The sequence below is a fragment of the Haemorhous mexicanus genome, chromosome 2 (genome assembly GCF_027477595.1).
Source record: "Haemorhous mexicanus isolate bHaeMex1 chromosome 2, bHaeMex1.pri, whole genome shotgun sequence".
Classification (NCBI taxonomy): Eukaryota; Metazoa; Chordata; class Aves; order Passeriformes; family Fringillidae; genus Haemorhous; species Haemorhous mexicanus.
The window spans coordinates 75,679,581-75,751,669 of NC_082342.1; the positions used below are offsets into that span (position 1 = coordinate 75,679,581).

Sequence of the window (72,089 nt, forward strand, 5' to 3'; positions counted from 1 at the left end):
CAGTTTCCCCTTCATTTTCTGCTGCATCTGCCATGTGCATGTCTTCATTACCTATCTGGAGGCATTGTCTGTGCACCTCCAGTTACTTTGACTGAACTGTTGAATTGAAGATTCATTGAAGCCCAATGAGTGGCCCATTTGCTTTGAGAGCAGGAGTCTCAAATTCTGCTCCTTCTTCTCTGTTTCTCTCAGTTTCTGGGTTAGTATTTCAGCTCCAGCGCTATATAACAAATCATTGTGTAAAAGTTATTGAGTGCCCCCATTTCTGGAAAAGCAGCCAACAAGAAAACAGAAACAAATACAAAACAACAACAGCAACAACAAACCCCCTTTTAAAATTAAAGAAATAAACTATAATTTAAAGCCAGAATGGAATTAGAGGCTGTAGTCTCAGTTTGCAGCACTGATCTCGTCTATGTTTTTAATCATGAAATTCCTAAGAAATCGTAGCTACCATCTTCTACCTAATAACTAAGTGAAGTGACTATTTTCTCAGCAAGGTTACTATTAAAAAAGGTGGCAAAGTGACCTAATGCTAATATCAAATGTCACAGAAGGCTGGTTGCTAAACTCCATACAAATTCAGAAAGAATCCGTACCCTAAAGAGTATCCATGGAAATCGCTAGGTTCCTACCCTGTGTCCATTTGGGAAGCCTTTTGCAAATTATACAAATATTACAATCATATGTCCTTTGACAGATGCAGAGGTAATCCTGAGAAAACCTTCTTGCACATTCACAGAGATCCTTTCAGCACTTTCTCCCATACCACATGCAGCTGCTGCACTCTGTCACGACTAGTTGTGCTGGGAACTGTGTTAGAACAAAACCAGATCAGATCAAGCCTCCTGTATTTATGTCCAGGCCTATGCCAAGGTTCTGCATGATATGTACAAAGAGAAACATCAAGTCTGGGTTCATAAAACAAGGTGCTGAAGCCAAAACTGATGCACCAAATGCTTTGAATTGGAGCGCTCTGGTCTGGCTTTGAACGGGAGCCCCTTCAGCAACAAGAAGATTATGTCTTCACCAGAGCTCTCAGTCCTACTTTTTCCAAATAATGGAAATGGAACGCTGTCCTAGTCTCCACTCCAAATTAAACCAAACTGCAGCCTCTCTCCCGTGGCGGCGGGGCTGTGCGGGTGCCCGGCCATGGCGCCCGCGGCCCGGCCGAAGATGGCCACACGAAGTGCCACTCCCGGATCCCCTCCGGAACCCTGGTAGTGGTTACCGTCTGCGGCGTGGGTGGCGCAGGCGGGATTTTCGGCTACGAGGTACCAAAGCAAAGGAAGGAGGAGGGACGCCTGTATAAGTAACAAGGATCTTTCAATCTTTCCTGGTGGGTTCAGGGTCAGGCAACCAAGACAGGATCCCTGGGGGACGCTGATAAATGGAGTGGGTGTGATAGGAGACACAAAGCTTACCAATAGCAAGGACCCAGGGAGGAGCGTGGGTTACAGCTAAGCCACTGAGGATCACACAGGGGAGGGGAAAAACATCAGGAGCAAATCATACATCAAATTAAGGAATGACTAACACAGAGAATTCTCGAGATAAGAGGGGTGGTTACCATGACAGGCAGGGAAGGGGGGGCAGCTCCAATAGGGAGAAACCATTGTGAGGGAAGTACATGGGGGGGAACCGAGGACCGAACCATTATTGAGTTCAAAAGGAATAACTGATTCTAAAAACACACAATGCCACACCAAACACTCTAGCAGATAATCCTCCCAGTAACTCCACAGTGTGGCTTGCCTTACCTAGGCCCAAGGTGTTATTATTGTCTTAATTTGCAGCACAACAAAGTGAATTAAAGTGGCCTTTAAAATCAATCAACATTCTTTTTTTGCGTGGACAGGGAATTTTAGCTCCGCAGAAAAAGAAGACAAAAATAAGGCCCAGATGTCAAATTGACTTGCCTGAAAGGATTGAATAAAGGCTGACAGACTGTTCACAGACAGTCTGCAACAGATTCTGTGAATTATGCTGAAGTACCAAAGCCTTCAGTTTCTGGGACTGGAAATTCAATTTTCCCTAAAAATAAAAAGAATAGTTAAATGGCAATTACTGAAAAATAAAACTTAGGTGGAATACTGATTCCAGAAGGATGGCAGATTCTACACCATCAGATTTTACTCGAGACTTTTGCTCAAGAGGTGATTTTTCTATCAAGTGTGATGGAGTCGCAAAGTGATTTTGCTCAAGGTAGTTTTGCTCAAGTTGGGCAAGGAATGAACATAGAGAACAAAACATGTATTAATTAGAGCCAAAGAAAAACAGTCTTCCAGATGATTTACGTGGAAATTTTATGAAGGAAATTAATAGGAGGTAGGAGACAAATTCTGAAGAAAAATGAGTTTTTAATTGAGAATACTGCTTGTCCTTTATTCATTTATTTTTACTGCAGTACACAGACCTGCCCAAAAAAGGACGTTCCAGTGTTTCATCATCCGTAATGTCAGCAAGTCTAATATTGCCTCAGTCCATTCCCAATGTCTTTTAATGCTCAAACCATATCTGTCAATTTTATTCAAGAAAAAGGATTTCAGCAACATGATACTAACTCCACACCTATTCCTCAGGGAGCAGGAGTGTCTATGGATTTCATAGCATGTTAGCATTAGTCTGTTGGACAGGTTCCCTTCTCTTTCTCTCTTTATAAGCAGCAGCAAGATTCCAGTTTGTCCTGGGGCTACTAAATGAAATGAAAATAAGCTTACATCAGATGTTTAAAATCAGGAAGTAGAAGTAGTGTTAAGTCAGAAAATATTAATACCAATTTGCCATGTGAAGCATCATTCAGGGAAATAAAAGAAAACAAACATCAAAGCACTCTAGATTCAGATTTTCTGTTATACTCTGAACACATTCCATTATGGTGGCTTTATGTCTTCTAGATTACCCTGTCTTTGGAAAATAATAAAAACAAATCCTTTCACAGACTGTCTGCTAATGCACCAAACTAATCTCTATTCCAGTTTCCCAGCTCTTGCAGCACTCTAGCTTAAGTAAATGGACTAGCATGCTGTGTTTTTTGAGCAAAATCTATTACGATCAGATGCTTACCATATGTCAAGCATAGGTACCTCATTGCTGATAAGATTAAAAATATATCTTGAGAATGCAAAAATCTGTTTGAACTTTCTGAATATTACATACAATCATTAAAGTTTTAAAAACAGGATTATGGAGAGAGATTTTAGGCCACCTTCTCACCATTACTGAGACCATCCCTGAGTGAGGCACTCTTCAAATATTATTTTTGAGTTATTTTTTTAAAAAGCAGTAACTTGTTATATAATTTTGATTTGTTTATTTATCCAGTTCTTCCAATCCTGGAGAAGGAATTTCATGCTGATGCTGTTGTTCTTGGGCATACCTTCTATACTATGCTACGCCTATGATCTTTGAGGTTTTACAAAGAGAGTATCCCACAGACTTAAATATAGTCAAGGTCTTTAGATCAACATTACATGCTTTATTATGTTATTCATAGTCAAGTTATTAAATTAAATGTCTTTATTAGGACACAGAAGAAAATCTTAAAATAGATTCTTCAGTAAGAGAGTCCCCTAAGAGTGGAATTTTCAAATAATTACACAATTTAGGAACACCATTTCTGTTGACAAATAATAGCAAAACTGCACAGGAAGATCCAGCGTTATTAAGCTACAACAGTTTCTCCTGTTCATTGTATGAATTGGATGGTTCTGTCCTACTACAATGGAACAGTTTGTGATTTAAAGCTGCAACAGAGACTAACTGGTAGGTTATGTCCTTCATACTTTCTTTTTTTCACTTCTGTGCGTGGCATTTAGTGCTAATGCAGTGCAAATTCACAGCATGTGAGCTGTGCATGCTCCAAACTAGTATGAGGTAGTGTTTATACTCTGAGTCAGGTATGTGCATACTGTATGAGGAAATTTACCTCTAACAATTACAAAACTCAAGACAGCTGCATTTAGTCACTTACTGCCACTGTCTAAGAAACATTTTGGGGAAGGTATATCCTTATAGAAATTAAATCTAACAAAGATAGCTGCAATCTCACCAACAGCTGATCACTACCTATGACAGCTAAAATTTTGTAAAAAGCCAAAGTGAATATGTTTAAAAATGATTTTTTCCCCCTTGTCTTGATAAGTAAAATTATTCTAACATACATATGGGAATAAGAATCTTCTTTTATTTTTCTACTAATCAGGGATAGAATAAAAATAGTAATCTGAATGGATCAATAACCTAAATTACCCAAAGAAAAACCCCCCAGTTTGTCTCATGTAAAGTAAAACACACACAAGTAGGGTTATGGTTTTTTTTATACTTTAAGCTTTCTCATCTCGGAAAATTTCCACTTCATCATAAAGTGGTTATGATAAATAATGGCCCTCTGAAGTGCTTGAAGGTTCTCCTATTGCAATTATAGAAAAATAAGGAAAATTAAATTTTATAATTCATCTGAAAAATAATATTCATTATGTAAAAATAACTGCTGGAATTAAAAACTTTACCAATTATTTTACTATTGGAAAACAAACAGAATTTTAAAAATGTTCAGAAAACCACAGCCCATTTCTTATATGTGAGCATTCTAATTTGATTTTTTTGTACATCAGTTTTCAGGGTAGATTGTAATTGCTTATAGCCGCAAGGCTACAGAGACTTTATTGTTATACAGTTTGTAACTCTTTTCTCAACTGAGAAATAAAACTACTTCAAAGGGGAAAAAATCTGCAAAACTTACTTTGAAATAGTCCATGCTGCCAGGACTCTGTTTCCACCGGAGAACAATGCAAAAAAAAAAAAAAAAAATTTAAAAAGTGTAAGTGTCTCAGCAGTATCATAGGGTTGTGAAGAAGGCTTGTTTAACAAGGCACAAGTTTACATGAAGAGGGGAAGGTGAACTATGCTATGTCCTAAGATTCCATGTGGGTAAAAAATAATTTAACTCATTACTAATCAAGTTGGAGTAGGATAATGAGAAATAAGAAAAAAATCTTAAAAACACCTTTCCCCTTTCTCTCCCTTCTTCCTGGGCTCAGCCTCACCTCTAATTTCTCTCCTTTTCCTTCACATGTCACAGGGGAACAGGGAATAGAGGTTGAGGTCGTTTATTCCAGGTTGTCTGTGGCACTCCTTCTTTCCCACACTCCTCCTCTGCTCCAGCATAGAGTTCCACCCGTGGGAGACAATTCTTTATCAACTGCACCAGCATGGGTTCCTTCCACAGGCCTCAGTCCCTCTGGAACACCTCCTGGGTACCTCCCCTGGAGGTCACAAGTCCTGCCAGCAAACCTGCTCCAGTGTGGGCTTCCCTCTTCATGGGGCCACAGACTTCCCAGACCTGCTTCAGCATGGACTTCACTCATGAAGTCACAGTGTCCCGTGAGCCATCCACTGTGTCCAGCATGGGGTGCTCCAAGGACTGTAGATGGGTGTCTCCTCCAGCAGACTTCCCCGTAAGTCCTATGAGTTAGTATGATGCACTCCACCAGTTCAGCACAAAATTAATACACAAGAGCAGAAGAGTAAGTCCTAAACATGATGAGAAGGTATTTCATAAGCTATTTTACATGAAAAATTAAGGGTATTGTCTATTCTTTCCTGCTTGGTTTCTTGACAATAGCTGTAACTTTGAAATTTTGCAGATGTAATGTATTTTTTTTTCAATATTTTTTCACCTTGAGTTACCTTTGCACATTTTTTCATGATGGTACAAGCATTCATTGTGTCAAACTATCTTCAAATCCTTGATGTTAGTTCTTTGTAAGATGATTATAACTTGGAAAAAGAACATCAAGTTTTTTTAAAAATGCTGCCCAAAGTAGACTCAGTTTCATTCTTGAAATCTGATAAAAATTTTTTGTGCATTCAAATTGTGTTAGGCTGTAAGCTATAGAATTTTTGTGCTTCCTTTGGCTGCCGCATGATTTATGATCCAGATCTTTCAGGATTATAAAAATAACTTGTCTCACAAGTGATTTTAGTTTTAACAAAAACTGAATGGGAACAAGGTTTGGGTCAATCACTGCACAGTCTATCTGAAGAATCTATAAAAACTGACACAGACAGCTCTGTATGTGATGGTCTGCAAGGAAGTTTTAACCTTAGTTTAAAGAGTTGACAGAAGATCAGAAAGATTTTCTTCTTCATTTCTTTCCCTTTGAGATAACTCAGTTTTTCTTTTCATACCATATACAGCTACAGATACCTGTTGTCCTGGAATGACTTTGTGATGTTGGGATCATAAAGGTGGTCTAAAACGGTGTAGAAAATTGTTCTTCAAAATGCCAATTCAAAAGTCTGAAATACATTTGATGCCAATACTACCACATTTTATCAACCTTCAAAGCATGAAGTTTCATAACTTCATGTCAAAGGAATCCAAAACACTCTTTGAAAGTGGAAAACTTGTTTTAGCATGTGAAAAATATCCATAAATACTAAGAATGTATTTCTATTGCTGTTGCATTTAGTCCCTTTTTAAAGCAAAAATTATATTTTCTTGTTTCTGGTTTTGTTTTGATTTGTGGGTTTTTTTCCTTTTTTTGTTTGTGTGGTTGGTTTTTATTTGCTTCATAACTTTCCATGGAAGGAAGGGAGGAAGGGAAAAAGTCAGTAAGAATAAATATTGAATAATGGAGAATTTATGCTGGAAGGAAGACTTTTTGAGATCTGTGGCCATATGAAAATGTGGTATCTTGAAAAAAGATCTGGTATAAACACAGTTAAAAATTATTGCCTGTCTATGTCTGACAGCTAAAAGAATCATATTTCCTCTGGTGTGTTGAGGTCTCTGTTCCTTGGCTTACTTAGCATTAGGAGTTGGGACTCATCAGGACTTTGCCCACTTTTGACCTCAAACTCATAAAACTGAGACATTCTTTTGAGAACTAATGCAGCAGAAATCTAGCCATTTCCTCTCAATACTGTTAAAAAGATGTGAAGCCCATACATTTGCCTTCATATTTCTAAAGGAGTTTGGGGCAACTCTACAACCCCTTCCAAATTTGCAATATCCATTAAAGAGATATTTTGTCTGTATCAATCTGGACAGATCTAATTGCTTGGATTTTAAAAATATCATCTACAATCCACAGCAGAAGGCTCTTTATCTTAGAAACAGTGGCATGACACAACACATGCAAACAAAAAAAATTGGTCCAGCAATTAAACTTTGCTTGTTCAAATGTAACGATGTTCTGCAATTTGGCATTATAAAATCTTGAACAATGTGATTTTTAATGGGAGAATGGCATTTCCCGTATCTATGATGATCCTTAGTACCAGTCATTGCAACCTCAGGATGCCAGCTGTTCCATGACATTTTGGTACAACTTAGTTCTGATCTTACTCAAAAAACCTTTAAAAGGCAAAGGTCTAAAACACTGTCGTAAGGGCAATTACAAGATCAGAATTACCAGGAATCTTTAAATTCTCTACCTTAATTGCATTAAACTGAGTCTGCTTAATCTTAAAAAGATTATGTGACCAGAAAACAGAGAAAAAAAAAATCAAATTGTAAAATGGATATTCTGCAAAGAAAGAAAAACATGTCCTTGTTACCTAGTTCAGCTCAGCAGCTTTCTTCTCACACAAATAGCTTTAGTACAAACACCAGTTTTCTCACTAGACCCGTCTGTGCTGTTCTAAGTGTGCATGGAGCCTTCAGATGAGGTGAGCTGCATTTGGCAGCTTCTTACGGAGTTCAGAGACATTACACCTACCTGTGGGAGCAATCCTTGGGTGAAACTTTGGTTAAACTGAAATGAGTCAAGACATTCTGTTTTACTCGAGTAGGACAAGGACTTGCACATGAATAGGACTCTTTCATCTTATGTAGTTTGCCTCCTGAGTCTAGTGTCCTGACATTTGAGTTGGGTTTTTTGAGGGGGGCAGAGAAGAATAAGGGAATTATGGCTGCTTTTAACAAAGTTTTTAAGTTTCCAAGTCTTTGCAAGGATATGGTTTGGGCTCAGAAGAAAATGCATAAGAAAAAGGAGTCTGACTTCAAATGTGCTCCTGAACTGGCTCTCAGGTTCCAGCCTTGCAGTCTTCCAGGTCATCCTGCTATGTTAAAACTGTGCTCTGTTCTGTACTATTACCAAAGCTTACTTTCATGGAGTCAGTATGAGCTTTTATTTTCACAGTGTGAAATAAGTATGTGACATTCTCCTTTTACTTTTGCCCTTTTTGAGCTGGGATAAGAGTTAACTTTATTTCCTGAGGCTGGTACAGTATTCTGTTTCGAATTTAGATTGAGAATAATGTTGATAACTCCCTGATGTTTCAGTTGTGGCCAGGCAGTGGTCAAGGACTTGTCAGCTCCACATACTGCTCTGCTAGCAAGGAGGCTTGGGCCTACAAGGAGATGGGAAGAGACACAGTCAGGACAACGGAACCCAGCTGACCAAAGGAATATTCCAAACCATATGACATCATGCTCAGTACACAAACTAGTGGTAGTGCTCTCTGGGGGCCACTGTTGGGGAACCATCTGGACATCAGTCAGCAGGTCTTGAGAAATTGCCTTGTACAACATTGTTTTGTATAATATAATTTAACACTAACTACTACTATTATTATTATTATTATTATTATTATTATTATTATTATTATTATTATTTATCCTTTATTTCCTATTCTGCTAAACAGCTCTTATTTCAACCAAAAAAATTTCAGTTGTTTTCTGATTCTCTCCCTTGTCCCAGTGTTGGAGCAGAATGAGCAAATGGCTGTGTGTTGTTTAGATGCCTCATAGACTAAAGTACACCATCCCTTTTTGCCACCCAACATAGGGCATGAAACCGTGTCCCTGAGATTAAACTCTTGTGCTCTACCAAGTGAGCTAGCCAGGCATTTTAAAACGTAGTTTCAGGAAAATTTTTTCCTTATTAATATAGGTGATTTTTTACTTTGATAAGGTTGATGGGACATATAACAGCCACAGTAATGGTAGAACCAGACAAGTGCAGTGGTGAATAAAGCAATTCACCACCACATGCTATCTCTCCTTCCCTGAAAAACTGCTGTTACAGATGGAGACCAAAGTCATTTACTAAATGAATTCAACAGAAATTTTAAAGGGATAGCCCATAGGCAAAGGGAAATCATGGTGATTTATTGGGATACATTGAAAAGTATGGGACCCAGGCATGATGTAAATTCTGCAGGGTAAGGGTTGAATGTAACACACAAAACAAGTGGTGCACAGTGCAGTAGCTTACCTCCTGCCCAGCCAGTTCCTGAGCACTAGAACTCCAGACAGCTTTCCCCACTTTCCATGTCCTGAGTATGACATAACACAGTATGGAATATTGCTTTGGCCAGTTTGAGTCAGCTGCTCTAGGTGAGAGAGGTAGAACTTCCAACATATTTGCACTGATAATAATTCCTGATGATTTTGGGGATTTGTTTTTGTAAATACCTATTTAGTTATTTAGCTTCTTCCTCTAGTTAAGAGTAGATCTAACTCAGGGCCATATTTTGCATAATGCTTTTACATAAATGCTTGAACTAAAGTCTAAGCCTTTTACTGAGACCTCACTGAGGATTCATCACTTCGGATTTTGTTGCTTAGAAAGTACATACAATTAAAAGCTACCAAGATACCATAACAACATGTGATACTTAATTTTTGATATCTGTGTAAAATGATCAAATTTTTTTGACATATCCAGTTCTTTGATACAAGAAAAAAAATGCAACTTATTAGTCTCATTTCCTAATTTTATAGTAAATATATTTTTTCCTCATATTTACACAAATTTTTGAGGCATATTTGTGTGGGTTTTTGTGGGAACAAAATATATTATATCAATGCTTCAACTTCAAAACATAACTATATATAACTATACCAAGCCTATTTAATAAATGGAAAACTTTGTTTACCGAAATAAAACTTCTCAATACATTTGGGGGTACACAACCTCTGAGAGAGACAAGATACAAAACACAAAATGCATTTTTTCTAGTTTTCCTTAATTCTTGACTTAATGATGTGATTATTCTACTTGAATCCAAATACCTTTTCCAGTTTATGACAGAAAAAAGCAGATAGAACTATTTTGACCCATCTGCTTCTTTTAGATATCTCTCTACAATGCAAAGAAAGAGAGACTGTATCTTTGCCTTCAGGAGAAGCAGCAGTGTAAAATATAAAATAATGAGAGCAGTCAGCTAGACTGTAGCTTTTTCTGATTCAAGTCTCCTGTTCTCTTCTTACTCTGCACTCTCATAAGGTGAACATTTGTTCAGACTCAGGATGATTCTTTGAAACAATCTTACCTGAAGATAAAGAGTTTAGTGTCTTTATCACATCCTTCTAGAACTTGAGTAAGGTGTTTAAAGCCTAACAAATGGTCAGGAAGAGGTTTTGGTCAATATAAAAATAAGCTATACTGAGTAATTTCTATACTTCCAAATCATTCAAGTAAAAGTGTGAAAGATAACATGATTTTTTTTGTTTCTTTTTTTTGCTTGTTTTTGTGGAGAGAGGTTTTTTTTCAATGTCAGTATATCTTGCTCTTTTATTTCTGCCTCATCCTTGCTGGCACACAACAGACTCACAATGCTTTTCAGGGTATCACTGTCTTAATTTGTAGAAGGGCTGATGTTCAGGTGTCTTTCTAAAAAGTCATTATAGATATGAAGCTACTTGAGTTAAGTGCACCTCCAGAAGAAAATGCATCAAATGGAGCCATACATGCAGAAAAATACAGAATATCCCATTCTTCCTTAGCTGCCTGCATGATAAGATGTGGCAGACAACAGAATAAGGTTGTGTCAACTGGTAGTCAGATTTTGTGGAGAGATACCAGTCACATAATCTGAACTGGCTGAAACTCTGCTTCATCCTTTACCAATTAACATTCAAATGTCAGAACAGAGGCAAACATACAAAGTGTTTCACCATATGGCAGCAAATTTTCTAGTATACTTGTAAATTAGTTTTGAAAGCCTTCATCTGCTTCTCTTGAGCTCTATTATTGTACATTTTGATTTTCATTTTACAGTTTCTGTTTTCTTTTCCCTTTGTTTTTGTTGGTTTTTGCTGTTGTTGCTTCTTTGTTTTGTTTTGCTTTAAATTTGTTTGTTTGATGGGAGTGTTGTTTGAGCTTTTTTGGGTTGTTTTTTCCCTCTAGTATATTCCGTATTCCTTCTACATCTTTTGGGGAAGTCTATCTTGTTAAATAATAAGTGAGGTTGGACAATACAGACTTAATCGCCCATGTTGCTTAAGTGATTCCATTTTCAAGGTGTCCTAAAATCCTTGAAAAAATCTGATATAAAGTACACTAGCCCTAAGCACTGTACATGAGAACCAGTTGGTAGCTCTTGATCTCAAACAAGACATAAGTGCATGGCTATCTTATTTAGAAATAAAAACATGGTGGTTAAGGCCACATTTACTGAGCTGAATTCTTTGGTTTCTGGAAATCCTAATTTAAAATCCTTCTAATGACAATTATTTCTCCTCACTAAACTTTATATCTCTTGAATATTTTCCTATCAGGGTCCTATCTTTCTAATTATGTAAATCAAGTATATCAGCCTTTCATCTTCTGTTTCTAACTTTACTTTTCTATCTTCCTATCAGGTTTTTTAATCATCATTTTCCCCATCCTATCTCCTTATTGACAATCTCTCTTACACTATTACTATTCTTTCCTCACAAGCTATTTCCTTTATTTTTCGACTTGCTCCTCCACATTGACAATATGGAATAAAATGTCTCGGTCACTTCACTGATTAAACAGGAAACAACAATCTGTCCTTGCACTGCAGTTACAGTGGTACTTTAAAACCCAGTGATGAGTAATGTCTTTTCTGGCTTATCTCCAGCTCAGAAAGGTTATTGGGTATGAACAGAAATTGCTGAATAGAGAGAAGATGGCAGAGACAGGCCTAAATGAAACGTTTAATAAACTGACACTAATATTCTCCCTGAGAGTCTTAGACAAGGGAGTAAAGCTTTAAGTCTGAATGCCAGCTAGAGTTAATGTAATTAATGCTCTAGCAACTGACACTTGTAAGAGTTCATTATGTGGCAACAGGAGAATTTACTTATTTATAAGGGTTACAAGATTGGAAAATGTCCTTCCTGAGTGCTTGGACTTTGACTTGTTTAAAGGCCTTAAAAGTGTTTGAAGTTACTTAGAAACACAACTGTTCTAATTTCCTGACTCAAGTTCACAATGAAATATAAGCATTTGGCAAAAGAAATTTTACTGATTTGATGCAGTTTAATGTCGACAGCGATGAAACTAATTCTTGAGGATTTTTGGAAGGAGGGTATATAGAACTAATTATTTAAAGAAACTCAGACAAACCCGAAAAGCATCACAAGGAGATAAAGTATATGCATATATATGGTTTTGTGTTTATGCAAAAAAAACTATATACCCTTGTGTATATAACATAAAATATAAGCAAGAAAATAAGATATAGTTATAACAGATTTCTTTGTCTTAATGCAGGCATTCAGAATTTTATTACCCTAATTTGTCATGGGTTTAATGCCAATAGCCATGCTTTCTAGCATTTCATTATTTACATTTAAATAGATTTCTTGTGTCACTGGAGCAAGAACAAACACGTAAATAGTTTTGAAAGTAGGGTTTTTCCTTATGGCAATATTTTGCTGAGAACTTCAACAACATAACATCTGAGAAGAAAGTTCAATTTTTTCTGCATACTTATATACTGACCTCTAAATTGGCAGTATATTCACCCTATTCCCTGCCTATAAAGGACAGTACACCAAACAAAACCCCAAGATTTTTAAAACATGTAATGTGGAAGAAATTTGAACTATAAAGGCTTTTATGTGGCATTTAGGGGTTTTGTAGTGTCCATGGACAATGCAGAGGAAAATGAATACACTTTTTTTAAGCCTTCAGTTAGAGCAACTATGTAGACTTGTAATGATCACTGAATACAAAGGACAGAAATTGTAATGTGGTTTATTAGGCCATGCAAAAATTATTTTAACAGCCATCAATGTGAATTGGTCACTCTTGGGCTGTTCTGGAGAGTGCAGAAACTCTTTACTTCTGGGCTTTTCTCTGGTGGCAGAAGATTCCTAAAAACTTCTGAGTAGATGAATATAGAGTGTACATGACATACTTCTTTAATTTCCTCTTCTCCTCCACCATCACAGATGTTCTCTACTGGATAAGCAATCTGTCTTGATAAAATACACATCAGAAGACCTTCTCATGCACATTTAAACTTGCTGTGTGCACATGGATGAGTGTTTGGGTAGATTCACAAGCTCTAAATCAACCCCACCAAAGAGTATCTGTGTGGTGTACTCCTTTAATTATTTCTTTTTTTATTAGGCAGCTATTCAATATTCTGTCTAAGGAACATTGACCTCAACATCATATCTATCCTAATATAGCTTCATTCCCCAAACATCTTGTCAAGTTATTTTGCAGCTAAATTAAATTCTGCAGTTTACCACAAGCAAAGGACAACAAAAATTTGCTGCACAACTGTTTTAAATCTGTAGTCTCAAATACATGAAATTGTCAGCAAATTGTTGTCTTTAAGAATAGGGATCAATTCAGAAACTATAAAAACAAGACAAATGATAACAGAAGATTTCTCTTCTAAATTTTCAGGGTGGGATGTACTCCAGCTATTTTAAAAGCTGAATTTCTTTCCATGTACTTGTTTTTGTGAAGGAAAAAAGCTATAACAAAAAAGTGAATACTATTAGCTGTACTCTCAATGAAAGAGGAACAAAAAGATAAATCATTCTCTGTATGCCCAATCTTAGGTCTTAGCTCAAATTTGACTCTGTTTTGAGCAGCTCCAACCAGCCTTCTCCAAACAATACTCAGGCAAGGTGCTAGGATTATTCAATTTTCAGAATGTCATGGTATAAAATCAATGTATGAATAAATTGCTCTAAAATTCTAAATTGTTTCAGATGTCCAAGCTGAAAAAAACCCAAAAAACCAAAACACCCAACCACCACAAAAAGTCATAACTGGGGGCCAAAGAACACCACCTGACCAAAGAGGATGTCAAATGAAACAGTAATGATAATGACAACTTCCTCCAGGGGAAAATTTGCAATAATAGTTTGTTTCTCTTGCATTTTTTGAAAGTAATTAATAGTTTTGGTTTACTTATTACTGTAATAAGTAATTCTTGTTCAGTGTATGAGGGACCACAGATATCTTTCAAGGGCTACATCTGACTTAGGCTGACAGCATTTCCCTGTCTTTATTGGCTATATAAAAAGCATTCAGTGATCTTATATATCAGATTATCACTGAACCATCTATTTTTAAAATTCTTTTGTTTACTGATAAAAAGCACTCAGAAACACCGTGGCCTAGAAATGAAATTACAACAATTTTTGCTATTCTGTCTCTTTTCTCTTGAGTTTTCATAAAATTTCCCACTTTGCTCCCTAGGCTCACTACCTCTCTTTATTTTAATATATTTTATGGTATACTTCTTCTGATATTTGACTTCATGTTTCAGATTTTTCCAGCATAGTGACAAGCAGAGTGTCTGGTCAGCAGTGCCTTGATCAGCCACTGGGACTATGATTAATGCATTGTTCCGCTCTGTTCAGGGCTGTTTATACCCACCAAGCTCTAGCATCAGTGGATGAGGACAGTCAAGTCAAGCATACTGTCTGCCTTCACTGTAGTCCCATCAGCACACATACTCTTTAGGGTCATTGCCACTTCTCCTTACCAGAGTCTGGCTATTCCTATTCCTAAATATCTGTTATGTTTTCATTAGAAAAATGAAAATAATTAGGCATCAGACAAAGCAATGTTATGGTCTAATGTAACCCCTTTACAACTGAGATTTCAAACAGTGTTATTTATTAATTTCTTTATGTTTTCTACAAGACTTTAGATCACTATTTGTTTGGAAACACATGCCATATGTAATTTATAAATTTATTTTATGTTTCTAGATGTATATATATATATATATATATATATATACACACATTTTTCCTTTAAAGGAGAAGTTTGGGACACTAAATTAGGCTTTCTGGACACATTTCTATTCTATGGAAACTGATCAGCATGCAGTAGAAGAGGGAATGGAGAAAATACACTAGTGTTCCTTGAATACAGATGATGAACTTGTGTTGTAATTAAAAGCTAAATGATTACACAGCAGATAAAAGATTAAACAGAAAAAAAAGCCCAAAAATTAGAAGTTGGAAGCTTTGGGGCATAAATGCCTTTTCCAGGCTGCTAAAAGATAAATTGCTGATCTGAACTCATGCCAAGTGTCAACCTAGCTTGCAATTCAGGATACTTACACCTTACACACTACTGTGAGACAGCACTTGAAATAAGGTGACTGTTTAAGACCGGGATCCAGAGTGGGAGGCAGATGTGGCTAATGTGCAAGAGTTCCCCAAACACAATGGCAACGTTAAGTGCAACTCAAAGGTGATAATCATATTAGTCAGATATTCTTGGCCATTGGACTGAAAAATAAAACGAGTTCCAAAACAGCTTGTGCTTTTAAAGCAGCTTCAAGCAAGGGGCACAAGTTTAGACAGACACTGCTATGTTCACAATTTTGCTCAAAAACTCTGCATTTTTCAATCAATTCTTGCAATAATTTCTGTGACAGCAAAACAGGCGTTGTTGCTGTAATTTAAGTCAACTGTATAGTATCAGTTTTTGTCTGTGATTTTGGATTGGTTGTAGATCGCATGGTTTCCATGTCCCATCTCCAATGGATTTTGCACTAACTTAGGAAGTCTGAACAAAACAGAGTTTGCAGAACAGTACTGAACATTTCTCTGTCTAAACAGACATAGACAGTTACACACACACATCTAAATAATGCTTATAACACTCAAAATGGGAGTACAGCTGCACAAAGACCTCTCATATCCATCCAACCAGAAGTTTTAATTGGACAAGCACGGATGTGTCTTCTTCTGTTCTTGTAAGTCACTTAAAATACCGGTTAGCACAGGTTTTTTCCTGACTTTAGTATGAAAACCAGTGAGAAATCAATGTTATCTTGCAATTCTGATATCATTGCTTCTCAGAAACTGGCTGTAATCCTTGAACATTTTTATAACAGTATTTCTCCTCAGTGCATCCAAATGCTTTTGACATCATGACCAGTTTGCTCTGAAAGGAGAAAATGTATAATTTAGTAACATATGGTTGATAACTGCACAAGCAACACAGCAGAAGATACCCAGGCTCAGCTTACATGCAATCTAAAAAACTATTTTCTTAAAGCTATATACCACCAAGATGTTGAAACTAGTAGATAAGAGAAATGTATTAAATTCTACCTGAATAGGACCTACAGTAATTATGGTATGGGGAAGTATCCCCCAATAGTTCTACAGTTGCTCTGTAGTGAGCAGAGTCTAATAACATTGTTTGAAAAGTTCAGTTCACAGTGGAAGTCATCACCACCTAAAGAAGATTCCTACGTCTGTTCAAACTCAGTGACTTCAGCAAAGCCTTTGACACTGTCTCCCACATCATACTCCTGGAACAGCTGGCAGCCCACGGCTTGGACAGGTGCATTTTTCACTGGGTTAAGAACTGACTGGATGGCTGGGCCCAACCAGTGATGGTGAATGGTGCCATATCCAGCTGGAGACCAGCCACAGGTGGTGTCACTCTCTACGATTGCCCGAAAGTAGTGCCATGGTCTGGTTGTTATGGTGGTGTTTGGTCATAGGCTGGACTCAATGATTTCAAAGATCTTTTCCAACCTAATTAATTCTGTGATTTTCCAACTCTTTAACCTTATCTGGCATGGTTGGTTTGGGCAACCAGTCCAAATTCAGATGTATAGAAAGAAGTTAAATTACTCCCACAGTCACTGAATAGTTTGGTGAGTATGTAGCATCAAAATCAGAATCTTCTCAACTAACTAAAACAAATGTCATATTTGGATGATAGTCAGTATTCTGTCTGTAGTTATTTGGTATCTGAGAGGGAATACTTTCAGTAATAAAGTGAAAGTTATGAAAAATAGAGATACTGAAAAGAAGCAACTAACTAAAGTTAAAAACTTAAGTTAAAAACTGTCACATAAATTAGTCCTGTTTCAACAGGTTGGAATCAGCCTTGCAAACATTTTATTGTAATAAACACTATTTGGGACAGTTGAGTCCCCCTTCCATTTAAAGACTTTTGGCAATTTTATATGGTTGTTTAAACTATCTTTCATTAAACAGATATATGTGCTATCAGACAAGATTGCTTTAATTCATAATAACAACTACAGCTCCTGAAGTCACAAACATGCATTTCTTTTTTATCTATTGTACTATTTATCTTTGTGTTCCTATTTGTTGGCAGAACTCCTCTGGTCCTGCAGCAAAGACCAACTCATTTCATCAGACAGTGCCTGGATGGATGTGGCAAAACTGACTCTTCATTGCATTTTAACCACATTTTAAAGTCTTCTTGATGTGTTTCACAGAGTCAGGGAAATCAAGATGATAATAGCAAATATTGGGTTGACATAATTTGTCATTGTAAGATTGAGCTCAATACACTTTCAAGTAGCATCTTAATTTTTTTTTCCCTCCAGCACTTGCAGTAGAGTGTTTTTCTTGATAAAGTCATTCTACACCAAAGTCTCTAATACAATTGAAGAAGCTCTAAACCCAGCATAGACAAGGATTTGCCTAAGAAGAAAAAGTGCATTTTGTCCGGTTTTCTTTGACTTCTGGCCATGCCTGAGATGACAAGATATGTCAGCTGAGATAATTACCAAATAAAAATAAGTAACACTCTTCCTCTCCCTCAGTGACAGCTGTCAAGAGACTCTTCAAGAACCACAGAACCACTGAAATGAAAAGAAAATATGTTTGAGTTCTGTTTAAAAGATCCTGTATTTCAAATTACTCTCTGCACTTTAATTACAAGGCAGCAAAAAGATCTGCCATTTTTATCAGAAATACATTTTAAAAATAAATAGTGAAAATCAAAACTACAACACAAATAAAACCAAATAAAATAAATAAAGATAAAAATAAGAAAAATATGTAGCTACTGTGCCCACAAAAACTAGTTGATTCTCTCAGAATTATGCTATCTGTCTATGCAATTTATAATTCTGGCATGAAATTCACCTGTCATCACCTGCCAGGTCTCCAGTAAATCTGTAGACAAGAGGCTGTAAACTATTTTGCAACCAAAGAAATCAGACAAAAAGATGAAAATTGCATTTAACTCAAAAGAATATACTTGTTAATAATTTTTTTTTTTGCAGTGCAATTGCAGTACAAGTTATTTGAAAAATGGATTTTCTATCTGTCTCCATTAAAAGTGTAAACATTTTATTTAGTTGTGTAAAATTTAATGTATGTTAAGTATGTTTCATACTATTAAGTATGAAAAGTGAGTTGTTGGAAAGCAGGAAGGATAGAGGTTTATAAACCTACAGGCCTTGCCTAAAAGGATAAAATTGCTGTAGATTTAGGAATATTGAGTCTTCATTAGATACACACAATGCTTAAAATCATTTCCAGATGAAATAGGCAAGGAGAAAAAGCAATAAAGCTAACAAAAGAGGAGCAATTTGCTCAACACATCCACTGCAAAGAATACAAGTAAAAAGGTCCTGGCCTTCAAGACCAGGCTAGTTTTCTAACATCATTAATGGTGTCACCATTTTCTAAAAGGCTTAGCTATTGAATGTGAAAAAACTTTAAAGCTAGGTTGTATGCACATTGTGAAAATATTTGACAAAATTAAAGTAATAAAGAGAGCACATGTGAAAGATAAAAAGAGTGTTTCATCACAAACATATATGCTAATGACAATTATTGTCAAAGCTGATCTTTGGAGCAAACTTAAGCTATGTGGAGTCTTTAGAGCACATCTTTTGGGCTTTGCTAACTGAAGGTTTAGGTACTTTAATATATTTTTGAAATTTATTTAACCAACACTTTCTTTAAAAATTAATTGCTTATATGTTTACAGACAGCAATATAAAATTTACAATTGCCGACACCAAATTTAGCATGCTGTTCACCTCATCAGAATATATTCTACAGTTCTTTATAATGTTATATCACATTCTTGTAGTGCCATATAGACACAAATGAGTTAAATTTGCAAATAATTAAGTGTCGAATTGCAACTAACTCAGAATAACAGTCTGTCCCAACTGAATTCTTTACTTGTCAGTATAGCCAGCTTTGGGCAGAATGCAATTATGTAAATATAAGATTTCTGGTCTTCAGTTACAGAAGCGTGGTGGTTTCCTGTTGGACCTGGTTTATCTGCCTGTGAAGATGTCTAGAATGAGACTCAGAGAGCTCCCGGTGCAAATATTTCAGGAACTGAATAGTATTTTAGATGCATACTTCAAAACAAACTAAATAGTGTTGATGGTCTGGACTGCATTTACTTCAATAACTAGATGTTCATCAACTATATTGGGAGCTTACATGCCTACTAACCTAGAGACAACTAAATGTAATTCTTTTACTCTCAGACTTATTCCTCCCTTAGATTTATACATCCCCAACTCTCTGTTACTTTCACAATTTATGTATTCATTTCCTAGGAATCACTATCTTTCCCCTCCAGGGTAAAAAAAGGATGTAATTTGCCAATCAGATGTAGACACCTACATGGAAGATATCTTTACTGGAGTTAATCACCACATACTCCCTTTACAATCCCTGAGAAAAGCTTTTGTAAGATTTAGTTAATCTCATCCTCATGTAGACACCTCAAGATAATTCAGTTACTTCTGTATAGGTGTCTAATGACATTAAATGTTCTTTATGATATCCCACCTGAGCTTTAGCTGACAATTAAGGAAGTAATTTGTCTTGGTTTCTTTACCTGCAAACCCTGTGTGGATGTCAGAAGTCTCCAAGGGGATCTCAAATGGTAGCTGACATCAATTCTGAAATAGCAGAATTAGCTTGCTAAAAGAAGTCATGTTTGACACAGACTTGTCTGACACTTTTCATGGAATGTGATGGGCACCTAGGACAATTTTCTGCTTATCAGGGTCTACAGCGTAAGCATTTGATTTTGACATTTAAATTTAAAGTTCTTAATATTTTTTTCAAGTTCTGGTGATCTCTGTAGCCAAAAATCTTTCTTCATTTCAAGAAACAGATTATCCAATCTCAAAGTGTGATTGACAGGACTTTTATTTTGAACTCTTTAACTTACTGAGCAAGTTATGCCTGCTCTACCTTTAGTACTACCTATGGGACTTTCACCTGTTTAGACTTCCATCACAGTGGGTGTGACTGTATCAGAAGAAGATGTGCCATTTGATGTGAATATGTTGCTCCTAAAACAAAACTGTTCATCACACTCAGTTTAGATTCTTAGTACTCACTGTCCATATAAATTCTACATCCTGACGATTACAGGTAGATCGACATTCACAGATGTTAACAAAATTTGGAGGGAGAACGTAAATAGAATGTATCAAATGAAGTTCGTATTTATCAAGGTTCCTAAAAGACAAAATTTCAAGGAAAGGAAGGATCTTTCTACTTTCTTTTGTGATTGAAGTTCTACTATGAGTATTTCTAATTTCACAGAGATCTTTTGCTTAAGTTTACAGCCCAATGTTTATCTGTTGACTTTATGATACCAGCACAGACATTAAGCATTACACATCCTGTTAAAAGCAGTTGAACATATCTGAGAAATTGGGAGAAAGGTCTTCTAAGTAAAAATTATCACAGGCAATAGGGCTTTCTCTCAGCATTGCTATTTCTGAGCATGAATGTCCTTTTGCTATGAGAGTGACTCTTTAGTAAAAAAAAAAGCTACTTCAAATGCAAGCAGGAATTAGAGTTATGTCAAACTGGAGACTGGAAATGAAAAAAATCAGTTTGCTCTCTATCTGCCTTTCTAAAAGTTAAGTGAAGCTGAAATAATTAGAGCTTCAAGAGGTGGTGAAGCTTTACCATTCAGTTGGTTTCTTATAGTGATTTAGAGGAAGATTTACCAGAGAAAACTAAGACTATGATAACTGTTAGCTGCAGATTCTGATGAGGTGTAAGAGATATGAATAGTAACGATATAATAAAGATGTCTACTGGAAATTTTCATCAGCATATAAACAGTTGAATTCAGTGACTACTGTTGAAGCATGGAAGTAGGAATTTTGTCATTGTCTAGGTATGTATGTTTAAAAAAAGCATACATATAATGCTATTCAAAGTTATGTAAACGTCTTTGAATTCACATTGTAAATTATTTTTCTAATTAATTACTTCCTGTTCTATAAACATTTTCTTTTACAAAGTATGAAATCAGTATTATGAATGTAGTTAATGCAGCTTAAAATTCTAACCTAAGCTTTCAGCTGACAGGCTTCAGTAAGTGTGTTGAGAGGCAAAATTGGCCCTCATTATGTCCAGTGCTTCCTGATAACAGTTAGGAATTGCAGGATTTATTAATACCTTTAATTCTTTCAGTTGAAACCAGAGGAGAAGGAAATATTAAATACTTTGCTTTGTAAAAAAAGAACAAACGAGAAACAAACCATAAGGCTTACAGTAATTTCTTCTTGCAGGATTTTTTGCTGTTCATCTTCTCTACTTCCATTTAGAACTGGTTTTGTCCTTTTTATTTATGCTGCATTAATAAAACACAACAAGCAGTTGTTGCCTTTTCCTTTCTTTTTCTGACGTGATTTTCTTAAAGAGACTCAGAGTAAGATGCAAGCATTTCAAGGGAACTGAAAACAACTTAGTTCACAATATCTTCCTATGTAGTGTAGAAATTTCCCGTTTTTGATAAGAAGGAAGAGAAGTAGCTTTAGCATTTCTCATCTGCAGCATTCATAAGCAATCCCATCTGATGTATGAACGTATTGGTAGAATCTTCAATAGGAAATGCCACTATTAAACAAGTAGGCAAAATGTAAGGGTTAAATCAGAATAGTCATAAGGGAATCTGAAATTAGGGAACTTGATTTTTCCATTCTCAGTCAAGATAAATACCATGTTAATTATGAGGGACGTAACTGATTTACTTGGGTTTTCTCTGGCTTCAGCTCTGAAGGCAGAAAAGTGGTGGAACCAGGCCCAGAATAAATTATTATATCATTCCTATTTCCACAAATAATTAACTTTCAGTGAACATTGATATAAGCTACATATATATATATATATATATATATATATATATATATATATATATATGTATGCCAAAAATATATCCTCTAGTCCTCACAGATTCAGTAATACAAATAAATTTGTAGTGGATCTTCAAAGAGCAATGCATGAGAGGTGAGATCTGCATTAAAGAGAGTAACATGCAGCCTACGCCTACTGCAGGTTCTTTTTAATAGTTCAAATGTATGCAAAGTTTGTAAAATAATTTGGGAATTTGTCAAGTATATTCACATTTTGAATTACCTGAAAGAATCATAGAATCCTTCAGGTTGGAAAAGTCATTTAAGATCATTGAGTCTAACTATTAACCTAACACCACCACGTCCCAAACACCACCACATCCCTAAGAGCCACCTTTACCCATATTTTAAATACCTCCAGGGATGGTGACTCAACTACTTCCCTGGGTTGCCCATTCAAAAAGACAACCCTTGCAGAGAAGAAATTATTCCTAACATCCCACCTAAACTTCCCCTGGAACAACTTGAGGCCATTGCCTCCCTGCCTTGTCACTTGTTACTTGGGAGCAGGGACCAACCTCCACCTGGCTACAATTTCATTTCAGGTAGTAATAGAGAGGGATAAAGTTCCTCAAGCCTTATTTTCTCCAGCCTAAATAATCCCAGCTCCATCTAACATGTACTAGTTGTACTCCAGACCCTTCACCAGCTCCATTACCCTTCTCTGGATACACTCCAGCACCTTGGTGTCTTTTCTCTCCTGAGGTGAGGGGCCAAAACAGAGCACAGCACTTGAGGTGAGGCCTCCCCAACGCTGAGTGCAGGGGGAACAATCACTTCTCTGGTCCTGCTGGCCACGCTATTGCTGATAGACACCATTGGCCTTCTTGGCCACCTGGGCACTCTTCTGGCTCATATTCAGTGGCTGAATACCCAGGTCCTTTTCTGCTGGCACTTGGCACTGTTGGACCTCTCACAATTGGCCTTGGCTTTATCAGTCTATCCTGTCCATATCCCTCTGCAGAACCTTCCTACCTTCCAACAGACCAGCTCTTCTGCAACAACATCAACATCATCTGCAAATTATCAATTGTCATGCAGTTTAAGACAATCTTTCACAGGTAATGTTAACTGAAAAAACAAAAACAAAACACCAAACAACCCCCCTCAATACCCAAATATAAATAACAACCCAATCCAAACCAGCAGATATCATAAGTAGTAATATCTACCACTCTCCAGAGAGCAAAAGCCTTACTTCTTCTACATACCAGTACAATTAATTAGATTTCATTTTATTATATGTTTGTCTTTCAAAGAAATACTACTACAGCTAACAGTCCTAAGACTTGCTGATAAATATTTTTCAAAAAAAGTAATTTTTTTTTCTCTGAAAGATCAAACCTACACTATTAATCACAGGCTATTCCTTTTTGTAGTCTTCTTTTTTTGGAAGACAAACAGTAGAAGTACAGAGTCTTTTTAACCTTTATTGCATAATTTACCATCCTGGCATTTCCATTTGAGAGAAAGACATTGCAAAGAGATTTCAGGTACAAACACATTTTTAAGCAAATCTGAAAAGGGTTCTGAAAAGCCTTCTCACTCAGAGTTTGGAAAAAATGAAATCTTCACATATATAGAGGGTAAGTACATCACTGAGAATCTAAATGTTATTAAAAGCATACTAATGGTGTGCTTAACTATATGATTTTTTTTCCTATTTGGTGGGAAGTTATTGGCAGCTATAAAGGGTGACTTCCAGTAATGCAAAACCATGTGTGCTACTGTACTCTCCTTCCAATTCACATTTTTTGCTCTACAGTTGATATACACTGCATATAACTGAAGCCTTGTATTATGTTATGCACAATCCAACCTCCCTCTTTCCTTATGATTATTTTTCTGACTTCAGGAGAAAGCCTGAGTTAACAAAAAATGTAAATTTTTTGTCTTCCCATTACAATATAAATGTAATAAGGGTGACTATTGAATAATGAATTCCAGTTAGGCTGAAATTTTAAATCCTTCTCTTCCAGTGAGGACATTCAAACATAATGAAACAATAATGCATAAAATCCAGGGTCCTCCTTGTTCATTTTGTGAAGTGTTTTTTTATTTATTTTTCCCAGTGTCGTGAGTCATAAATACTGAGACACTTCTAGAAAGGCGTAAGATCATTCTAGAACGCAAATAAGATAAATTGTATGGATCTTCTAATTACACCTCCTTTCCTTCTTTCCCTGAGATATGAGCAACAGAAAGGCCACCTTGTTGGAAGGGGAAGATTACTGACCAGAGGAAAATGCCTTCTGAAATACTGATGGAGAAATTGCCTGCCTGTTCCAGCCTGGGAACTGTGAGCATGGGAACTGGAGCTGAGAACCAGAAGCATATATAAAAAAAAAATTAAATCAAAAAGGCAAGATCTTTGAAGTACTGCTAAGTGCCTAGAAAATGACACAACCTAATTGCGAAAGCAAGGAACTGTAATGACAACAAATAGTTTTAAAGTAATTTTAAAAAACTGATTTGTACTACGGGGTAAAGTAAGGATCACTACCAACTGTTGGCTGTTCTTGCTCCAAGAACAAGAAAACAATTTAAAATCTCGGTGACATGGATCACCTTTAAAGTGAAACTGACATCTGTTATTTTCCTGGGCTCCCTCCGGGCCCACTTCTGGGGTCACTTTGATTTGTCCACCTGTTTTAGAGTGGTTGGGTCTCTCTTAAAGGATAAAGCCCTTCATGTTTTTTTGTATTACAGTATAGGAAAAAGTATGTAATTCAAACTTGTAAGTTGGATGTCATCATACCCTCTAAGAAAATAATTGCTTTTAGAGAAGCAGTTTTCCTTGTTGGCTCCTGAACACCCTGCTTGTTATGACTGAAGAAATAAAGGTGTAAATCCCATAAAGGTGGAAAATATTTTTCCCTCTACTCCTTTTGAATCATTATGCACAGGATCAGAACAATATCTGCTTTTATGGCACTTCCAGAGGCCAAAATTAAAGAGCAGAGAAAACACATTTGCTGATAGATCATTTGATACAGGCTTTTAATGACATTCTGTGCCTAATATTCTCTGCACATGCTTTATATTATATTTAGTAGAAATATGCATATTGAATTAAGAAATAACATTCTGTGCTAGAAAGGAAGCCTGTATTTAACTATAATTTATATTTATTTACATGTTTGCATTAGTGCCCCCAAGATAAGAACAGGAATATAAGACTAACAAGACGAATTTAAAAGCCAAGTACACAACTGCCATCCTGATTCAGGGTGAACATTGCTGTCATAAAGCATATTAGCATTCCTTACCAGCTTTTGAAAGATGCTAGATCACTGTTTCCTTATAAATGCAAGACTGTGTCTACATGTATCTGTATATACAGAAACAAAATGTAAGCTTACGAATGTAAGTTTACAAGTTTTACCTCTCTCAAAAAGAGAGATGGATCAGTAACATATCCGCAAATATCAAGATTTATTCTCTGAACTCTTTTTTGTCTCTTTTGTGAAGTCTGAGAGCTGTATATAAAATTAATATCAGCTTCTTTAGATTTATTTTGTTTTCTTTCTATTTATTTTGTCTTTGGTGTAACTAATTGATGTTTATTTTGATCAATTCTATAATGCCTTTAAAGCTGAATTCTGAAAAGATTTTTTTTTTTTTTTTAATGTTTAAAATCAAGGATTACAGTCCTTTAAAATACTTGGAGATGCTACTTTCTTAGCAAAATAGCAGTTCAGTATACAATCATCACTACCAGAACTAAGATTGTAGCATGGGTTCTAGTACTCAGGCCATCATTAACTCACAGAAAAAAGAACAGGAAAAACTTATACTTGGAGTGACATTGTCCTGCATTTTTCTACTGCTTTTCCTTTTTTAAAATGTAACTTTGCAAACTGCTTCTCTAATACATAGAGATTGGTTTTGCTCTTGATTTGTTTTTTTTTTTTTTTTTTTTGTCCTTTTCTGTGGCTAAGATGACCTTTTGTTAATCATAAACTGCTTGATTTCCTGTCACACTATCTCTGGAGTTCTTAAATAGAAACAAGAGTTCTATTTTCTGTGTAGCTGCTGAGAAAATAGTGTCAAGGCAACTGTGGCTTTGGGAAGATTTTTTAAGTGTTTCTGAACACTAAAAGTAATGGGATTGTGGAATGCCATTACCCTGGAAGGTGTCAGACATAAGCTCTGCACTAAATCTGACTCAATAATAGGTTTTGAACTTCGTGGGAAGCTTTCTAAAATCTGGGTTTATTCCAAAAAAGGGCTGAAATTAAGTAGCAAGCAAACAAAGAAACATAGCATTTCTCATGGACTAAGCTGGAGCTGTCCCATGAAACCAGCATTCCCAGACTGGCATTCAGCAGATCAAAGGTAAATGGCACAGTGTTGTACAGTCCAGCTGGAAAAAAACTATAGAGCATCCACTTCATAGCATGATCTGACTTACCTAGCTCATGGCTGTCAAGTGTATTTTCAGGCTGCCCACAAAAGCCTTCAGTCTTAGAAACTCATAATATTCTTTGGGCAACCTGCTCCAACTTTCCTAAAGTCCAATCAAAATCTCCATTGTGGCACTTAAGCCTCCTATTCATCCTGGTCATTAAGACTGATTGCATCTGTGTGGAGACAAGAAAAACAGAGACATTACTATTTTGACTGTATTAATTGTTTTATATATTTTTGTTACAATCCCCAATTGTCACCATTAATATAGAGGTTGATATCCAATATTTATATAGGGCTATGTGGGTTGGTTTGGGGGTTTTTTGTTTGTTTTGCTGGGTTTTGGTTTCCTTCCTTCCTTCCTTCCGCCACTTCCTTCCACCACCTCCTCCCGCCACTTCCCTCCTTCCGCCACCTCCTTCCGCCACTTCCTTCCGCCACTTCCCTCCTTCCGCCACTTCCTTCTGCCACTTCCTTCTGCCACTTCCTTCCTTCCTTCCCTATCTCATTTCAAGTAGTGTCTATGCAGATCTTAGAATGAAACTTCTTGCTGAATTATGTTGAAAATGGTTATCGATTAAGCTATTTTTACAGGCTTAATTTTTTTTCTCTCAAGCAACATAAAATAGCAAAATCTAGTTCTTTAAAATTGCTGGCAGTAAGATGCACATTTTACTGCTAAAATTACTTGATAGCACAATGGTTATCAAGCAATGTGAAGTCATTATATGATATTTATTTCTGCTGAAAGCCAAAAAGTGACTTTTGTATGTTAGTAAAGCCAAGATTTCCATTGTGGTAGAAATGAAATAATGAGTCTAATCTTCATTGGTCTAGATCTAGTTGTTACCAGAAAAAAGAATGCAGACAAAATCACTGTGCACACACTTTTCAGATTCAGCCCCTATTCCAAGTATTATGGCCACCCTCCCAATGCTCCTTTCGGCCTTGAAGTTGGTGTTTCCATTCTGCTCTGTACAGGTCTATTGCAGATGAGGTTGGCCATGACTTTTGCTTTCTGGAATTCTTTACAGGAAGGACTATGATCTTCATGTTGATGGGTCTCCCTGCCTCTGTGTGAGTGACCAGCTGAGGTAATGTTGACACATTTCCTAACACACTTTAACAGCCTTTTTTTCCCCTTCATCGGTCTGAAGTTTCATGTTACATCCAAATTCATTACGTATCCACGTGCTCTAGATATGTTTTTTTTTTTTTTTTTTATTGCTCCTAAAATCAATGTTGTTCAGCTCCATGTCAGAATTTAACTGATCATGGGTGAATTGCTCATCATTGCATTGTCTCTAGTGCCCTGTCTGTTCCCTATCTCTTAGTACCCCATGCATGAACTCCTCTGCATCCTGTCCTCTGTACTTCTCTGCGTCACTGCTGTCCTACCACATATGTATTTCTCCATTTTATGGCATTGTATTAGAGCTGTGCACATTTTTCAGAATAAATACTTACTGCAACTATGGTTTTGCTGTTCTAAAAGTAGAGCAAATCATCTGCAGTCACCTGGTCAAATGAGGAAACTTCTGTCACTACTAAACCGAGCAAAACAAATTTGCAGGCAGGTCAACAGAAGTTCAGACAGAGCAGGCCTGATAAGCCCCAGCCCTGAGGCCTTACAGACATCCAGCAATAGCAATGGCAATGTGTATTGCAGTGCTACATCACTGCAAACTGTTCAGATCACATGCTCCTTTTTTCTTAACTAGAAAGTCATGAATCAGACGTGTCGTGGAGAAATGTAAGGTAGTATGAGGAGAAAATTAGGGTAATTTGAGGTAGCCATGAGGACAGAATCCCAACAGTAAAATGCATTCAATTTTATTTTGGATATGTGGAGAAAATTCTTCACAAAAATGGTTGTCAAGAATTGGAATAGGCTGCCCAGGGAACTGGTTAAGTCATCTTTCCTGCTGTTCTATAAAAGGCCTGTAACTATGGTACTAAGGTGTGGACTTGGCAGTGTTGAACTCAATGGTCTTTTCCAGCCCAAATGGTTTTATAATTCTATTATTTAAATATTTCTTAAGATGGAATATGAGTATAGTGAGTAAATTATGATTTCTATTCCATGATCTTTATATTACAGCAAATCCATATTCTGCATGGAATACAAATCCATGTAAAACACTGTGATCCAGCTGTTTGAGGAAAAAGCACACTCATTCCAACACGTCAGTAGGTCTGATTTGGCTGTAGCCTGGCCATCACCTGCAGCAGCTCAACCTCAGAAATCAGCCTTCCTCAAGAATTTGGTAGTCTGTACATTTATTCCCACCAGAGAGCTGTTGTTTGTCTAGTTTTTTTTTTCTTTCCAACTCAGATGATAGCTATATGCTGACAGCAGGCTTACTGATCACATCGCCCCAGAAAACCAAACTAGCTGGTTTGGACTGCTTTACAATTGCAGTTTTGTCTCTCTCTCCAAACATGTTATAAGAATGTAAATACATTAAGAATTAATTTGAATTTTTAATTTATTTTTTATTTCCTGTACACAGATATATACCCAGGTTTTTTGGTGATTTTGTCCATAATAATTATTTGTTTTTCCAGTGCACAATTTTGACCTGGAAAGCTTTAGTTCCTATCTCACTTACCGGTGCAGTGCCTTTCACCCCAGAACAAGATTCCTTGCTTATCATTTCAGTCCAGCCCAAAGCATGTGAATATGTATGCATGGCTTTCATATCGTTTTCCACAAATTACTTAGAGTAATTTAGTAGATTCAGAGTAACAATCAGTCATTCACTTTATATTGGAAAAAACAGTAGTTCCTCAAAAAATAATTTTTTATCCTTCCTGCTCAATGAAAACATTTTCCCTTGTTTAAATAAATTAAAACAAAAAGGTTTTAGCTGCATAAGTTTTGCTGTCAAGCCGAGCATCTCTAGAATTTTCATAATCATTATTTTCTAAATATTAGCATTGCAATCTATAATTTCCAACCTATAACTATTCAGGCATTACAGTAAATGTGCCACACAGAAAAGGGATGTCACAAAATGCTAGGGTCTAGTATCATTTCACTAGAATAATATTAGTAGCAAAGTAAATCTGAAGAGTGGCTGATAAAATCAAATCTCCTGTAAGAGACAGAATCTGATGAAAATAAGATTTCATAAGTTCACCAAAATGGAAATACTATTTTAAAAAACACAGAATCATAGAATTGTTTAGGCTGGAAAAGGCTTCTAAGGCTATCAAGTTTAACCAATGACTGAACACCACCTCGTAAACTACACCACTACACTGAGTGCCACATCCAGTCATAAGGACAATGATGGCACCACTTCCCTGGGCAGCCATTCCAATCTTAACAATCCTTTCCATGAAAAATTCTCCTTGATCTCTAACCTAATAAACCTCTCCAGGTGCTGATAAAGACTGTGTCCTCTTTCTGCAAGTACTTGCCTGGGAGAAAAGACTGACTTCCACCTGGCTACAACCTTCTTCCGGGTAGCTGTAGAGAATGATAAGGACTCCCCTGAGTCTCCTTTTCTCCAGGCTAAACAGGCCCAGCTCCTTCACCAGGATACTTGAAGTTCTGAAGAAATAAACACAGATCCCTTATTTTTCTGTTCATATCTGTTTTTCAAACTAGAAGAATGATTTTAAAGCAACCAATGTACCAATCCCTACAGGCTAAGCTCTACTAAATTCTAACATCCCTGTTGTAATTATTAGGTGTTTTTTTTAGCTTGACCCTCTTCAGGATTTGGAAATGTGTTGGCTGTTTACGCAACTATTCAAAGGTGTATGATATTTATGCAGTTCATTTATACATTCTAAGTCAGGAAGCATTTATCTTTTATAGATGGAAAAACACTGTTGTTACAGAATCAAAACTAGTGTGAACAGAGAGAACTTGTTTCCTAAGCCTTGCAACAATTAAAAAAAAAAAAAAAAGGAAAACTTTAATTTCCTAAAAGATAGCATGTCAAAGATAATTGCCAAGTTAAAAGATCAGGGTGTTGGTGGGGTAGAGGGGATGATTTTATCTCTAAAGTATTAACCAAAAAATGCTGAAGAAACACTTTTTTTGCACATATTTTTCAATGGGGAGAAAAGTAAATGATTCCTGAATCTGGAATACTCTATAAAACAGAATGGTACTGTAGAAAAAGCCAGTCCATCTGCCAACATTGAAAACTTACACAAAAGGGAGGTATGAATTAAAAGATAAAAGAGAATTAAAAAAGAAAATCTCAGTTGATGGGTTCAGAAAGTGTTTGGAGAGTTGTTTCATCAACAAAATGCATAGGAAATCATAATTGACAGGCATTGTACCTTATTCCCTCCAGTTCTGGCAGCAGACCAAGGTTTGTAATAGTGAGGTTCTGTTATGATTGCCAAATGCAGGTCAATAGAAAGAGTGGAAATGAGTATAAGACATTCTCAAGGTCATATGAAACAATATGTAGAAAATTTTCTATTTGGTTTTCTGAATGGGCAAGGCACCAAATGTAATAAAAGCAGGCATCAAAGAGGCAGACTGATGAACACCATGAGTTTTACTTGGGGATCTTTTTCATACTCTGTGACATAGTCTGGCATGCTAGGGAGGAAAAAGGAGAAACTGCCTAAAATGTCTGGTTCTGGTTGTTAAAAATTAAACTACAGTTAAAAAAGCAGAGAAAATCATCCAGAAGTGAGACAGGTATGAATTGAGATTGAGAAGCAGATAGAGGTGAAGCAACTAAAACCCCAGTTGTGTCTGCTGTACATTTGTAAAACTGAATAGATTTCATAAAGAGACTCCCTCCCTTTCTCCCAGTTTTTTTCATGCAGTAAGTTTTTCCTCATGTTTTATATTTTCTTTATGCTCAAAACCACATACAATTTTCATTTTAAAAGTAAACATAATTTAACTCATCATTTTATCATCTACATAAGGTGTCCAGTGGACTTTTCAAGAAGTAAAAAAGAACACTAGAAGAAATTATAATTCCTCTGTTCAGAAAAAATTAAGAAAAAAAAAAAACGATAGAAAAAAAGGCATTTTTTTAGGCAGCAGATTACTGTTTTCCCCGCTATAACTATGTATATATACTAGAAACCTTACTTGTAAATGTTGCAGAAAAAGCCATTGTAGTGCAATGCAATACAAAACCAAAAACCCAGATCAAGAATAGTGTGTCATCTACATTTATAACTTCTGTAGAGTTCTCTGAAATAAAGCAAATGGAAAAAGAATAATAAATGTTTCTTTATTTGGATAGACTAACCAAAGGAATGAGTTACAGTATGGTAAAGCTGAGAATAGCTGAAGGTAATTCACTAAAAATATGAGCAAATGAAATACTTAATCCAGAACAAAGACTCAGCAACATCAGAAAGGAAGGACACATGCAACAGATCCAGATAAGCAGCCAGAGCTTTGAATCATATCATCTCTATCTCAAGCAAATATTTTAATTTTGCACAAAGGGAGTAAGCATAAAAGAGAGTAAACCAGTGAATATTCGAACAGAACTTCTTTGGTGAATGCAGGTGCTCTTCAAGTTTTCTTTTGGATCCGATCCCACAGACAAGTTTGGTGGTGATATGCCAAGAAGCAGTGCTTGATCCAGTCACAGTCATGTTATTATTCTAACAAGCAACAATTAGGACTGCAATGGGCTTTATTGTAAATATTTAAGCTGCTGGATAATTTATGAACTATCATTATTAGGATAATAATTTTAGATAACAATACTCAGCTTTACAAATATGTGCTTGTGCTGTACTCTCTGAGCTCATAAATCAAACCCCACATTAAAGCCTCTATAAATATACGCTATTGAGAGTGATGATAAAACTTGACACTTACAATAAATGCCTTGACAAGTTTCTAAGTGAGGTAGAGACCTTCCTAGAGCTCCTGGCTCAGCATATACTGATTTTTTTAACATATATGAAGACATATGTTATGGAATGACTAATCTAATATCCTTCTTTTTTACCACATCTGCTTTAATATTGAAACATCTGAGTTTACTGGTTTTCTTGCCTTCCTGGGAATATGAAAATAGAAAACTGCATGTGGAATCTTAAACTCCTTATGGCAAAACAGAGATATCAAATATATTCATTCATGCTCATCTGTTGGTGCACATATAATTGATGCTGATTTTATTTGTTTTAAAAGATTAGGAGTAAAACAGAAAAAAAATTCTCATCTAAAAAATGAGAATTGAGAAAGATTAATTAGAAAAAAGGAAAAATGTAAGGACATAAGGGAAGTACATGCCTAGAATAAACTTGAGCTAAAAAGGAAAAGAAAAAGCATCCAAACAAAAGAAATAAAGGAACAAAACATCTATGAATTTTATCTACCTATCTGGCATGGAACTTTGCATTATTTTCTTCACAACAATTTTTTGATCTGCAGTTCATTCTTCATTTATTGTGGTTTCCAATTACAATAATGGATAACATGCATAAAGTGGAGTGCCAGCAACTTACTTATTAGAGAAAAAGAACTTTAAGGGTCTGATTCAATATCACATGCAAGAAGGAAAAAAAAAAAAAAAAACAAACCAAATATATCCAGGAAAAACAGTTTATATGAATGTAGGAGAAGTTTCTGTAGCAAGAAAAAATATCTGGTTTGCACTGGACTGTTTGCAGGTTTCATTCCAGATGCCAATAAAAAAGGTACAAAAGCATACTAAATTTCTTTTAATAATAAGATAAAAAGAGAAAAGGAAATATGGATCATGAGTAACCCTTACCTTTCTTCAGTTGTTGGGAACCTCAATTTCATGCAGCTTTCAGGAGATGGTGGACAGACAAAGCACACTACACAGAATTGTCATCCATGGAGTGGTTCAGACTCCTTTTCAAATGGTGGTGTCTCTTTATTTAGTGTAACAAATAAAACCCAACTTCTTGTCTTGCCACACAGGAGTGTTGTCTCTATCTGTCCACCAGAGGCTCAGCTTACCTGAAGAAAGTGTGGAGTCAGCAATGATGGCACCCTGCTGTAAGTATTAATATGAAACAAAGGTCAGCATATTACGCCTAACCAGAATTTCAGTAGTTTTAGGTGGATAATTCCTTCTCTGATGAAGAGATGTCAAGCATGTTGTATTGCTTGCAATTATATACATACACACATACATGTACAAATGCAACTTCCAGTCTGCCTAGCTGGAGAAAACTTTTAGCTCACACAGATTCCCATGATACACTGAAAACTGTAAGAATTCAATTTTCAGCCAGATGCTTGAGATAGACTATTTTTGTAATCACTTTGCCTGTGTGTTTTTGTACAGATATGCAACCTTGCTCTCAATGAAACTGACATCTCTCCTTTTTTCCTTCCTTTTTTTTTTTTTTTCCAACCATTTTCAGGTAAATGCTTCTTCTGTGCTTCAGGAATCTCAGTTAAATCTTAAAATTGGTATATAGATTTATAGTAGTAATCATACTTTTGAAGCACTGAGTCAGTTGCATGCCCTTGAAGACAATCACAGTGTGTAATTATTTTCATGATATATCAAACATTTGCTTGAATATAGCAACATTTTTTGCTCATAGTTCACTGAGAGTGAAGCTACTATAGAATATCATTGCATGATAGATGGAAAATGTCCTTTCCAGACTGAATGTATTCATACACAGTTTATATCAATTTACTCATGTGCCAAGATTGCTCTTAGTTTGGATAGCTATATTCCATCATTGGCAGATGTATAGATTGCAGTTATATCTCATAAACAGTCAAAGATCTATTAGCCTCTCATCTCATTTTTCTAGCAATCCTTGCATCCATTTATTCTACTATAACCTCATATATCTTAGAGTGAACTGCCAGAAACATCTGCTGTATTTTAGACAATGTCATGTGAGTGACTTTTACTTTTAATGCCATCCTAGCTATGATTTTTTCTATGTTACCTATAGTTATTCATTTTCTTAATAAGTAACTTTAGTTTTGCTCTGGGGGTAATAATTCTAATTCTCATTTTGCTATAAGACAAGTGGCAATTTGAAGCATCTCTATTCCAGTCAGCAGAGCACTGCTGAACATAAGAGAATATAAGAGAAGACTTGGAAAAAATGACTTCAACATATTCCTGTCTCTGTTAGTTTAATATTTAACTTCCAGGAAGAGAAAGACCAGAAAGTTCAGGAGAAATTAGAACCCCAGATGAATAAATAATAAATAACTGGTGAAGAATTTCCATATTTGCTCATTTTGCGAGGAAAAAAAGATCAACTTGTACTTCAAGTGATGAAGACATCAAATAGATAAAGTAAGAAACATTTTTCTCTTGCCATAGGCTTTCTTGAAACTTGTCTAATCTCATAAAATACATGTGGGGTGGACCTTCAAGAAAATTCTTCTGTCATTTATAAAGAAAATGGAGACAGAAGCAGATTTCCTAGTCATTTGCAGCTTTATGTCCAATAGAGAGGCAATGACAAAGAGGATTACACTATGTCAACTCCACTAATAAACTCAAAAATACTGTTCAGACCATGATCCCACAATATTTATGCCATATGTGTCCATGACATGATTATTCAACTGAACCAGTTTACTTGATTCTGCATGTCCAGAAATGGGTTTCTGTTAAGATACCAGGGCAGAACCTGTAAATCTACTCCTGCTGACTGTATGGTTATACCAGATTTATCCTGTCTCTAGAGGATAGATGATGCATTATTCTTTAGAAAATGCCATCTGGCAAAAAGTTCAGCTGCTAAAAGAAGCCAGTTTGAGCAGTCATGCATTTTTAATTTTATTTTTTTTATTATATGAGACCAACATTTTTTCATGTAGCTGTGTTTTATTTTCATGTGGAAACAGGAGTCCTGTAGTAGCTGTTCCTTTACTAAAACATGCACTAAAACATCTGTTTTTATTGACAGCTCTGGAGTGCTTTAATATGTTCCATGCATAATATTCCCATGAAAGCAAAGGTGCTGTTTCCATCTTTCTCACCTAGTAACAAACCTTACCATCATGTAGGACTTCTGTTTCTCTGAAATTTGTATGTTAGTGGAAGGGTAGCAAAGGTAGTGGCTTTTGCCCACGCCTGCCAATCTGCCAGATGTTTTTCCTGTTTCACCATTTTTACAAAAAACACTTTTTTTTCTGCCCTTCATGAACCTATGAAGCAAACCATCCCTGAGGGAAAAATGTCCTCTTAGCCCAGGTGCCTTAAAGTTGTAATGCCGTGGGGCAACATTGTGAAATGCATATAAATGTAAGAAACTTTCTATTACTTTGCTGCTCACACACACAAAGGTTTTTCTTGCTTTTGTATCATGATTTAACTCGTTTCCCAAGTCCATTTTCTTGTGTGTCTGTGAGATTGATATGGTTTCTAGGAGGTGTCTTTTTGTCTCAAGATGTGTGTCCCTCTATGGCTGCAGTTAGCAGAAGTTTGCTCAAGTGGAGACACATTCTGATTTTAGGAACCATGTCCTACAACCCATAATATTCTTTGCTAATGCTCTGGGTTTCCCTGCTCTCTGGGGACTAGCAGTTCACTGCAATTTAATGGCAATTACTGAAATGTTAACATAAATAAGAAAAAATGAAACAAGCATAATTTAAAGTCAAAGGAAGTTTAACAACAAGGGCTCCAGGCTTATAATAATTGACAAAGGATTTTACCAGAGATTGAAATTATAACAAAAAATCCAGTCTTAATGCATGCAGAACAACTAAAAACTTTAACAGCAGTATATGTATAAGCCTCAGTTAATTTTAGTATATGTAGGAGGAACAGAAAGCATCCTTAACTTTGTGTCAACATTTAATAAATCACTTTTTAATATTAAATTATTATATTACATAGATTAATATTATGATATTACATTATATTATGTGATTATACTGGAATTAAAATAAAATAATGTTACAATTACATAGGGTGAAATATATAACATTGTATTATGATATGCAGAATAATCAGTATGTAAATAAAGTATTTTTAAATAAGTATTTCTATATTAAATTCCTATTTTTTTTCTAAAATATTAACCTTTATAATAGATAGTAATAATATATGTTATATAATTAGTTAATAAAGGATATAAATGTACTGGCTTATAATATATTTGACTACATAACCTATTATTTATTTATCATTTTAGATTTAATATTTTAATATTTTACTTCTTAAAGAAATGTGTGGTAATACCCTATTTATAGCAATATTGTTTCTATTTATAGCTATCAGACACACAGTTCATAATAGTTCTTCATCTATCTGAAATAAACCCAGCTTTAAATTTCTCATTTGAGATGAACTTCCAGAACTGTAGTGGTCTTCAGAATTTATTTCAATAAATAAGAAAAAGAAATCCCAATGTTTCAAGCCTAACAGATAAAAAATAATGAGCATTTCTGTGCAATAAAATGCTTTTTTGATAGGATGTCAAATGGACACAACACAATATAGATATATTTACTTTGAATCAGTTTATTGTGAATAAACTTTAAAGCAGATAAATATTATTGTAAAGTGAACAATTCTGCTTATTTCTCTTTCTTTAATCTGGAGAATATGAAGATCAGTCGCTCACTGCAAGTCACTTTCAAAGGCTTCCAATATTTTCAGCCATGTTGAATGGCTCCTAAAGCACTAGGAGAAATATGTTATGTATTTTGTTTACAGCTGTGGTCTAAGTTAAAGGATAAACGGAGAATATTTGGGTGCAGACATTTAAAGATGTGTTAAAGAGGATGTTTCATGCTTGTAGACCTGCATGTCAAGAGTCAATGTCAGCAGGAAATATTAACTGCTCTATGGATTTGTAAGAATATGGCCATCCTCAGCCTAAATGGGTGGGGAAAACAGCTGTGAGCATGCCTAATATTCCACATCTCCTGCCTTAACACTGCATTCATGGTAGTGATGCACTACAGCCCTAACTGTTAAATCCACAGCTAACTAGCTTCATCATGTTTATGAGAATAAAGCAGAAGTTTCAAATATTGTATCATAACAGTCATTCTTGAGTGACAACACATGTAAAGTCATTCCCCTGGAAGAACTCATTTAATATTCCTTCTTTACCTACATGTGACAAGTTTCTCTGTCACTTCCAATCCATCTTATGCATGTGATTAATAATAAAAAAACCTCATAAAGTTATATTTTCTTTTAAAATTCTGTTTATTTTGGCAGAGAGACATCAGAGGACAATATCTACAGTCCTTTGGAAGTGTAGATATTGTTAAAATTGCCTAAGATGGATTTGAAATATATTACAAAAAATCAGATGTATCCCCATTTGAATTCTATACTGGTTTCTCTGATAACTCTGTACTATGAAATAATAGTAGTGATATGTGTCTTCATATTTCCCAAACCTGTTTTTGAAATTGTAATAACCAATATGCTGCTTGCTGCTCCTTAAATTTCATTTCATTTTCATTTGATTACCTTTGAGATAATTAGACCTTTTCACTAAGTGGTTGTGCCCATTAAACTTTAAGTATTGTTTTGATTGTTATCTTTCTGATACCTGCCAAAAACCATGGAAAATAATTGGAATAAGTGATGTCCTGCGTAAACTTGTGTTTTAATGGCTCTCATTTAGGAAAAAAAAAAAAACCAACAAACATTTAAGATTCCAGTGAAGACTCTATTTTCCACTTGGTTTCCCAACAATTTTCTTTATAGACCTCGCTTGGATGGTGTTTAAGTGAACAGCACATTTTTACTAATCTAAATTGAAAAGAATAACTATATGAAATTAAATTGGACTACATGTTGCATTATTAGCATAGTTCACTACATGAACGCAAGTGAAATGCTATGTATGAGATTGACAGCAAATATAAATTTAAAAAAATGAATACAAGCATAGAAATAAGTTGCTGCTTATTAATGAAATCTGTATAAAGAAGTTTTCAGCTTCACTATCCTCAGAATAACTTATGCAAAAGTCACAAAATATCATTAGGGACAAAATCTGTCTTTGACTGTAAAATGTTTCATTCCATGTTGGTCAGAGTCCTGCATCACATATTAGTGTGATGAATGACTTAAGAGGAAAATAACTCCAAACTAGTACTTCATTTTTCAATTTAATTCTTACCACTTCTGCATGAGTAGCAAATTTTTGTTTCTGAACCTGCAATTAGTTTCTGTGTAATTAATAGTACTTCCAAGTACTCAAACTCTAAAGCATATATAGTAATTTCTTGCAACTTGATATTACGAATAATTGCTATTGATTAATTGTTAATTACTGTTAATTACCAAATTAATATAAAGGTAAACTGATAAAAACATAGAAGGAGAAGGATGAGGTACTCAAGAACTTTCTCATCTCAATCCACTGGCTATCTCTGCCCTCACAGCTCTCAAGGGGATGGACTGCAAGGCAGGGAGTGGGGGAGCAAAGTCTGTCCCAATGTAACAGAAGATCAGGTTTGAGACCTCCAGAGGAACCTGAACCTTCAGAGGTCTATGGGATCTGATGAGCTGCATCCCAGCAGGAATTGGGTGATCTAGTTGCCAAGCCACTGCCTATGATATTTCAAAAGTCATGGCAGGGATGTGCCACTTCACTCTTTATTTCACATATTTTTCTCTATTTGTTCTACTGTCTTAAGTAATTGGGCTTTTATTTGGAAGATATCTAACAACAACACAGTCACTCTCAGATTTTAAAAAGCCAGATTAAAGCATTTGAGAAACACTTGGTAATCACAAACAGCTGACATTTATGGAGCTAATTTGATTATCTAGCAGTAAAAAACCTGCTTTTCTAAACAGAAAATACAAAGTTTTATTTATGGGAACAAAGTGTACACTAGAATAAATCTCATTTTACTATTACTTAAAACAATAAGTAGTTAAATAGTGTATGAATTGATAATTGCAAATATCTTTCTTTTGCAAAGGTATCATTTACAGTTGTTATGTTTCATTTACTGTTCTTAAAGTTCCACCAACAATTTTATTTTTCATTGACTGCCAAAGCAAAATACATATGGCCATGAAAGGTAGTATGCAGGATGATGCTGTAATTTAAAATCTGCTATAGCCAAGGTTATGTCAGTGCTTTTATCAGAGACCTATCTTTAATTACTTAAACTGGCTAATTTTAGGCTTATAGGGTTAACTAGCTATACTAATAAAAATATATAACTACTCTAATTTTGCAACTTTTTGCAGTACTGTAAACTCTACCCAACTCCAACGGAAGAAAAACCCAACAAACAAAACAAAACAAATCTACAACCAACCAACCAAAACAAAACATAAATGTAATATTCAAATCTATGTCTGTACAATTAAGAATTTGTCTTCATTGTTATTACATATGCATAGCTTAAGGAAACAATGCAATATGCATTGGGGACTGGAGAGGAAGCATGGGAGCATAACTAAGGAAATGTTTTACACAATGGAAGAGACTGAAAATACATGCAATGTTTCCTTATCTGGCAGAAGCAGACTGAAGTTGCTGTTGAAAATTATTCAATCTGTCAGGGAACATGTGGTGTGTGGGTATAAAAGTACTCTAAAAATTATCTTCATTTTGTCAGTTCCTTGGATTTAAGTTATTGTAAAATGAATGACACTTCTACGCACTGCAATATCCTTCAAATATGGATTTTGTTTGCTTATTTTCTGTAAAAGCCTAATTTAATTCCCACACAATTCAGTAAATAATTACCTCTATATGGAATACATGTCCTTTCAGCACATTTTCTTTTTAAACCTGATTAAATAACACATAAGCAGTTTATCACTAATTATTTTTTCGTTATCAGGGTTACATTCCTCTGTAGCAGAGCACAATAGGTGTTTCTCTGTGAAGGAAAAAGAAAGTCTGAGTAGAAGATTGTTCCATATTTCAGGAGTACACTGAAACAGAATATCACTCCTTTAGGCCTGGTGGTTCTCTTGTACCCATGACCAAAAATGTAAAGTATTCTTTGCCTAATTGCAGTTATGGTGTCAACATGACATTGACTCTGTCTTGGCAGCAACATCATTGCCCTTATACCATGATAGTAATATGGCACTGGCAACACAAGACTTCCTTTACTGAAGCTCTTTAGCTGATCTCTTTTTCCTGTGCCAGTTACAACTCAAAAGGCTGTGAAATTAAGACTATAGAATTACTCATAAATAGGATCTGTAATTGGCCCTGTTTTGTGCAAGTATATTCAGTATATTTTGTCCTGTTATTAATGTTGAAAAGTGAGCCTGAAATGGGGCATGTGAGCTTCAGTATAATTTTTTTTTCCTGAGAAATTAAAACTCTTTTAAAGAATAAAGCCAGAAAGATCAGTTTGAGAGGTATAATCCCTTGTGCTGGGTTTGACCTTGGCTGGCTACCAAGCCCTCTATCTTGCCCATCTCTCACTCCCCCTCCTCAACAGGATAGGAAGAGAAATTTAGGTGAAAAACTTGTGAGCTTGTGATAAAGACAAGAAGATCACTCTTCATCTACATTCATAAAAAAAAAAAAGGCTACATTTTGGTTAAAATAATTTAAATTTTTGCCCATTAAAAATAGAGTAAGATGATGAGAAACAACAAGAGCTAAAACAAATAACAACATCCCCCCACACGTCTATTCTTCCCATGATCAAAATCACTCACGATTTCTCTGCCTCCTCTTCCTGAGCAGCACACAGGGGTGGGCAGTGGGGGCTGTGGTCAGCTAACAGCCAGTTGTCTCAGATGTTCCTTCCCCCTCATGCTCTTCTCCAGCTCCAGTACGGAGTGCCACCTGTGAAGGCAGTTCTCCATACTTCACCAGTGAGTGTCCTTCCCATGGGCAGCAGCTCTTCCCAAACTGACCCAGCATGGGCCCTTTCCATGGGGTGTGGGGATTTAAGAACAGACCGCTTCAGTCTGGGCTCCCAACAGCTTCACAGGACCTGATGGAAAACAGGCTCTGTGCAAGACACAACTCCAGCCTGCTCCAGCAGGCATCTCTATGGGTTGCAGCTTCCTTAAGGGCATCTTCAGCTGCTGAGGCATGGAATACTTCCCAGGCTGCAGTCTGTGTATTGAATATTAACCACAACAAAAATGTCCCTATCCTAAGCACTTGCATATAAAAGGATTGTCCACACTCCTCCAATATTCCCACAATATTAAAATATATTAAATAATGTGAAAATAAGGAACATCTGAAATTCTTTTATTTCAACCTGTAGTGCAAACTTTGTTGAATAAGCATAAGAAAATTTCTTGTGAAGTTTACTTAAATACCATAGCTTGCCAATGGGAATTTCTAAGTGCATTTATTGCTTACATTTCTTAATTAGTTCATCAAATACTCAAATGTTTTTTTGAATCTGTAAGAAGATATGTTTAATCATTCTTGACTCTATTATACACTCCCAAACATCAGCTGTCTGTTGAAATGAATGCACAGAATACATCAATAGAGACAATGAAAAGGTTGCCTGGAACATCTGGCAACTAGCTCCATTCACAACAAAGCCTAAGAAATGTGATATACCATATGTGAAGCAAAGATTTTAAGAGATAAGAATGACTTGGTACAAACATGACTTTAAAAGTAAAATGTGCATGACCAGAAGACATGAAGGAAATCAGGAAATCAAAGTGAGGAGGTTGTAATATTCAAGTCCTTGTGTCTACAAAATTATGTACTAGTGAAACATCTTTAATAGAATCAAGGAAAAATTCCCAAAAGAAGTAGTTTGCATATTTATATTGTCTTACATTTATTGTACATATCAAATTTCTTTATTAGTGAAGTTTTTTTCTTTTTCTTTGCTTGAAGGAAAGATTTATCCACAGTTTACTTCACACTGAAAAATAGTAAAATTTTTCCCTTGGATTTTCAGATCTCTGAGCATTCAAACATAGTTCATTTCTTTCAATTTTATTTTTGTTCTCCGTTTTCTAAAATCTCCTTTTTCTTGTTCCATTGGGTTCCCCCACATTCACCCTAGTTTCCTATCCCTATTCTCTTTAAGTCCACAACAGCATCTAATAGAAATAAATTACTGGAAACACTATGCAAAGCACGATTTTATTTTAAATGCCTCCATCAGTTTAACACTGTTGAAGCTCAAAACACGATGTTTTAACCTGATGAGCTTTTCAGTCTCTGGCTCAGTGTGGAACTTTCTCTAAGTTTGCAAAATGAAAAACCTAGGGGTCAGCACATGTCAGCAACTCAAAATCTTGCCCTTTTAAATTGATATTGACAAAACTGTAAAAGTAAAAACTAAACTTTTTTTCCAGAGTTTGTTTCTTAAATTTTCCTTTGACTTAAAAATTGCCGGAGTCTGAAACAGCTCGTCTTGGATGTCAAACAGAGTGAAGCAGAATTAAAATGTAATGGAGAAGGAAATAGAGGTCTCATGAATAAAATATACAAAACTTACATATAAATGATGACGCTGAAGCATGTACACAGTAATTCAATATTGTTTTGGATTGCCCTACTTTTTCTGTAATATACCTTCATTTTTTTTCCATAAGAGAATGCCTAAAAATACATTTTCAAAGAAGAAGTTTCTTATGTAGTATGAAGACCATTGGTAACTGAAAGCAGGAAACAAATATTATGTATTTCAGAAAGGAGTTTGGTAATAACTTCAATCCTAATAGTAATAATTTTATTAATATACAACAAAGTTTAGCTGACAGGAAATGTAAGACTCATTAAAGGAAACAAAATCAAATAACCCCACAATTATTCATACATTCATTCATTTTCAAAGTTCCTATTATACATTAAAAAAAACAAAGTAAAATTCATACCTTTATTTAGACTCTATAAGTTCTTATTATTGTGCGCATGAAACTAAGTGAAATAAATAGCTATTATCCAAGATATTAGGAATAAAAGATACAGATTTTTCTCTCTTTTTTTTGCAACATAAGAAACTCCTTCCTCTGGAGCTCTGAAACGGTATAATCTTTAATTCTAATAAAGTGAAGGGGAAAGACAGAACATTACTTGTAAATTAACAAAAATTGCTTGTCAGATGAAGGACAATTACTGTATTATCCTGTTCTTCCTAAGAAATGAGAAACAGTTCCAGCAGTAGATATATTTCTTCTCAGACCTCCTCAAAAATTAAGAAATCAGAAACTTTGTGAAAGAACTCTTGGCTGGGTGATTACACTGAGACTTAGAGTATCGGTTCACTGAAAATACTGTATCTCAGATCACCTTCTTATCATCCTGAGTGAGAGCATGGTTTTGCTGACTCAAATAGTTCATGGGATTTTCTGGACATCTGCCTGTGCTAGTGAATGGTGTTACTTCTCATTCTTAAATCACAATTTTCTGTGCTGACAGTTTGGTATAGACAGAGTAGCTATTTCAAGAACCAGTCCTTAATCCAAGAGAATCCTGGGGCTTTGCACAGGATAACAAAACTATTTTATTCAATTCTTTCAACACTGAAAGTTAACAAGGAAAAAACTGCTACCTGCTTGTAATCTGACATGTAATTAGGAACTTTATAAAATGAAAAAAGAAATGGAAATGAAACATCCCACCTGCCATGTCATGCTAATCTTTTAGCAAGGTTTCAGGAGACTGCAGCTCCTTACAATATTGATAAAATTAAAATGTCTTACTTATGCTATTTCCCAAGCCATAATTAGGGTTTTTCTTTTTTTAATTTCTGAGGGGAAACAGAGGTCTGTCTATTTGCAAGCAGCTGTCTAGTGTAGCACTAAAATGTCATAAAAAGATAAATTGGAATTATAATATTTATAAGCCTACATTTCAGGCTTCATTGTTACTGCCACTGACCTATCTGAATTTGTTTATTAAAAGGACCAGAATAAATCATGTATAGATTTTTTAGAAAAGCAGCATTTTCTAGTATATACTTCTTTCGTCAAATGCATCTGGCTATTATATATCTATAATTGATTTATGTAAAGTTGCTAATTATTAAAATACCTATGAAGAAGTGAGCAGTAAAATAAAAAAAATATAAAAATTGAAAAAATTGAAAGTCATTTTTCTATTACTTTAGCCTCTACTTGAAGCTACTTTATATTCTCTTATTACAGACCATTCAACAGAGCATCTTGTCTTTTTGCTGAAAGCATTAATTTCTTTATTGTGATCATAAATTAAAATGCAATAAACTAGGTGAATTCTCTTTTACTTATCCAGAATTTACCTTATAGAAAACAATTGTGGTAGGTTTAGATTTCCTTCTCTGTTTATGCTAATAACTTGAAGAAAAGGAATAAAAGAGGAATTAACTGAAACTGAATGAGAGGATCCCTCCTTGGAGTTTTGTTTGTTCGTTTGTCTTGCTGGCTTCATTATCAGGGAATGTCAAATGCAGCTCAAAACACAAGTTGTTGCATAAGTTAGTTAAAGAGAAATAGTGCAAATACTTTTTACCACTGCTGCAATTAATAGTGACATTGCTGAATTGCACAAAGTGTTGCAAAAGAGTTGGTTCTGCCCTGGAATACTGGAACATACTCCCTACTTGATTTCCTTTACCAAAATTTCTCTTCAGTTCATAAATTAAACTCTACTCAATTCAGTTAAACCTTATTAATTTGTTATTTACTGGTTCACTGCTTTTAATTCAAAACTTGTGTTTTGCTATCTGAGCACCGACCTCACTGTAGAAAATCAGTTAAGAAACATTTTGTTACAGCTGCTCTTAAGGTCTTAAATAATAACTGGGAAACAATTCTGAAGAGATAATTGAAATGACATATTGCTCAAATCATGCCTACATTATAAACATCTATTTAGCATATCAGCCCTGTTTCTAAGCTTCAAAAGAATTTTTTCTTCTTTCAAGGAGACCTCAATGACTTTTTCATAACAGAACAATAAAAACTAATACTCATAAAAAGTAAGAAACCAAAAAATATCCCTCTATGCCTGCAGAGAGCACAAACAATATAAGGACGAGATTTTTTTAAGCATAATTTCCACTTAATATAGTTGTGCTTTTTACTTGGCAAAAAAAAATGTGTTTTAAAGAGTTTTTAAAATTTTACCAACTCCTCTGATAAAATGACTTCTTAAACTTACAAGAAACTTAACTGGTCTGTGGTTACTTGAGGTACTTTTGGTTTTCCCCAGTTGATTATAGGTACTGTTTTCAGTTATTTAATATAAAAATTATTTTTGACATTTCTTCTGTATTATTTGAAGTCATATAAATAACTTATAGAAATAGATTTTTAAGTAGAAGCTAGTTCCGTTAAATTAATGCTTAGAATGTTTATAGCTCTTTTTAAGTATCAGAAAGTTGCTGATACTTTAAGTGCATAGTCGATATTTAATGGTTTGCACACACCTTACAAAGTTGCAACACAAATAACGCAAGCTTTTTTTCAAACATCACACCAAATTACAGGTCAAACTGTTCATTTCATTCTGTGTGCACACTGACAAAGAGTACGGTAACTCATTTCAATAAGATCTCATCAATTTTCCTTCTGAAACCACATGCAGTGCTACACACTGGATCATATTGATTGACTACATTTTCTTCTCCTTATTTTTAATTATATTATTGAGGAGTAATGGATACTTCCTGTCTTTTGAGTTTCAAAATGGTAAGCTTGATAGCACTGCACTGAGCATACCATTACATTTAATGCAATGTCTTTTGCCAAAGTAAAGACAACATCCTTTTAGAGTCTTGTGCTCATCCAGGGTTACCCTAGAACACACTGCACAAGACTGTGTCCAGACATTTCTTGACTATCTCCAGTGAGGGAGGTTCCCCAATTCTTTGGGCAACCTGTTCCAGTCTGTGGTCACCCACAGAGTAAAGAAATTTTTTCCTCAGTTCTTTATTGCTGCAAAATTGGTGAGCCATGCTATGAAACCAGCAGCAAGTAGCAATCAGGTAGATTTTTTTCAGAACGTGATAGCTTGAAAGATGAAGGAAATGCAACTTTTGCACTACTGAGCAAGAGATACTCTCCAGGACAGTAAGAACAAAAAAGACTAGCCTCAATCCACATGCATGTCTAATAGAAAGGTCAAGAGAGCAAGGTGGAAACTCAGCTAAGTTACAAGCACAAGTTATAGTCTTACCATTATTCAGCCAGACTTTGTCAGGATGTTCTCAGGTGTGATTTTGGACAAGGACAGTGTCAGTTTTTATATAAATGTGTGTGTGTATACATATACATACATATATATAAATATATATATATATATGCATACCTCTTTTCAGAGGTAAAGAGTGAGCAAAGATAAGAGTCTTGGCATTGACTGTGCTATATAAATTACCTCAGGATCAGTAGGTGGTCCCTGGTCCATTTTACTTACTAATATGGACACAGCTTAAGACAAGCAACTACTGGAGAAGGTTCTGTAGAGGATTATAAAGATTATTCTAATGGAAGATCTCTTGTGGATATAAGGCTGAAGAAGCTGAGCCTTTTCAGGCTAACAAATGGACAGTAAAAAGGGGATCCTATCTACAAATGTCTACAAATATTTTTAGGGTGTGTGTCAAGAGGACCAGGACAGGTTCTTTTCAGTGACAAGACAAAGGGCAATGGGCACAAACAGAAACAGAGGAAGTTCCCTGTGATTAAGAGGAAAAACTATACTGTGAGGGTGACAGAGCACTGGAACAGGCTTCCCAGAGAGGTTGTGTAGTCTCCTTCTCTGGAAATATTCAAAACCCTCTGAGATGCAATCCTGTACAACTTGCTCTAAGTGAGTATGCTTTAGTAGGGGGGTTGGCCTAGATGAATTAAGGAGGTCCCTTCCAGCCCTCAGCTTTCTGTGACTAGAACAGAATGAAAGCTTTGGGAAAATAAGAGCTGTTAGAGCTTCTGTGAGGTTGGGAGGAAAACTTTTGTGAGATTTCCTGGATCAGAGAGGAACTAGAGAAGTTGTAAACTTAAATCTTGGAACAAAAGTGACACAAAAACCCCTGGAGAAAAAGATGTGGAGCTGAGAAAGGAAGGAAGATTTATTTATAAAGACAAGATTAATTTGATTCCCAAGCATAAAATGTTTCTTTTAGTCTTCTGTACTGTGAATACTGAAAGTTGTAAAGGACAGCCAGAACTTTTCCATGCAAAGAAGTTTGTCTTAAGTGATTTAATTTCAAGTCAAGGTTGGTTCCAAAGTTTTAAAAAATGAAACTTCACATACACCCCAGAAGTTCTTAAAATATCCCTTCAGCAAACAAGGCTGTACATAAGGTTTCATACTGGCCAATAATTTCACTTTTCTAACCGTAAGATTAGATTTATTATTCATGATATAATATTTATTTTACTTTTGAGGAGGCATCCTGTTTTGAGAAATAATGTGGTTTGGTGAAAAATTTCTGAATTTAGTTTGGTGCTATATTGTGGAAAGGATAATATTAACTCTTACAGAAAAAGGAGCTGTCACATTCACATTAAATAATGATTCTTCTTGAAGAGGACAACACTATACCTGATCTAGTGAAAGGTATCCTTGCCCATGGCAGAGGGATTGGAACTGTGTGATCTTTTAAGTCTTTTCCAACTCAAATGATTCTAAGAGTCTGTGGTTCTATAATGTTGTTAAACAAAGCAATGAACAAAACTAACAAGACTAGATAACAATTTTCTGCAGTGAATCTACTCATAATTGTCCCTTTCAGACTCTTAAGAATAAGAATTCACAGTAGATGTCCTTATTTCTTTACATCTCTTCAAAAAATCATTACAGTCTAATATTATTTTGAGTAGTTCAAGATCTGTTGTATCTAAAGAGAAAATAGATGCTCATTGAAAGAGTATGGCTTGCAAGAAAAAATTTCACAGTTTTATATACTTCATTTGTCTTTCTTAGCAACTCTTCTTGTCTTTGGCTGCAAGACCCCACTGTATCATTCTGCACTTTCCTTTAGAAGTTCTCAGGATGACTCACATCCATTTTTATTTCATATAAAGCATATTTTGTGGGGTTTTGTAGTCTTCTGCAGGGTAATTCTCAGTTTTCACTGCAGACTTTTCCAGTATAGATAGTATAGCACCCATTTGTTTTTGCACTGTTTGCTACATGTGCAATGACTGTCACCTTTTTGTGTTTTTTAAATAAGTTTGTGAACCAGAAATGAAAACCATCTGCTTATCCTGCCTCTGAGTTGTGACTAGGTAAGGCAAAATAAAAGGTTGTTCTTTTTTTCTGGAGTGACTAAGGAAACTCTGCTGCTGGCATATCCTGGAGTGCCAAGTGGGGCAGGTACACAACAAGGCGTAAAAAGTAGGGAGCCTACAATGTAGATAAAGACAGGAAGAAAGTCTCCTTTGAAATGAAAAATTTGGAACAAATCTTGAACAAGTGTAGAAAGTTTCCAAAAGGACACCATATTGTGTTACAGTCAAGAAATTAATTGATAATGGATGAACCCCTACTTGTGCAACAAAAGGTTTGCTTTCAAATTTCACTGACTCAACTGATTTGAGTGTTTCCTTATTTCAGAAAAATCATATTTCATTCTGTATTCTGATGGAAAAGTGGAAAGACATTCTGCAGTTTTAATCAATATTGTTTCAATAATTTTTCACCAACTGCATTCTAGTCCTATACAACCACCATGTTCCATCTGGAAGAAGAGATGAAAGAAAGGGATCCTGCTAACTGGGAGACTTGCTTTTCTTTTGGCCACATCTCTGGGTAGACCACCATTTGGCCCATCAAAGGTTCTTTGCTCAGTGTCAACCTATTGTTCCTCATTTTTACATTTGTCTCCTGCTAACACCTTCCCCTCCACCCTGTTTTCCAAGTGTTGACTCCCATTACAATTTGTGTTCTCTCCAGGTTACTGTAGAGATGGTTTACACTAATTTATAAGGGGAAAACCTACAGGAAGAGGAGCCAGAAGAAAACAGGTCAACTCACCCATTTCCTGCTCTACAGAGAAGAATTGCTGGCTTCAGCAGTAGCAAATACAGACATTCATTCTCTTAAAGCCATTCCTGAGCCCTTGCCCACAAAAGGAAAAAGCAGGGACCACCACAGCAGGGACCAACACCTCCATGACTCCAGAAGTGACCATCACGGCTGTGCCTGCATCATGGAACCACTCTGAGTACTCTCTTTGAAGGTTTCACAGAACAGAGAGTGAAATGGGCAGCACTTCTTATATCAGTCATAACACCAGTGGCAGATGTGCCCTATAAATAAACCTAAGGACAAAAAGTAAGGATGAACACTTCCTATTTATTTTCCAGTGTTTTACCATTGTGAGACTCAAGAAGACTGAAAAAGGAATGAGTTGGGATTCAGCCTGACAGTCCCTAGATAGCTCGTGCGGCATGCATTGCTATTTCTAAAAATATTTCATCGAGGTATTTTTTTTAATAAATAAGTTTTTCATGAAAACAGGACTTGGTTAATTTTCTGCTTCTTTTCTGTTCTTATGAGGCAGCATGTTTTAAGAATAAAGCATAAATGGCTTTTAGAAATCTTGATTCTTTTTTTACTAGTAAGCATCTTTTAATTTTAAGCTCACTTTATTCTGTTACTTTTTTTATTAAATAAGATGGTATTTGATTATTTTCTCACAAATAGTGAAAATAGTAAAATATTGAATAGAAGCCTGACTTTAAGATGGAATTTGTACTTTTAAAACTGTTCTAAGTTTAAAGCACTGAAACAAACTGTTAGCCTTAACTACTGTATTTGACATAAAAAAATTGAAACATTGAAATGAATATGCAGTAATTCAAGACATCTAGTGGAAGGATAAACAATTTAGATTTAGCTAAATTAAAGGCATTCTTGTTGTTAGCATAAATTACTATCCCACCATTATAAACCAAATCCAGATGATTCTTATCTCTTTTCTACCACAAACTTTTTTTTTTTTTCTATAAGAATACATAGCACAAAATTGTCTGGGAATGTTTGAGTTATCATAAATAGAAAGCTCTTTTTATAGAAGGGATACTTGAGTCTGAATGTATATTTGGATAGAAGACAAGAATCTTTCATTGAACTGAGGATTTTTTTTAGAGATAATGCTGATACTGTCCTTCTCTACTTTGAATAACAAACTTTAGCTGAGACAATTTTACACAATGTTCAATAACATGAAGAGAAAGCTACAGATTATACTTCCATAGAAAACAAAATTCCAGATTTGAATCAATATTAATACAAATCTCAGATTTTCACATCATGGACTGCAGAGTAGCTGTTGTAAAACCTTGGACTTCAGTTTGAAAACACTTAAGCAATGCATAATTTAATGCATTTCAACCAAAACACAGTGAGGTTACAAAGTAAGAACCACATTTTGAGGCTTGCTGAAGTCAATGGAAAGCATGGCCAAACTTCAGATGGCCTTGGATCAGGCCATGCATGAAAATATGAATGAAATGAATATGTAGTTTTGCATGTATATTTGAATTTGGCCTTTCTCTAGGCCTTCTATGTGTAGTTCACAGGAGTTTTTTGTGTGATTTTTTTAATCTTCAGTCTTATAAAGAATTATCTTATAAAATTTCATTAAAACTTTTCACAGATTATTTAAGTAAATATTTCCTTTTAGTATATAAAATTAAAAAGACTTTAAAAATCACAAAGAAAACCAAAATATTTTCCCATTGACAGAAGTGTTTTTTCATGTTTTTAATTATATTTAACATGCTATTTCCTGGTATAGCATTTTTCATAGTATAGCATTCTTTATTTCTGTCAAATTACAGCGTGGATCACCAGTGTGTTTGTTTGTTGGGATTTTTGCCAACCCACACGATGGGAAATATTACCTGAAATAAAAATCTGAATTTAAATCTGCAATCCTGTCATAGATTCTTAGTGATGACACTCTAAGAGATGACATCCACTACACACCTGATGGACTGTCCTATACAATGACAATCTTATTGACTGTAGTAAACCTACTGATAAAGAAAAGAGATCAAACTAGAAGAAAGACAGTTCCACAGGTCTCACATCTTAAGGATTAAGGCTGGCTCAGGTGTAATGAAACAGAGCTCAAAATTACATTTCTCTCTCTGACTTAAAGTATAAAGACAATCTTTTACCTCCCTCAGTTTTCCATGCCCTGTGAGGAATTTGGGAAAAGAGCCAAGAGGATGTAGGTGACACAATGCTAAGTTTTGTGATGAGGAACCTTTAGGAACCTCTGTTTCCAGAGCCCTGGGCCATGCACGTGCTCTTCTTGCGCATGTAGATCTCAAGCAAATCGTAGGCACAGTGTGAGAAGTTACTCGGTGTTAACTACACAGGAAGTTTGAGGAGAAAAATAAAAGAAGAGCATATAGACCTATAGCATCTTCTTAGGAACGCCACTTGAGCATTTTATACCTGTCCTGAAGACATTCTCCAATGTCTTTTCCGTCACAAAGACAAAAATTTATTTCCAACTGGGTTATTCTGCACCCTGATTAAACAGAAATTAGGAGATAAAGCATGTGCCTAAATTCATTTTCCTCTCAGCACATACTCCTGCCCAGAATAAAATAAAAATTAAACAGCTATAGACAGTCCTAGCAGCTTCTGTTCTTATTTTGCAGCTGTGTATTTCTCCTTTATTTTTTGTCCATTGAAAATGTGAGTCTTGACTAGATCAACAACTGATAGTGTGATTCTATAGGCAAAATTTTTTTGCATTTGTTAGGAACTGTAGTTTGCATGCACTGAATAAATTTTCAGTGAATTAGCATTACTTATGTATTGACTAAAGCATACAAATAATTCTTAGAAAGGCAAATAAAACCTATTACATTGTCCTTTCCTTCCTAAGAAATATGAATTTTAGACATTAACAGACTTAATATCTATTTGTATAGCCCTGTAGCTGATCAAATATGGTACTGCCACTGCTATTATAAAGGAAAAGGCTTTGTTCAAAATCTCCAAGGCCTCAGAAAAGAAGTTTCCTGATTTTGCAGAACTCCTGTATCTACACTTGTGTTGACTTCTCTGGAGATTTATCTGACTTAGATGCAGCAGCAGCATACAAAAAATCTCAGATATCCAAGGGATTATTACTTAATTTGTTTTGTATTTAGCTTACTTCTGTATGACATTATGACATTGCAGCTATTCTTCAATAATTGTGATAGATGTCTGTAACTAGTAAATGCCAAACCCAAATGAGTACATGTAGGTAGAATAAACTGTAAGCCTAGGAAAAAAAAAATCTCAGTATAGAGAACTGGCAGCATTATAAGAAAGGCCTTGAAAGTTTGTAGATGTAGATGTGATGATGACAGATGCTACGTGTAAGCAACTTACCAATGATCAATTATTAGTAACTAAAGGGATAAAACACGGGGCAAAAGGCAAACCGATTTTAGGGGTTTTAAATATGGATATTATATGGAAATGAAGACTAGTAAGTAATGAAAAAAGCTAAAAACAGTTCAGAAAATACATAAAATTAGGCCTTAGAATAAAGAGGAATAAACTTAACCTTATCATTTTCCCTGTGGTGGAGCTGGGGTGCTGATGGCCCTTTCAAACTCATACTCCACACTTCCCTCTTAGTGAATATTCATTTGACCCTAAGACTCAGAAGGTGAAAAAACCATGACCTTACACTGAAGAAAAGGTGAGGAGGTTAGGAGAGATTATGTGTGTATGAGTCTGCATGTGACTTTATAACAACTTAAAACTTACTTATAAGTGAAGGTTTTTTCTAGCTAATTTAGACTCTAAGGGTTAGCGCTATTAGGACTGGACTAACACCTCTTCAGCTAGACAAATGCAACTTGTTGCTTAAATTGTTTCTTATAAGACCATGTCTGCATTGGGCTGCTCGTGAGGAACAGCTTTAAGGCTATCCCACATAACTTTCCTTTTTAATTATATTTAATTAAATTCTTATTTATTTTTTTCTCCTATTTATTCACTGCATCGAGAAAGACATCTAACATGTAATTCACTTTAAAATCAATTTGGCAAATCAAAAAGTCAAAGCAAAAGAAATGCAAAACAGAGGCAACCTCACTCCTAGTTGAAATAATTGAAGTCATTACAGTGGTTTTAGTGACTGGATCTGGGAACTGAAGGATTTTCCCACTTTATCCAAAACATTTAATCTAATAAAACAGAAGAGTTAACTCTACCAGTCTAGATAAGCTTCTCTCATTAAGCATATCTTTGAGAAGAAGTAACCTATCAAAAAGAGACTTTGTAAGAAGATTTAATCTAGCTAAGCATGATTTCACATTTACCTGCTATGCAGTCTTCTGCCATTTGTATCCAGTTAGTAAATATTGAATTCATCAGATATATGAGAAACCTATGCTGTGCTTCAATTTCTTTCTTGGATCTGACTCTAGTTCTGTCTGCCGAATGTAAAAGCACAGTTGCATTTGTCAAAAACAGATGTAAAAGTAATTTTAGAGTGACAGCAAAATGGGGGGAATTAATGAGTATATCATTATAGGGAACATATGTGAAAAAGTCACAAAACCATTTGACATTTATAATTTTGTGACTTGAACCAGACTAATTCCTCAAGAAGTTTCTGCAATAATTTTTTTTGTGTAGTACTTTTTGTGGTAGATTTTTAGGGTGTTTTTTGGTTTTGTTTTGGTTTGTTTTTTTTCTTTTTTTATCATTATATTAAAAATTTGCACTTTCTTGTTGGAAGATCTACAGTCATTTGTAAAACTGATATTTAATTGTGATGACTCAAGGGACATTTGACAGTGCTGATAATAGAACAGTTGCACCCAGAATATTTCACTGAGGATTATTGGTGAAGCACGGAATTGACCCTGATCTTTCTTACCAAATATAAGGCTATTTTGAGAGTTTAGAAGGCAGAACTCATTATAATAATGTGACAAAATAAAATAATTAAAAAATTACAATTATATCAGTCTCTCACCTTGACCGAAGCTCAATTTTTCACTGTTAAAGGATTTAATTCATTTCTTTCTTCCTTTATTGACCTTTTTCCACTTATTCAAGTTTTAACTTAGGAAGAAAATTAAATAAGAAATTATAGAAATGAGCAAGAATATAGTTTTCCAGGTGGTGGAATTGGATTTTATTTTCTCCTATGCAAATGAATGTATTCTGGATGAATGCTTCCCTGTAAACCTGTAGAACCAATTCATGAAAAGCAATTGAAATGTGAAGAAACTTGTGATGAGGCCTGAAGTAGAAGAGAATTTAGGATGGAAAGACAGATGGTGCATAGCCAAAGTCCCCTAGTAATTCTTAGTCTAAGTTCTCCTAAAGCCTTTAGACTTGCTCATCTCAGTAAAACATTCCAATTCTAAATTAACAACAAAATTAATTTAGCAGATGCCATTTGACATGTTTTTTACACCTAGGAATTTCTCAGGGAGCAAACAGTGGAACATGGAAGAAAATATGTTGACTGCATTATGTTTTACCAGAAACAGTGAGGAAAGGACTGTTTCTAGTCCTATACAAATGGTCCAAACTTTGCACTGGGTTTTCAGAGAGAAAATAGTTGTCCTAATGATACCCTTGTGACTAAGGCCCTATGACTTGTGAAAAGAGGTTCATAACTGAAATAATGCTGTTAGCACTAGTACAGTGACGCCTTGTGAACATTAGATTTCCATTTTCTGTGAAAAGGAACAGAGTAGGAAAGAAACCCAAATAACTTCTTATGTCAGAAGAAATATATTTTCTAAAATAAATAATATGCTCTCTTGAAAGATTACAGTTAAGCGTGATTATCACAAGCATGGGTCTGTCATTGCTATGACATGAAATGGCAAGTTTATAATCCTAATATGTTATTGGATTTTTTTTTTTTTCCTTACTCAGAATGCTGAAGTATAAAATTACCTTATTCATAACTCTGAAATGCAAGAACCAAAGTGACTGTAGTACAAGTCTTTCGGAAGACAGGAAATTATATGTTGTCATATAGATTTAAATAACTTCATGTAAGGAGCAGCAAAATAAGGGAAGAAAGGGGGATGGATTCTAGAAAATTCTGAGCTAGTTTGGTTTCTGCCTTTATATAAATTTCTCCTTCAAATTCTTTAAACATATCACCTTAAAAAAAAAAAAATAGACTTAGGGTAGAGATAGAAAAATTGGTGCCTTTTATTTTTCCCCATAACTGTCAAGTGTTAATATAAAAATTTTCCACTAAACGTTGGTGGAATAACTTCATGTTCTTTAAGGATGTATCAGAAAGATAGAAATACTGCACTGCATTCCACTTAATGTCTCTTTTTTACTTCTCACCTTGATTTGCCACAATTGTCCCACATCTATTTTATTTATCTAATTTTAATATAGACTTCAGTGTTAAGTAAGACAAAAGAGTGTTCACAAAAATTTTTTCTCCCATTGTGTTGATTCCCAGCAGCTGTGATTCAGTGTTGGTTGGTTTGCATCAAGACAGACCCTTAAAGCTCATTCTTTGTTCTGAAGAAAACCCATCATGGGGGAAAAAAGGAGCATAATAAACGAATAGACTTTAGTTTGCAAAATTTAAAATGTTCTGTTTCCCAGAAGTTCATGGGAGGTGTAAATGCATGATTCAGTGAAGATCAAAAAGACCAGTCATGTACAATTCTGGATGATCAGAGCAAAAAATATTTGTACTGAGCTTATAAACTATGGATGGCCTAAAGCACCAAAAAGTTAGGGAGTGTTTCATTTTCTCATAAAGCAATGGTTTCTTCAGAGAATGAGCTAATTGAATACAGTTTTTATGAAGTTCTGCAAAGTTTATTATGGGGTGAGGATCAGAATTTCATTGCTGTGAAAAACATGCATTTCTCTCTAAGAAATATAGATCAAATTTGAGATATTAACTGTCACTTTCAAATAACAGGAAAAAATGTAATAATCAAAAGATCAAGAGTGAAAAAGAAAAATGGCATGAAGTGCTCTCAAAATTTACCTTTCTTGCCTTCATCCTGAGTTTCTGGTTATTAAACCTTATATAAATTTACAACAAAATCACTTACATTTGCAGTAATTTATGCTACAGTGTGTTACTGAAAGTTTCTAATGTACACCCTCTTCACCGAATTTCACCATTTTGGTAGTGGCAATAGTAGAAGATGTGTGTTATACAGAGGAAGAGTTCTAAATGCATCAGTACAGATCTGATATAACTCACTGTTTTGTTTGACTAGGTTGTAGCATATGGCTTTATACATATTTATACAGACATACATGCTCCAAGTATATTTCTCTTTTTTAATCTGACAGCTGAACCCAATGGAGGATGTTCCCTGAACAGACTTTGGTCAGTCTCTCACTGGCAGTCACTCAGGATGTAGACATGCCTGATTTTTTCTGGTACAACACTCATTTCAGGAAACTCGAAAAGGGGAAAAAAGCAAACAGCATTACTTCAGTGAAGAAAACAAGCTGGAAAGAAGCTACATTTATGTATGTGCATATGGTAGTTGATTTCATTTTTTATCTGCCAGTTGTGAAATGTTTCATTTAATATATCATGCTTTTCCTTATCTACTAATATTAAGAGTCTGCTAATTATCTTGAAAGCAAAAGGCAGCAAAGCAAAGCAAAACAGAACAGAACTGGCAATCCCCAAAATATGGCTAGGGAGAAAAAGTATTCATTTTCAAAGAGTATTTATATCTTTAAATAAGTAATTTAATTCACATTGATACTGCTGTCTTTGTGCTGTGAAAAGTGTACAAAGGGTACTGTATTGAAAAAAAAATCTACCTTCATGATAAAGTGGGATTACCAAGCTAAAAAAATATTTGAAAAAAAGAGTGCACCAATAATTTGACAAGTGCTCCCCAACTGCAAAATATATCTTAAACCATGCTTCCCCCTTTTCAAATTCTTCCTGGCATATGTTAAATTGCTTGCTGTATGGTTGTTTTGGACAAAATGTCTTTGTTGCCAGGAATGACTTGAAAGAAGTGGTTTTTCTCTTGAGTATTTGAAGAAATAAGGATAAGAAGCTTGAGTTTTGCCAAACAGGGACTTCAAAGTTTGGCCTACAGATGGTTATGCATGCATGCAATACTTGCACTTCATATGTTGCAACTTCATTTCCCTTCCTCCTCCATCTTTTCAAGTGTTTTTTGAAATGCCTGCAACAAAAGAAATGTGGTGTACGGGTGGGAGACATTTGAAAGACAGTACTTTTAAATAAGCTTTGAATGTCAAAGGAGATGTGCTTGTGGTGTGCCAGATGCCAGTGCTTGTTCATGGAAGATTTAATTTTAAGGAATGGAGCTGGCCTGAAAACTTGAGACAGGACATTTTTGGCTTAGATTTTCTTCTAGCACCAGGATTAACTGATTAAAGACTTCTGTGGTTATAATAGCTTGGCTTTTCATGAATGTTAGAATAAGAATTCAAATAAATTAGATTTAATTTCGAAACATACAAAGCCCTTTCAGAGGGTTTAAGAGAGCTCTTATGGCCATAGTTTTTTGTAAGCAATAGGAAAAATAATAGCTTCATTTAAAAAACATGAGCACAATAAAGAAAAATGTATATTTTAATATTCATGGCATATGGTTGTAGATCATAGATTCATATAATAGAACGATTTGGGTTGGAAGGGACTTTAAAGACCAAAAATAATATGCAAGATGTCAATATAATAAGTATAATAGTCATATCCACAGGTATCTATTCATATTTATGGACACTGAAAATTTTCAGAAATACATATATGAGGTATAAAATTTAGCAGGTTAGATAAGGCAGTGCATTATCTTAAATTAAGCTTCTACAGTAGATGTGGCTAGATTTTTTAGGAGAGATATTGTGAGTCCTACTATTTAAACTGCAATTATATCTACAGAAAGATTTTCATCAGAAAATCTAACACAAAATTTCATTCCATTTTATTTTAGAGGATGAGATAACCAAATATAAGTGACATTCTGTTTCTGAAGATAATTCTATATTGAATAATAAAATAATTTGGTTTTGTTTGATGTTTTTCCCCCCTAGGGGCATTCCAAATGTCATGCTGAGCTATATGTTCACATGGATCATAACAGACTGTCATTTCTCTTAAGCCTGAGTATAAATTCTTGCAAATAGTACATATGGGAATATACAAACAACCACTTAAAAAAAAGAAAAAAAAAAGTGGAAAAAATTTCAATCTATTTATACTGAGAAACACTGCTTTTAGGGAAAAAAACAACAACAACAAAAAAAAGACAGGCCTGAAGTCCTGCCAGTATTATTTTGAAGGATGGAAAAAAAACATGTATGTTCTATTTCAAGGCACAATACACAATGCAAAGAAAGCAATACTTTTGGAAAATAAAATGAAATTTAATTTCCTCTTCAATATCCCACCCTCCCTTATTTCGGAAGTCTTGGTCAAATTTTTTGCTCCAATCTTTACAATCTTAATTTAAATACATTTTTATAGCATAAACTATGCTGTTCTTCAGCTTTGAAAAACTGACTTTTCTGTATTTCACTTGCTTTAATTATGCTCAGTAGTGTTTAATGAAATTAAAAAATTAAAATGCAATTTTAACTTTACCTGTTCTAGATTCACATGCTTTTTATTATTCTAGAGAAAATTAAAATATCTGTAATTCTTTCACCCCATAGTGTGTTTTCCTCTGACGTAATGATACTTTATATATTTTTTGCACAATTCTCAGACTTCATAAATGTTTTTTCCCATTAAGTCAAAGAAGCCACATTGATTTGTGTATCATGCCTTTCTAAGTAGATAGATTTTATGAAATTATTATTAATATCATCAATAGATATAGCAGTAAAGAACAGCTACTTTTTTTTTTAATTTTCAAATGAATTTGGAACTTCTTTTCATTTCCTATCAACCACAACCGGAACAGCTGTTAGAAAAATTATGTATCTGCTCTGTGTTCATGATTTAAGGGAGAATAGGTAGTCAGTGCTTGCTGTGTCGGTTTAGAATATATTTTAACTTTATTTTAAAGTGAGAGAAGTGTTTTCTCTCATTTTCAAAGAGGGAAAAAAACCAACCTATTTCATAACTCACTATAGAAGACTGTGTTTCTGTTAATACTGGAAAAGCAGCATATGGCCAAAATGAATTAGAGAATTAACTTATTAGTCATCCATGGATTTTCAAATATGTCTTATTCCATGATTTTGGTGAAATATTATGACAAATCAGTATGATCAGTCTGATAAATTTCAAATTGAGTTATTCAGATTATGCTGATTATTAAGTATTGCTATTTTCTGGGAAAGGGACATTCTTCTACTGGGATCTAGCCTGTGTGTGTTCCATGTGAGCATAGGCAGCATGTGGATGAGAACCAGAGGGAAACCTGGCTGCCAAAACATAGATCATATTATTAAGAGAATATTATTTACATATTTCAGTTACAGAATGAACATAAATAGGGAAGAGAATGCAATAAGACAATGTTTTACTCTGCTAGAATGATATTTCATTGGAAGCAACGTCAGTGAGTGATTTTTTATTCAGTGCATTTTTTGTATGGATCATCTGTTCCTTGGTTTCCAGAACTTTTTCTCAATTTCAGTGACTTCATCCTGGATAGGCTTGACAGCTGGATACCTTGATAGTCTGTTCAGTCTTTCTCTGATGTCGCTTGGCTGCCTGCGAGTAATCCTTCTGCTGCATCTTGTGTGATCCTCCTGTCTCATACACAGAACAGATCAGAGAGGCAGATTTAGTAACAAATGGGCAATATATGTGTTAAGTAGTGCCAGACCAGAAGCAGAATTTGGAGAAGATTCGGGTGTCTGACAAGTGATATTAGTGGGAGCTAAGGCTTACTGGACAGAAATGATCATGTAATAGGCTTTTGTAATTAGAATGTTGTGGTGGATGCATGAAACTATCTAATATGTTTGCTCTTCAATAAGAAAACATAATAACTACTGCTTCTGTGCCAGTGCTCAGCATGGATTCTCCCATTCTTCTAAAATAAAATGTCTGATTAAATCCAAATGTAAATGAGATTTTTCATTTCCATGTACTTATTAAATTGTAAAATAGAGAAAATGTGGCAGAAGTGAACAATAAAAGTATAAAATTATGTGCTAGAAAGCAGCAGAAAGTAACAGATGTGGAAATAGAAAGCGTTTAGAAAAGCGGACTTCAGATGGAAAAAGAGAAACAAGAAAATTGGTAAGTTATTTATTTAAAGTTTAGTAACATGAATGAAAGGAACCTTGCAAAGATGAGAAGTATGACTGGTGGAGGAAGATACCATGCAATTCACTGAACAGGTACCTCACAGAATTGTCTGCTTCAGAGGTCTGCCCAGAAAGAGCAATCAGTGCAATGGTAATCTGCAACAAAAACCAGGGTGACATACACCAGGAGGCCTTGCAAACAAAGGGAAACAACTTATCATCTGTATTACAGAATGAAGTGGAAAGAATTCAGGAACGAAACAGAATTTGTTATCTGGCGAACTAAGAAGATTATGGGAATATACAAGAGACACTATAAGGCACCACAAACAATTTGGGAGGTTGTGCAAGACATGTTATTGGCTATTTAATGGAGGAGTCAAAGACAGAGAAATACACAGACGAAGGAAGTTTGAGTTAGAGTAAATACAGGGATGTAGAGAGAAGAAAGGCATAAAAAATTGTTGGTCAGTTACAAACCGGTTGCTAATTATACTCATGGCCATTCTTTGCACCTGATCACTTCAGTCTCTCCTATTTTGTCATTAAAATCCACCCCTCTCTCTCTCTCAGGGCAAATAAATATATTCCATACGCATGGGCTTGTATGGGAATTTGACTGCCAGTCAGCGGAGCATGGCTCATATATGCTTTCCACTAATCAACTCCCATCCTGATCAGAGAGGGGAACTGGCAGACAGAAAATGTGGCAGAAGAAATATGGGAAAAGCCCATAAAGGTGTTGTCTGTGTCCTTGTGAGTGCTGAGTGTCAGGAGTGTCTGTACTGAGCTTTGTGTCTGTCTGTGAATGTATGTGTTCATGTAGTATGTGCACGGGTTTTCCTGCCTCCTGGTAATATGTGCTCACCTCTGGTTGTACCTGTGGACAGAGAATTGTGATTGCCTTATTTCTTTCAGACAACTGAATTAGGCAGCTCCTAACTGAAATGAGGTTAAGCAGTTTAAAATAAAAATTGGTGGGGGGGGGGGGGCAGATATTTTGAAATAAAAAATGGAGAGAGAAAGAGAGAGAGCAGTCAGTAAGTGAAAAGGCTGAGTGATGGGGAAGAGAAAAACAGGGACAGCAGGAAACCTTGTAGTTTCTGTTGCAGCACTGAAACTTAGCATGATATTATAGATGTAAAGATCTTTTTTTTCTTTACACAATACACCAGGAAATATACACATTTCACCTATTTCCTCGGAACATGATAAAGCAACCTTTTACACCTACTGAACTTCCCAGCACAAGTGTCAGTAGGAGGGAGAATGAATGTGCTATTTGTTTAAAGGGTATAAGATATGTTTAGACTAGCCAGTAGGAATATAGAATTATAGAACTAATCACTATAAAATAATCCAAGTATCAATGCAGTAAAAAATGCTGGCATTAGCAGTGGGAATAAGCTATATGTTGCAAAGTGTGCAGAAACAAATTTATATGTACATTATAAGCAATGATCTGGATATTAAACAACAGTGCTTGTAAAGTTAGCTGGAATATTGTCTTTCTGACAAAAACAAAAAGAGTATATAATTAGAAAAACAAGGATGTGTAGGCCATAAATATGGTGTGTTTTGTGTTATGTGCTCCATGCAATCTACCAACACCGTTTTTTCTTGTGAACTGACAAAAAGTTAAAAGCAAATGAAAAAAAAATTTAAAAAATCAAGCCAACACTCTGCTTCCTACTGAGCACATATAAAAACTCTCAATGAAACAAAATTATGTAAGCCTTGTTTTGGTTCTGCATAGTCAATTAAAACATCTTTACATATACTCTATAAATGTTTTGTCCTATATTGCTATGAAACCATGTCACTTTTGAGCATAGAACTGGAAACTTCTAATTATGGACAACAAATATTTTTGCTTGGGAAGCTGTTGCATCTTCTTACTCTGCATCCTCATTAGGATTGCTTACCTAATCAAGTGAAGAAAGTCCTCCTCAACCTCAGGAGGTCTGCTATTAACTTATGCTTTCAATTTGCTTGCTTAACTGAATTTGTATCATCCTTAATGAGGGTGCTGACACGCATTATCCCGCTTTGGTACACAATTTCCCTTCTTGACTATCATGTTACACAGCAAATGGGTGCCACATTTTGATTAGCTAAAATAAGGGGTGATAAATGAGTATCTTATTGCACTATTTCAGTCTATTTTCCCCTGTGTGAGTAGTAATGAAGCATGTGCATGCTGTCTTTGAAATTCAAGCTTTAGGGAGCAGCATGTTACTCTAGGAATAGGTTTGTGTTTTCAGTTACTGGAGTAATCTAGGATAGAATTTGGAGAGACTGTATGTATCTAGTCCCCTAGAACTTTTTTTTCTATAATTCACTTAGCTCTGAGCAAGGTTTTTGAGAAGGGAAATACTTCCCTTACAGCAGGTCATAGTAGGCAGTGAGTTATTGGCTGAACAAAATTGACACCTAGAAATAGTTACCTTCACTAAATTTACAAGTTTTTATGCATTATGCTGGAATTTAGGATCAACTCTCTCTACACAATCAGAAATACCAAAATTTTCAGATTAAGTCATGAACAACTCTATTCCAAATTACCTGACACAGGAAAATAGACAAGACTCATATGAGATCATGAGACTGGATCATGAAATCCTTCTTACTCCCATAATATGTTGAACTTCAAAGAGCAGTTTATTGACCTTAGATTATCTGGACAACTTCACACAGATTTTTCCTGTATCAATTGTTATTATAACAATTTTTCCTAGAACTCTTTTGAGTTCTAACTTCAAGGAAAAATGAAAGACTAAATCAAAGTTAAAAATGACACTGAGGCTGAGAGACAAGGGTCTTTGTTGGTTGAATATTTCAGGTGGCACAATGTCACTATGCATTAGTTTCATGATAATGTGACCTACATGATCTGAACCATACTATACCCTCATTTTATTTATTTACTTATGAAAATGAAAATATTAAACTAAAAGTGGGTGCTGGGAAAATATTAGAAGCTTTAATATCTGATTTTTTTTTGAGCCACTTATTTATTTTCATTAAATTTTTATGTGTGCTAGTGGAAAGTTTTTTGTTTTTTTTTTTAAGGGTAGCTAGTTGTGACTGAGCTTTAGAATTTTTGGTAATCAGCTAAATAAGGAAAGTGTAAGAGAAAAATTTCAGTTTTTAAGATTCATATAATAATGTGACTTCAATTGCCTTTGAAGTGTCTTGAGATTTAAAATCCTTAAAACATCATGTTTATTTTCTTATGATAATTCTAAATCAGTAAGCTTAATTTACAAGCTCCAGAAACAGACAGCTCTCAATGGGATTGTACTTTCTAAACCTTAATTATTTAAATTGACTAATAGCATGTAGTTTTTCAAAAACTGCCTACAACTTGCTGGAGCATTATTTCTGTGTTTTTCTGTAGTTTGTCAGACTAGAGACTGTAAAACTCAAATGGGAAGTATATAATGATATTTTTCATGCTAATATTCATATCTGTCTGTCAGTATGGCGTTTCGCCTGTTCAGAAGACATAAGACCACTATTTACAGGGCATTAGCTCAATCCAGATAGGACAGACTGAAATACACTTCAACAATCAGCTTCTCTGCCAAGAGATCCTCCTGTTTGCATCTAATGCCAATCTGGAGATACATGCTTCATGAGATGGGCAAATATCTATATGTAGATATTCTTCAGACTACATTTTCAGCCTGTTTTTCTACCCTATGTCACTATTTCTTCTCTCTCTTTTTTTTTTTTTAATCTGATTTAGTATTTTGATTTTTTTCCATGCAGAGGGCATATGGCTTCTTCACTGATACAAATATAATATACTTGAGCAGTCTCTTAGTGATTTATTCTGTAAATAAATAAATAAATAAATAAATAAATAAATAAAATTAATTTATCTCAAAATCAGTTATTTTAATGCTCCTTTCAATCTCTCTTTTATCAATTGCTGCACATCTTTGGAAATTCTCACAGTACTAAAATCTTTTCAAATTAATCTTTATGTTATTTTATTTGTCTTGGAATATATTAGCAAGTGTTTTGATTGGAATATCAGGAGCTTAAATTTTCTGTTAATGCAAGCCATGCATGTCTATGAAAACCACAACAAGAACAGCTTAAAGGAAAAACGAAAAAAGAAAAACAAAAAATGCGTTCCATGCTTTGGTGTCTCTTGGAAGCTATATAAATTACAACAGGAATATTTGTGCAAAAAACCTGCTACACCAGATCAGAAGAAAAGACAGAACTACTTGGCAGCTAGACTTCCCATTGGGCCATTATAAAAATGTACAATAAAAATTGTCAAAATCCAGAATTTAAAAGTGTCATTCTCTTTCTCCGAGCCAAACAGTCTCAAGTGAGCTATCAGTCACTGCAGTGCAGGTATTCCATCAAACACGGAGGAGTAAATAGATACATCATCTGAGTATCTGGTGAGCATTAGAGGCAATGGACCATAGCATGGGCTGCCACTTACTGGAAAAACTGCCAGCTGCCTGTGCACACAGTTGTGTCTGAGGTATTACAGCATTGATTATAAAAGCTCTCTCAGTCCTAGGAATGTCATGTTTTTCACAGATCCAAAGATCTCTTGCTGGTTTTGTGCATATCAGCAATGTAAAGTTAAATATCATGTCACATGCCCTGAGTGACGTTTTAAACAAAAAGTAGAAAGACACGTTTTTAAAACACAGACATCTACTTGCAAGACCTCCAAGAAGAAAACATGATAGCTCATAGAACTCCTTAGTTCTATTTTCCCTGCAGGAAACTTCTATATTCAGCACTGAGTCTCCAATCCATGTGAAAATATAAACTATTTTTTTTAAATTTCTAGATTTTTTATCAGTGCAAAATATCTTTTTGGACATCGTAAAGTAATTATAAAAGAATTTAATGAGAAAATAATCCTTGTTGGAGGTGTGGGACCTGCTATATCTTAGGTCTACATGTACCTATTACAACGTCTCCTTTAAATATATGTGTCTCAAACCAATTCTGTCATCAGTCCAAAAGTCACTCAGCTTTGAAGTGAAAGAACAGAACATTCGTTTGCACCAGATTTCATCAGGAATTAATTATTTTAGCACATGTGCATAGTGTAAACAAATGGTTTTACAAGCCAAAAGAGGAAGATGAAAAAAATCCATAGCTGTTAGGAAATTGGTTTTATATTAAAAGGCAAGACCTATTTAAAGCTAATGCATAATTAATACCAACAATTTGTTACTCATTTGGAAGCTATAATATGACCTAAATTATAGGCACAATTTAGTTGCTTTTAAATTCCCTGTCTCTAAGGACTACAAAGATTACGTGAATATGCTTTTCAGATGAAGCTGTAAGGTGCTGATTTTGTAAACTGGCAAATTTATGTTCCTTAGGAAAAAAATCTTTTCCCAGAAAAAACAGTGCTTGTATTTACTAAGACTTTTAATAAAGCTAATAACAGGATGGGAAAAAAAAAGAATAAAAATTCGTTACACCTATAAAATGTTGCTATATTTATATTTCACATCAACTGAATAGATCATATGTAATTCTCATTTTTTCTGGAATTTAAATAGCATTAAGTGTTAAGATCATGTTTGCCATATTTTTATTTCCTTATTTTGATTCTTGTGTTTCTTCTCCCTTTTTCATTTGAAGCAAAACTATATTTATTGCATCACTCTAGATGAAAATATTTTTATGATATTTTAAAAATAATTTTTCCTACTCATCCTGGCTGCTAAAGTTGAATTTTTATCATACTTTGATTATTCTTACTGATGGTCTTTTTTAATTTCCTTGCAAAATTGTACCATGATTCATGGTAGAATCTTCTGTAGTTATTTAGAATCATTTTTGCTGTGGTAGTTCATGAATGAGCAGATATTTCAGAAGTTTCTAGCATTGTTAGAAAGAGAGCAAGTAAACTCAAACTTTTCCAGACCAAAAGTTTAAAAAAAAGAAGAAAAATAAATTAGGAAAAAGAAAATGCATGAAATAAGCCTCATAGTGTTCCTGAGATTTTCTTCTGATGGTAATTAAAACAAGGGTGCAACATCGTTTGTGCGAAGAAGAATGTGCCAGAGCTGCCAATTTAATTGTCCCAGAAGGAAATGTGCCTTCTAGGCAAACATTAAAGAGTCAAGTGGGCTAGTATTTTCTGAGAGCAGGGATGGCCTGGCTGTGTGCTGTGGTTTCAAATCACAGATGGTCTGCAGATTTCTGTCTGAATGTAACTGCCAGCAAAGTTTTAATTCTATTTTTTTAAGTTAAAAATAACTTTGATTAAGAAAATTTAAATAAACCTTTTATGAATAGATATTTTAAATGAATGAATAAAAAAACTGTGTTTTATTTATATTTATTATCTATTTATAATGGTGGTATGAATGTGAATGTATCAAGGCTTGAATTGCAGCTCGGGTACTAGCCAACAAAGAAGAATATTGAGAGTTTGTTTTCTCCTTCTTTACTAGATCAGTTTTCTTATTAATAATCTAGTGTTTAGGTAATTTCAATAATAACTTTTGAACAGTTCCCCAGATATGTGGCCAATAGCATTGTCTCAATGAGAAAACTTTTAGTTAGTAAATTGAAACTGAAGAGTGAGCCACCCCTCAACTAAAATGAAATTCCAGTTCAAATCTTATCTCTTATCTATTTCATGTTGTAGTACCATCAATGAAAATCTGTAACCAAAGGAAGTGATGTTATCCAAATTAGCATATCAGCACTTGACTCTCAGAATCTGTTCCTTGCCTTAGGAGTCAGCAGTTTGGAAAAGAGTCTTAGTTATTATAAAACACAGTTATTATTTCCTTGGGTAAAATGCAGTTCCAGATGGTCAATTTCTAAACTTAGATATGCAAATATAGCTGACTAAATATGGGGTTGTGGGTGAACATACGCACATATATATACATGCATATATATAAACATTCCTCTGGATATTTGAAACTCTTCAATTGTCATTTGCAAAGGCATCTAGTAATATTTAGAATGCGTTGTTGATAACTGTGATGTTAGCAGATACTCATGACAGCTGAGGCTGTTTGAAATGACATTAAAACAATACATACACAGCAGCTGAACTGAGACCCTTCTCAGTATATTGGCAGAGTACAGAGAGCTTCTTCAGATTAATCAGTTGGCTACATAATGCTGTCATTCTAGAATACCCTAGGGTATTTGTCCTGGTGTCCAGCTGCCACCCCAAAGAAGCCCATGGCTCTACCATAAATCCTATTATATCTGCAAGGCCAAAGTGCTAAATCAGATACATCTGAGCATTTGATTTTTATACTTGATGGCATCTTTACAAAATTGGAGCAGGCCACAGATGTCTGATTTGAGGTAAGTTAAGCCACACTGACTTCATGACTAAGGTAAAGAGTTGTTGCTGTGTATTATCACACTGGGGTATCCCTGAGGGTCATCAATGGTTCCTCTGAGGCTCTGGTAATATTCTATGTTATTTGTTATAGTGAAAAACCATGTCCCATGTGTCTTGGATAACCTACAACTGTCCACCTCATCACCTTTCACTGAGCACCTAATTCTGGATTGTTGAATCCCACATTAGGTATGAGTTAACTGTAATGGGAGCTTTGTCCAACAGGAGCTTAGATATTTATTTAAAATAGGGAGATATCTATTTAAAATAAGGAGGCCTTGGCCTTGCTTAAATTCATTTTATACAAATTGCTATAAAGCAGTTTGAGGTGCCCTCCAGTATTCAAGAGACCTGACGAAAGATGGTAGATAATGCACAGGATCTGAAGGACTTGTGGTATTTGGAAGGAGCACACAGACAGACACAAGGTAGGATGGCACCGTAGGACTATAAGATGATTCACGGCACGTGAGGAGTTCTTTATCCCGGGTTGCTGTTCAAAGCAGACACAGCTTTGACCAGAATATTCAAGACTTTGTCCAGACAGGTCTGGAAAACCTCTGAGTATGAAGTCTGTGCAGTTTCTGTGGGCAACCTCATCCTCTGTGTGGTAGACCTCAAGGTGTAACTGTTTTTTCTGATATCCAGTTTGGACCTCCCTGGTTTCTATGAACATCTCTCTTGCTCTCCTATCACACACCTCAAGAGACATTGTGTAAGTATTGGGGGCTGTTGATAGGTCCCCTGTAGACTTGTTTTCTCCAGGTTAAACAAACCCAGCTCTCACAGTGTTCTTCATATGAAGCATGATCCAGTTCCTTAACTCACAGGGCTTTGTTTGGATGTCACATAGATTTCTGTCCATATGTCCACCAAACCTGTAAGCAGTTCTACAGGTGTAGCTTCACAGGGGCTGGGGATGGAGGGAGCCATCACCTCCCTCAGCCTGTTGTCAAGAGATTTCATAATGCAGCTGGGATGCTGCTGACCTTCTTGACAAGGATACATTGCTGATCCATGTTCAACTCGTTGCCCATCAGCATGCCCAGGTATTTGTCCACAAAGCTGCAACTGGTTCAAAACCATGTGAAAAAAACTTCTAAACAAACTTTTGCATGAAGTCCTGCTAAATTATCACATATTTTATTAAGAAAGTGTTTCTTACAGAAAGCTGTTTATATCATTGAATAACAATATTACATTTATAAATAAGTAAGTTGATAATGAAGGAAGCATTTAAAATATGATTGGGATAGCTGTACTCTTTAGCTGGTCACTGTAATGGGAAACAGCCTCTTTTATCTATCTCAGAAATATTGTAGAAATTCACTGGTGACATAAAATGTCTACTGTCTTTGTCATAAAAGAAACAAATAAAAATTCTACTGCAATCATAGTAGTGACATTGTAGAGATGAGATGGTTACTGTAATAAAAATTATCTGTTGAATGAAAATTATCTGGTTTTTTTGTGATCCAGTGTTTCTTTAATAGCATTTTCTGTCAAGTAATGAAACTTAGATTTCAAGATTCAAAGTAATTTTGTTGAACTTGGTATTTTACTGCATGGAAAAGGTACAAATAAATTTGCCTTAAAGCTCTGAGTAAGTCAGGGCTCTGTCACAGTCATTTTTACAAGATGACTGATGCTCAGCTGCACAAGATAGAAAAAAAGAAAATCTAAAATAAATCTAGAAAAGAACAACTGTTAGTTAATCTAAGACTAGTTAATATAGTTGAACAGAGTGTTTGCAGAATTTAGGTTTCATCACCATATGAAAATTTGTGGATAAAATCACTATGGAGAATAATTGTTTGATAACCATTATTAACAATGAAAGCTTTATTTTTTTAATTTTTCTTCAATTAAGAGAAGAAACATTATATATGGCCATAAGAGTAATTTGGATGGAAATGTACTCTACTGGATTTTGGGATCAAAGAGCTAAAAATTTAAATTGAAAATGAAAAAGAGATAAAATCCCCCCACACCAAATCAAATATGGAATGTTTATGACATTTTCTTATATGGATGCTTATCTTCTGTTTAGTGTAGAAGAAGAATAATCTCATTTTGTTTAGAAATACTGAAATGAGGGTCATATTGTGAAGTAAAACAAAATAGTGAAATTAGTAGCCTGTACTTTAGGATAAAAAAAATTGGGGAAAAAAAAGCACCAGAATGGCTTGTTTTGTTGGGGGAGGGGAGGGTAATTTTTTTAATATTTAATACTATAGGTGCTTTTAAATTAAAACAGAGGTGAGAATGCATAGTTACAGCTAATTATAGGTCTTGGTGATTAACCAGGAGATAGGAACAAAATCCATGCTCTGATGCTGAGATAGACTGTGCTTGTTGTAAGATCAGCAAATAAGTGAAAGATAAAATGTATGTACAGATATTAGCTAGAAAGAAATACTGAACTTGTAGTTCTTATGGCTATCTTTGAACGTCTCCAGCTTGAAATAATGGGAAAGGACTAAATAGTCCTAAGGTTCAGTGGTTTTGTGCCTTCAAGTTTAACCTAGGCTTACATTGGGTTTTCTTTTCCAAACATCAGTTGAGGAAGTATAAACTTTAATCAAGAAGGGTGATGACAGTCTAAAAATGTTCTTATCTTTGGGCACTTTTTCAGAATGGAAGAGTTTTTATTAGGTGAGTCTATATTTTATGAATATTAATACATATTCCTTCCTATGTTTACACAGCTTCCTGTCATTGTATATTACTTCTTATTAAAACCTAATATTACTAACTTTAAAATATGATAAATGTAAAAAACCTCTATAATCTATGAAAATCCTGTTTTTCTTATTTTAATGAACATTCACCTTTCTCTGAAAGTATTCCAGCCCATCAACCCTTTCTTTGTTTACTTCAGAATTTTTCATGCTTTCACAAACATACAAACATTATATTTGGATCATTAAAAACATGTACTTGAACAAATACAAATAGTCTATAGTCTTCTTAAAACAATAGCAAAGCTTTTAATTTTACCTGAAATATCTGAGGGAATTAAAAAAAAAAGTTGAAATGTTGTTAATTTTGTAACAATTAAGATCTGTAGACAAATTAATTGATGCTGTAGGTAAAAATACCACTTTTCAGAGTGTGAGCTGTTTTTTGTTCAGTATGCTTAGATTCACGGATATAAAGTATTTTTAAAACTTGATTAAAAAAAAAAAAAGATAAATAAAATAAAAAATCAGTGCCAAGCAATATAAATAAGATTTGTTAAGGTGCCACTTTAACTGGCATTCAATTGTTTCATTGGGCATGCAGTTTCAAAAATGGCATGGGTTAAAGAATTCAACAGTTATCATCATGACAGCCTTTGCACCATTTAATGTTTCAATTCTTCTTTTCTTTATCTTCTGAAAGAAAGCAGCTATTAAACAATAAGCAATTTTATTCACCAGATGCTCTTTTTTTAAACAATTGGCTTAGGTTTCTACAGTAGACTGCCCTTTTCATTTGAAGGAAAATTACAAAGAAAGGTGTCACAAAAGAGTAAAGAAGCGAATGTCACAAGGAATATTATTCAGATAGTTCTGATAAAAAAAAATTATTCAATGTGACAATATTATTATCCAACTTAGAAATCATCAAGGTAAATGGATACTGGCACCTGGATTCCATGGCTACAGATTACCAAGTTTTGTACGGTCCTAGTGACTTTTTTCAGCTTTTCAAAGGTTCAAAAAGTTCAGTACATAGAGTTTAGTACCTAGAATGCAAGAAGACATCCCTTTTATCTTAAGGTTAATATAGAGTTGATGATTCATGGCTGTCAGAAGTTGGTGCACGTGTTTGCATTACTGATGATTAGTTTATGTATTATATGTGTTTGTTGCCCAAAAATGCAGTTGGTTTTGGGTTTGGTTTTATTTTGGCTTGGTCTTTCCTTTAAATCTCTGCGCTGTTTGCTACCAAAGTTGCTGTGGAATTGTACATCTGGAAACTGAGGTTCTACATAAATGTTGTTCTAAAACATTTACAGAAAACTATTTGAAATGGGAGGTTACAAGTAACTTCAGCCTATGATTTTTGAGCCATTTTGTTCTCTGGTGCTCCACATATGGTAGATTTTTATATACTGAAGAAAGAGAATATC

At 35.0% G+C, this 72,089-nt stretch overlaps 1 long non-coding RNA gene across 1 annotated transcript; it reads right to left on the bottom strand.

The window, feature by feature from the left end:
* Positions 1–30,006: 30,006 nt before the first annotated feature.
* LOC132324288 (uncharacterized) lies at positions 30,007–41,362 on the bottom strand. The gene is made up of 4 exons (XR_009485561.1): positions 41,160–41,362; positions 33,303–33,551; positions 31,652–31,756; positions 30,007–30,133 (listed from the first exon to the last, which is right to left on the bottom strand). It is a non-coding gene; the product is annotated as an uncharacterized LOC132324288 (long non-coding RNA).
* Positions 41,363–72,089: the final 30,727 nt, after the last annotated feature.